The sequence below is a fragment of the Chenopodium album genome, chromosome 25 (assembly GCF_948465745.1).
Source record: "Chenopodium album chromosome 25, dcCheAlbu1.1, whole genome shotgun sequence".
NCBI classification, from domain to species: domain Eukaryota; kingdom Viridiplantae; phylum Streptophyta; class Magnoliopsida; order Caryophyllales; family Amaranthaceae; genus Chenopodium; species Chenopodium album.
In genome coordinates, this window is record NC_137858.1 from 29,319,916 (window position 1) to 29,392,004 (window position 72,089).

At 37.1% G+C, this 72,089-nt stretch overlaps 2 protein-coding genes across 2 annotated transcripts; both read right to left on the reverse strand.

Moving 5' to 3' along the window:
* Positions 1-3,198: 3,198 nt before the first annotated feature.
* Positions 3,199-5,841, reverse strand: LOC145614194 (fructokinase-like 1, chloroplastic). Its single transcript, XM_081669209.1, has 2 exons — positions 4,999-5,841; positions 3,199-4,225 (listed from the first exon to the last, which is right to left on the reverse strand). The coding sequence occupies exons 1-2, from the start codon at positions 5,740-5,742 to the stop codon at positions 3,533-3,535; spliced, it is 1,437 nt and encodes a 478-aa protein (XP_081525335.1). The 5' UTR covers positions 5,743-5,841; the 3' UTR covers positions 3,199-3,532.
* A 4,352-nt stretch (positions 5,842-10,193) lies between these two features.
* LOC145615407 (uncharacterized) lies at positions 10,194-37,031 on the reverse strand. The gene is made up of 3 exons (XM_081670481.1): positions 36,903-37,031; positions 10,564-10,986; positions 10,194-10,481 (listed from the first exon to the last, which is right to left on the reverse strand). Exons 1-3 carry the CDS (start codon positions 36,948-36,950, stop codon positions 10,305-10,307), a joined length of 648 nt encoding a protein of 215 aa, XP_081526607.1. The 5' UTR covers positions 36,951-37,031; the 3' UTR covers positions 10,194-10,304.
* Positions 37,032-72,089: the final 35,058 nt, after the last annotated feature.

Genomic DNA, 72,089 nt, shown 5'->3' on the forward strand with positions numbered 1-72,089 from the left:
ACATTAAAAAAAAATAAATCAAAAATAACAATGAAGATTGCTTCATGAGTTCACGAATTATCACGAATTATCACAGAAAGAAGATTGCTTCAATTAACTGTTGCAACACGAGCAGGGCCGAAAAATTAAAAAAAAAATGAAATAAAAATTGCTTCAATTCAATGAATTCATCAATTGAAATTATCAAACCCAGAATTAATTAAAAACAAAAATCAAAAATCAAAAATTTACCACAAGACACGAAGCATTCACAGCAGGGCCAAAAAATAAAAAAAAATGAAATAAAAATTGCTTCAATTGAAATTATCAAACCCAGAAATAATTAAAAACAAAAATAAAAAATTTACCTAAAATCGATGGCTTCAATTGCTTCAATTCGTTCCCCTCAAAAGCAAAAAAAAAAAAATTGCTTCAACCCTTCAATTCGTTTTTGATTTTGTATAATGTATAATTGTATCAATTGGGAATAGATAGATGAAGATGATTGAATGGAAGATAACCCATATATAGGGGAAAATAATTACCGTTTGATTACAAGAAATTCGGAATATTGAAATTGATTTCTTGACTGAGTTTATTTTTTTTTTTTTTCCGTTGAAATTCCTTGAATGGGAAAATATGCAATACAATTTTCCATAGTGTTGATTGATGTAATTATGGAGGAAATTGGAAACATGGAGAAATTAATATGGAAGGTTGAATTGATTGAATGGGAATTGGGAAAGTTGAATGCGTGAATGTTGCAGTGTTGCTTCTCCTTCCTCTTTGCTGTCTTTTGGCGTTAAAAACAAGATTTTAGTTTTTTTTTTTTAAAAAAAATATTAATTGGAAAAAAAATTGGGCCCTTTTAAATTGGGGGCCCTGTGCTAAGGGGCACCTTGCACATGGCCTTCTACGGGGCCTGAGTTTGTATCACACACACACATAAACCTAGGGGTGTCAATTCGGATGATCGGATTGGGTTTGATATGGTCGGGTCAGGTCGGGTAAATTTTTAAAGTTAAGTCATACTAAATTATTATGTCCACGCGAGTGCAAATCTGAATCGGTATTTTTCGGATCGGTTTCGGATCGGGTCGGGTGTGCTTTTGACACCTCTACATAAACCTAGGCCCTGTCTTTTGAGTTTCTGGGCAGAGCAGAGCAGAGCAGAGCAGATTGAAGCAGAGCAGAGTTAATTTTATTATTATTATTATTATTATTATTAGTACTACTACTACTACTACTACTAATATTATTATCGCATTATTATTAATCATTAAATTTTATTATTAAATATTAATTATTATTATTATTATATTAATTATAATTATCATTATTATTAAATATTATTTTATTATTATTATTATTATTAAAAATTAATAATTAGTATTATCTTTAAATATTAGTTATTATCTTAATATTAAATTTTATTATAAAAATCAATTATTATTATAATTAATATTATTAGTTATAAGTATTATTATTACTATTATTATCATTATTATAATTACTATTATTATTAATATTATAATTATGAAATATTAATTATTATTATTAATAATATAATTATTAAATATCAATTATTAATTATTATTATTATTAAATATTAATTATTATTATTATTAAATATTAATTATAATTATTATTATTATTAAATATTAATTATTATTAAATATCAATTATTATTATTAAATATTTATTATTTATTATTATTATTAAATATTAATTATTATTGTTATTAACTATTAATTATTTGTTATTATTATTAAATATTAATTATTATTATGAAATATTAATTATTTATTATTATTATTAAATATTAATTATTATTATTATAATAATTCAATATTAAGTATTAATTTTAAGCAGAGCAGAGTAGATTGAAGCAGAGCAGAGCAGATTTCAGCAGAGCATAGCAGAGCAAAGCATAGCAGATTTCAGCAGAGTAGAGCATAGCAGAGCAGCTCTAAAGAACGGGGCCCTACTCATTATTCGTTACTTCCCCTATAGAATAGATGAGTACTTCTTTAAACAAAAATTGGGATTCGCCAGCTTCTTACATTAAGGGTTGCCTTGATTCAGGATGATAATTAAGGGGTAGATTTTTTGAGAAAAATAATTACAAGGGACTAATTTAGGGGGACTCTTTTTCAAGGCTAATATTTTTACTGGTTTGGTATGAAGGTAATGGCTACAGGGCAATTCACCTTGTTCAACAATTTATTTTAGGTTTTACATTCGCAGAATAATTTTGAATATTCAACATTATTTTTTTATATTTTATATTTTTTATTTTTTATTTTGAAACAAGAACATTCAGAAATTTTGATGACTATTAAATTAATTAAAAAAAATTCAACATTATCTTTTTCATTTTTTTAATTTATTTTTTAAAAAACCAAATATTCCACATGCACAAATGCACAATATGCGTATCAATCCAATTTCATTACAAATTGTACAATTAACTTGCTTTCAAAAGAAAAATCTCACATATCTAAATCAATTTTCAGGTTTAAATTTTAGTTTTGTTTTATTATTTTTTTTTCTCGAAATCAAACAATAAAATCGAAAACTAAAAAAAAAAAAAAAAAGTCAAATTGCTATAAAATACAAGGTCAAAATAAAATTGAAAAAATAATTTGATTACATGTATGCCTGAAACTCTAGAAGACAGATCCAGCCATGGAAAAAAAAAGAGAAGAATGGTGGTTGAGTTATAGAAGAGGATGATGATGAGTTGTATTGGGTGAATTATTGTCAGGTGAATAGTTAGCCTAGGGGGCTAGGATAATGCATTTCTCTCATTTTCGGGGAAAAATTTACAGGCCTAACCAATTTACCCCAATGTCCCCACTCCCCAATCCAGGCATAAGCAAAAGCCCATAATTATTACCTCATTAACTATTACCCCCCTATTTCACCCAATCCAGACGAGCCTAAATCACAACAATAAATTGAACTACACTCTCCGTGTTTTTTTTAAGTGTTACAATTTGACCGACACATAATTTTAGACAATTTATTTGACTTAAATAGAATAAGAGGTAAGCAGGGTAGTTAGAGTATTGATAATGAATGTGAGAGGAAAAATATAATAAAAAAAAATAATAGCGGGTTTGGATGGGGACCATGAGAGAAGAGAGATATAATATTTTAATGTAGCTTTTTGTCAAAAAAGAAAGTTTAACACTTATTAAAACACGGCCGGATTTGGTAAGTATAATACTTATTAAAACACGGAGGGAGTAGATATAATGATAGTTAACAAGAAGAATAGTGAGATTGGGAAGAACTGTCAACAATCATAGATTTCCCAATCGTGGTAATTGACTCTAGCACTAATCTATATCTACATTTCTGTGTCTAAACATGCTTTTACATTATAAGCTACAATCAATTCCCCCAGTTCACGGGTTTAGATAAAAGTCTTGTGCGTGAAGGATCCTCTGTTCTGTTTCTCCTTTGGAAGACACATTTGCCTTCAGAGTCAACCAGTGAGGGTAGCAACCAACTTCATGGAACCAGCTTTTGAAAGACAGTTTTATCTCTACCACATCGAAGGAACATAAACTTGCTCTTTAAGGTTTTGAGTGGCACTTTCAGTTGGAAAACCCCTCACTGCCCCAATTGTCCATTGTGATATAATGCCAGCAGCAATAGCAAAGCGAAGCTGCCTCTCCAAAACATCCTGATCTTCATACATCTCAGTGTGACTAGTCAGTTTCCTCATAATCCCAGCCACAATTGCATCACCAGATCCAGTTCTATCGCATGTAAATGGGGTTATTAACACATCTTCTGTCCCGACCACAACACCATCAAAAGACGGGGCATAGTAATGTATTCGAAGTGTACCATCCGTGACAAAAAGAAACTTTAGTCCATCATGCCACAATGGAGATATTTCTTCACGTGTGTAATGGTAGTAATCCCTCCTGTCTTTACTCTGTTCGTAATTTTCAGCATAGTACTGAGGTCGGTAATTTTTCCTCCTCTCATAATGGTCTTCATCTAAAAGAAACTCCAGCTCTTGCCTGCTAACCTCAATGATATTTGCTTCCTCCCAAGCTTGCTTGATGACTTCTCTTGTCTCATCACGTGACTTCCACAAGGGCAATGGAAGATTCAGATCAAAAAACACAAGGCCTCCAAACTTTTTGGATATGTTAATAGCACTGAAGAGGGTGGAGTGCATAGAAGGTGATGTCAAGACTTCTGAATTGAAGTGGAAGATTCTAGCCTGTTCATAGATCATATAGCAAGAATCAACATAATCCAAATTCATACAGTGACATTGACTATCAACATCAAATACTCCTCCGTTTAGTCATACCTTCATTCATGTTAAGTCCACGAAAGAGACAAGACTAACAAAATATTTATCAGCAGAAAATATAGTATTTCCTTCACATCAAACAGAACATAAACCATGGCAATTGATTACATAAGTTATGTGTTTAGTTTTTCCAGCAATCCTCCGTCTAAATTATAACCTCTTCACTTTGTTTTTCCTGTCAAAAGTTTACATGATATATCATACCTTTAATCAAAATATGAATACATCTTGCATCATAAAAATGATAAGGATGATTATTATGTCGGTACAAAGCAATCAACGGAAAATTTATAAATAATACGTAGTATTATACGAACATATTCTCACATCAGTAACTACTCCAACCAAGAATGGCAGTATATAAACAATAATGCGCATTTGATAAAGGTTACATTAGTGTTCAGGATTCAGGAATTGACAATGCCCTCACAACAGCTAGGACTAATGCTATTGATCCATAATCAACAGTTTAAATAAGCTCATTTCAGTTTGTACTATTTCATTTCCATCTATTCAAACAATCATAAACTATCAATAATTCAATATGATTATAAATTATACACTGAGCAAAGTAAACATTGCATAAAAGTATGAAGCAAACTTAGCTCTAATTCAGAACAGCAAACTTAGCTCTAAAAGTAAACATTGCATAAAAGTATGAAGTATAATAGAATTACCTCTTTCAGAACAGCTAAATTCAATTCCGAGGCGGCCAAAGAATCCTCAGCAGCCTCTTTCACTGTCTCCACCATCATTTTCCCATCATCAAACTTAATTTTCATAAAAGAACAAGCAGTTTTCACATTTGAATCTATTTTTACAGCTCTTGTTTGCACATTTTCTTTATTCATCATATAAACCAACTCCACCCCAAAATCATCATCCCCAACCTTACCAATAACCGCTGCCCTGCCGCCCAATCGAACGTGCGAAATCGCCACATTCGACACCGGTCCACCGGGCGCCCGCCCGAATTCAGGCGGATTCCACTGCATCATTTTCCAACCTGAGTAGATATCAGGGTCCATTTGATGCTCTGAAACTCTCACACTTGGTAGAAATTCCTTTTGAACTGCTCCAAAGCAACATATCAATGGCGGGTCTAAGTAAGGGAAATCCATCCCATCATCAAAATTGTCAACCTCATCCGAAATTAAGGTTGACCCATTTCCAATTTGGGTTTTTGGAGAGGACCCATTTGAATTTTTGTGTGTTTTCTGAGGAGAGGGAGTGGTGGACTTTTTGCTTCCCTTTGGTCGACCGCGGCGTTTTGGGGGTTCTTGGACGCCATTGTTTGAGTTGGAAGAAGCTCTAATTTGGGTTGAGGTTGAAATTGGTGGGAAAATTGGAGGAAAACGTGAGATTAGTTTGGGAGAGAAAAAGAGGAAAGAGGGAATTGGTGAAAGAATAAGAATTGCCATGGATGGGTTTAGATAGGGTTTATGGCTTTATGCCATTCTTGAAGTGGACTATTGGGGATTAGGCAAGCTAGGACTTGCTAAATTTGTGAAGCATCAAAGAAAAACTGAAAAAATAAAACTAGGGGCACAAAATGTTAAAATATGGAGTAAGTCCTAAAAGGTAAGGGCTTAAATCAACTCAAATATGTTATTATAATTTTTTGAGTAGTCAGTCAACGTGTCGCTCGGTTTGTTTCTCTATAGATATGTTTCACATTCACTATCCAATCTTGTTTTTCAATTTGGCTTCGATAACGCATAATATTATGAATGCACTTTGCACTATACCCTTCCAAGTTGTCGAGAATTTGGACTACAACTTGATTATCTAACTAGATTTGCAGCTTCCTGCCCATTCTTCTCGCAAGCTCATACTCTATTGCAAGAACCTCAACTTTAAAGGCAAAAGAATTCCCTAACTTGAGTGAATTTGCGTAGCATTAGGATGTCGTCCTTGTGACAAACAAGAATTATTACAAATTACTTCAACTCCATATAATAAAAAAAAACCTTACATTGGTGATTTACTTTGTGGTTTGACTCTCGATAAATGTGATAGATACTCTAAATATGAATTTGGGCAAGGTGGGATTGCAAGTCTTCATTAATATGTTCAATAAGGGACTGCCCTAATGCCTCTATTACGTTGATGACTAAGCTAGTAAATTATCACCTTTAGTTTGAATGTTTTGAATGCTTGGTTGAAATTTTTGTTACTCTTTTATGAAGAGAGGTAGCTTTTGCAACGAATGTCTTAGTGTTGATATTCAATGTACATTTTTGTTGTGCTTTATTAGGTGTAGTATGTTTCACTTTAATTCAAAATGAGTGAACATGCAGTCTAGTCTTTTTTTAATCGGATTTTTTTTACCATATATCACTGAGTTTAAGCTTCATTCACCATACACCATCGAAAACTTTCTAATACGTACACCATATACCATTCAGTTTAACAAAAATGTCACAACATGCCAATAATGACTAACGGACGTTAACACCATAGTCATTAAGGCTAATAATGCCATGTGGCAACATATAATTGGTTCCACTTTTAAAATATTTAATTTTAGAATAATTATTTAATTAATTATTAAAAAATAAAAACCAACACACAGCCACCCACGTCCTCCCAGCCTGCAACCGCCCGTCGGCGGAATCCAACCAAACTCTCACGCCAGCCTGAACTCCGACTAAAACCCCCCGCGCCGGCCCAAAATCCGACCGGAACCCTCGACGGTGCTGCTCCCCTTCCCTTGAACCACCATGTCTCATTGCTTCCCTCAACCAAATCCCCTATCTCTCTCGAAAACACTCCCCTAACCACCAGCCGGCACCCAAACCCTTCTGCCTAGCGTCGGCTAACTTAATTTGCCATTCTCGATGCCATATTCACCTTACTAATTGATATGTCTATTTTATATAGCGATTTACCCCCATCACTTGGTCATAATTAGTAGTGTTTTTGGCTCTTTCGAGCCACTTTTATTACTAATTGGTGTATTCTAGTGTTTTCGTAGTTTTGGTTGAGTTTTGCAGGAAATTGCACTTTTGGAGCATTTTCCCTGATTTTCGAGGAGCGACTACGAGCATTGGAGGAGCGCGACCACTTATTGAAGCCCAAGGCCAGTTAGAGTAATCAAATCGGTGATTAAGGGCTCGGTATTGGAAATTCCGAGGCATTTGGACCGAGTTCAAAGACCCAAAGAGGAAATCCGATTGGGCCAAAGATCCGAGGCCCAATCGAAGTTCAATATAATGCCCAAGTGAAGTGGCCCGGAGCCAGGCAGCCCCGCCCGAAGGCGCGCCCGGCCGGGCGGGGCGAGCAAAGAAGAACGAGCAGCGCCCGGTGGCCGCGCCCGACCGGGCGCGAGAAAGGGCTCGAGGAAGAAAAGGCGGGCCCAGCCGGGCGGTACGGCGCCTGACCGGGCGCGAGTATCTGAAGCTTAATTAGGCCCTTGTTTAGTTCGTTTTAGCGTAGGATTTCTTGCTTAGTATAAATGTAATTTTATTAAGCAAGTTTAGGACCTTCCTTTACACACTCTTACTATTTTTCTCTCTCTACTTAGATTCTCTCTCTAAACTTTTACTCTTTCTCTTAACTCCGTTTGTAATTCTGTCAATTCGGTACGATTTCTACTTTATTAATTTCAGTATTTTTATTCTTTTAATTCCTTATGACTTGTTTAATTAATTTGTTTAGTTTTAATCATGTCTGAGTAGTTTAATTCTAGGGTTTATGGGGATTCATAATTAATATGAAGGGATAATTTGTTATTATTGATTATTGATATTGCATGATAATTTCTTATTGAATTGTTTTAATTCTTTGCAATTAGATTATGAATCGAGCAGATGAGTTTGATTGTGAATGTTTAGCAATATTGAATTGATGAATCGAGCAGATGTTAATTTGATATTAAAGGCTATTTTCAATAGGAACTTAGATCTAGTAAATTGCGAGAGCCTGTTAGATCTATGTTGATTAATAAATTGCGAGAGCCTGTTAATCATGTTATTTGTGCAATGTTGATTATTGATTTTTATGTTTTATCCCGAAATATTAATTATTGGTGAACCTGTGACTCTATGCCTTCTTATTATTGATTTTCTCCCTAAACTTGATCTCCGTAGTTTAATTCCTTTTACAAACAACAAATTGGTTACCTTAATAATTTAGACTATTTTAATTAATTAGGAATAGAAAGACCAGTTTCCCTGTGGATTCGACCCTACTTCCCTATCTACTTTAGTTAGAGGACTTAGGTAATTACTTTTGATTAGGTGATACGACTTTAGCCGGCAGGGTGGGGGGATGCTGGTCGGCCGGGAAGTGGACCAGGCGTCCAGCTGGGGGTGGGGGTCAGAGCTGGGCTGGGGGCGGCAGTGGCTGAGTTGCTGGTGTTTTTTTTTTTTTAAAAAAAAAATAATTTTTCCCAAATTAATTAATTAACTAAATAATATTAATGCACAATTAATGTTAAGGACTAACTAAGTTAACGAAAAGGGAATGTTGTGACAATTTTTTTTAAAACTAAATGGTATATGGTGTATTAGAAAGTTTTCGATGGTATATGATAAATTAAGCTTAAATTCAGTGGTGTATGGTGAAAAATCTATTTTTTTAATTAATGTGACATTATAGAAATTCTTTGGTTCTAATTCAATTGAGGAAAGAGTGATTGTTTCTTTTTTATGATTGCAAAGGGGGTAAACCAAGTAGGGTTGTGCATCGGTCCAAAACTAGACTGAACTGGACCGGACTGTAACGAAACCTGGAACTGACTTTTTTTGTGGATCAGGACCGAATCGTAATCAACCGATTCGAATCTGGTCCAGACTTGGTTATTTCGGTTCCGTCCGGTTTTGGATCGAAATGGACCGGTTGTTTTTTTTTTTTTTTTTGCATTTTAGTATCTTAGGGCCTATTCTCATTGACTGAACTCAGCTGAACTGAACTGAACATAACTAAACTGAACTGAACTGAAATAAATGTTTTATAAGAGAAGGAAATTAGGAGTTGAGTTGAACTGAGCTGAGCTGAAGTGAGATGAACTGAGCTGAACTGAATTTCAGCGTAAGAGAACGGGGCCTTAATATATACACACTTCCTACGTTTTTTAATAGTTACAACACACACTTTTTCACCGGAATTTAAGAAAGGTGGGGTTTACATGATATAATACACTTTAAAATAGGATGAGAGGTTATTAGGAGTGTTATTTAGTGAGCCATGTGCTTTAAATAAGGAAAATAATATTTCCCTAACTTTTCATTTATAGCATGTTGCAAGTATTAAAAAAACAAAGTAAGTACATGTTTTAACGTCTTGTTTCTGTTTGCGTGCTTTCCTATTTTGCACCTAGAATTTATAAATTACAAGTTTTGTACCTAAATTTTTTAGAAATTTAAACATAAATTTTAAAATTTTCACCCAAAAAATTACAAAAATACACTTTTCAGTCCGTTCCGACCCGGACCGAAATATTCCGGTTTTTAACCGAACCGGAAACCCGGAATCGCCAATTTGTGAGGACCGAAAGCCGACCCAGAATCCCCTGGTCCAGTCTCGGTCGATTTTCCGTTCCAAGTCCATTTCTGCACACACTTGAAACCAAGGAGTAAAAGGTTTTTCTTATTTGAAGCACGACACCCTTACCTATAAAGTTTTTCTTAATCCGGAAATCCTACATTTTTTTTATTTTTTAATGGTAAAGAGAACAAAGAATGCAAAAATACATATTCTGTTGCCGGGACCCATCTGCCCATCAATACTAATATGCCCGATGGAAAACTATGTACAATAGAGAGATTGATTAGGACTTTAGGAGTCATGGAGGGATAGACTGATAAACATGAAAAAGAAATATTAGTATATAAACCTATTATACTGGAAGAAAGGAAAGCTTAGACACTTGCAGTAAAAAAGGAAAATGTGCCATTAAGAACCAATAGAAATACACAATATCAAGCTTATGTTCAAATAGCTCTCTCCATTACAAGGTATTTTCGATCTTCAGGTATTATTATTGAGCTTTTACATCTTCCCGATATGTTTTCCATAGCCACAAAATCTGCATCAAGCCACCATTTGCAACATGCAAAAGAAATATCCAGGGCCGACTAACAAAATTTGTGGAGATTAACTTAAGGACAACAAATGCACAAGCAATCCCCAGAAAATTCAAATTTATTCCTTTCACCTGCACAAAAGAATATGCATGATATTGCCATTAAACAAATCAAGAAAATGAGTGATGTAATATAGATGCATGTGTATAGTACCTCTCGCTGTTGAAACATTTCTTCAAGGGTTTCTTTCGTGAAATCAGACAGCAAGCAACCAGCAAAAAGACCCAAGGGCATCACTAATTCCTGATTCCTAGATATAGTAACTACAACATCTGACACAAAGCTTAAGAAAAACCAAGCTAGAAAGGACCATTTAAATGCTTCCAGGCCGAAAAATAGCAACCGATTCAGTACTTGGTGTTCTGCTTTCTTCCATGGAAATTCCTTTACTGAATCAGGCAGAGATTTCCATAATTGCTCCTTGACAACTTTCATTTGCATCTTTGACTTGTCAGGTAACTCAAATTGTGCACTAACTTTTCTTGTTGAAGGATTGTAAGAGATATTCTTCCAATGGGCGTTACGAGCCAATTTACATGCTTGAGGTTGAAATGGAGAAGCGCTAAATAATTTTACCTGTTAGAGTACGCAACATACAATGAAAATTCACTCAATGTTGAGAGAAAAACCATATAAATAGGAGAAAAAAGATAGAAACGTAGTGGAAAAGTACATCTTTCAAGAACTTATTATTTGACTTAGATATGTGAGAATGGAAATTGTATTCATGTAATATTGTAAATAGAATTACTTGTTTCATTTTATGTTTTTACTACTAAAAAGATGAACTTGAAGAAAACCATGTTCACAAGAAAAATACCAAGTATAATGAAAGAAATTTAAGCCACTAGTGGAAGCTGTGGAAAATAGGGGGAAATAAAGGTGCCACAATTTAAGCCAAAGGTAGTAATCAAGGCAAAAGAACAATGGTTTTAAGATAGACACATATGAACCATACAATCTCATCCTGAATAAGTTGCTTTGAAAGTGAGGCATCAAGATTTTGATGTTAGCAGAAAAAAGGATTTTGCTATTCCAAGCTACTTGTGTAGTTGTGTAGGATTCCCAATTATTGTATCTTCCTCCCCTCCTCTCACCGAGTCATACATAACCTCAAACAGTCATATCATTCATTGCTATGACCTATGATCCAATTAATAATATTTAAGCCATGAAGCTTAGGTTACACAATAAATTGAATTGTGGAATCTTTTCAAAGTGAAATCAGAAGAGAGACCTAAAGCCCCCTCTGAAAGTCAAATCTTAAGGGCTAGTTCATTATCGTTTTTTTGGCTCTTGTAAACAAAATTATGGAAACTAGAAGTAGTTTCCATTTTTCAGGTGCCAATTTTCAAACAACATGATTAGTACAAGTACAACTAATTATAAGCTCATTATACAACCTATATTAAATGACTTAATAATCTAAAACCAAAAACTGGAAACTGACAATACTACCAAACAGATCCTAAGCAAGTTACCTGTGGTTTGGTAAGAAAAGTTTCTACACTAAATATCTGCATGAAATGTGCACAATAGGATTCCTATAAGTATCTACATTACCATTTCATCTTTGTTAAGCAGGCATAGCTACTTGAGATCCCTGCATTTTAAGTGCTAATTATAGGTCTGATAAATGTTGGTGAAATTATGACCATAAGTTGCTTTTGATCCTCATCCTGGCTTGCAAATTAACCTTGCATGGACAAAGCTAAGTCACTACATAAAGCAAATATTTGAGTTGGCCACAACATGGCCTTGTTGCCTGGTTTCCACCAGAGTCCTAGCTAGAGGACCAGGATCAAGTGGGCATCTGCTAATCTTATGTGTACCTGTCAGATACTTAAAATCTCAAGCCATCACTGCCTATTCATCATCCAGTATATATCTCAGTTTCAAGTTGCTGTTACACTGGAGCAAAAATTGCAAGTAATCTACATTTTTGGTGAGCAGTTGAAGGTTTGAAGTTGCTTCTGTTTTCTTATCAACAATAGCTGTTGTTATTGGTTGATGGGCAGCAAGTGCTATCATCTGCTGATATTCTACATACTGATCAGCTGGGATTCAAATTTTTGTGGAGTTCTTGTAATCTATAGTGTTGTATATCATAATGTATATTTCTTGAATAGCATTTGAAGGCTGACTATTTTTTCTTTGCAACATTTCCAAAAAGCTTTTTTATTGTCACTAACATTTTCTGTTATAAGAGTCGGGGCTTTAAATTTGTGACCATGTTTACAACTTTACATGATACATGCTGCTCCCTATGCATGACTAAGTCAAAGGATATGATTTTCGTTTCTAGTAGCATTGTTAGACAAACTTTTGACCAATGGTTCTCTCTATGCCTATACTCACAGATGAAGCCCACTTTTGTATCTCTCTTTTTCTTAAAAGTCGTGGATTTTCCAACATTGCAATTAAATTTAAACGGAGGAAGTATACGTTTGTAATCTCAAAACTAGAGTGTGAAGACCAGTAGTCCAAAAGAAACAGTCAATGAAGACTAGAACCTCCAATTTCTAAGCTCCTTAAACTTGTTTTAATGCAATAATTGAACAACTCGCAGTAATAGCTGGTGAAGTTGTATGTGCTTCTCTTAGTGTGGATGATCTTGTTCCACGTCAAGACAAATGTAATTTCAAGAGGGGGAATATGATGCGGGAGCATCCATAATTTCTTTCTTGATTCATTCTTAGAGCTTTCTTGAAGTCTCTTGAAAGTTCTTGAATATTTCTTTAAATTTAAGAGTCTAGATTTACCTTTCACTAGAAAGAGTTTTTCTTGCTTTATTTTTCAGATTTTTTAATATATATATTTTTTAATGGAAAAATTGATTCTAATAATCCCACCTTTCATAGGTTCGCCGATAATAATCCCACCTTTAGATTATTATCTAGGAAAAATTGCCGGGAATAATCCGACCTTTGGCTCATCCGCCCAAAATAATCCCACCTTTCGATTATTTTTAAATAATCCGACCTTTATACCCCATCCGCTCCCAATGGTCCTAAGTGACCGGTTACTTGTAAAAAAGGTAATTATTTTTTTTATTTTTTGGTTTTAGTACACGTGTTACCATACAATTTGTCTACAATTTTAAATTAAAAAAATTGAAAAAAAAAATAAAAAAAAATGGCAGCAAGCCAGCCACCTCCTCCACAAGTCCCAGCCACCGCATCATCGTCGTCCACCAACCCCATCCACCTACTCCACCATCCCCAACTATCAGATCGAAGCTCCGGTCGTCGTTTGGCTATTGTAGGTGGTCCGGGCGGCTGAAATCAAGGTAGGGGAAAGTGAGGGAGGCCGAAATCGTAGCGGGGGAATATGAGGAAGGCCGAACTCGAGCCGGAGAAAAGGGTGGGAGGCCGGAATCGAGATGGGGGAAGGGGAAATCTGCCAAAATCGGGAAGGGGGAAGGGGAGGGGCGCCGGGATCGGGGCGGAGATGAGGTTTTCGAGGGTTTAGGGATGGTATTAATGGATATTCGTGGGTTGAGGGGGTGGTTTTAATGGAGAAGGGGCCAAAATTTTGACGGTGGGAGGGGGGTTGATTGTTCGGTGGAGGATGATGGGGGGGGGGGGGGGGGGCGGGCGTCGGCGTTGGGGGAGGGGGAGGGGGTCTGGGTGGTCAGAGCTGCGGGGCATGGGTGGCCGATAGTTGGGCTGGCAGGTATGGGCGGCGGAGAGGTGGTTTACGCTGGTGGGGGGCTTTTTCACATAATCAATTAATTTATTTTTTTTTTTAACTTTTTTCCTTAAAAAAAAAATTATGCTTTTAAAAATTTTTATTTTATTTTTTTACCATTCATAGGCTGACACGTGTCAGGTGACTTGTTATAACAAGTCAGTTGACCGGTTAGGACCATTGGGAGCGGATTAGGTATAAAGGTCGGATTATTTAAAAATAATCGAAAGGTGGGATTATTTTGGGCGGATGAGCCAAAGGTCGGATTATTCCCGGCAATTTTTCCTATTATTTAATAATCCCACATTTATATGGGATCTTCTTTTATTGGTCTATAACTTGTTGGTAACCGGCTTTGATAGGTTAAGATGACACGTGTCATTTTATAATTGGCTAAAAAATAAAAATCAAAATAAAATAAAATAAAAATAACCACCACATACCAGCCACACCCCACCCACCGTGAAACCATCCTCCTTACCCTAGCCCCACCAAAATCGGCCGGCAGACACCCTAAAGCCCCAAAAATGGCTAGCCGACCTAAAATCACCCTTGAAATCACCACCTGAACCAAATCTCACCCCCGAATCCACCGCAGCCACCACCTTGAAACCGCCGAGAACCCCCCCCCCCCCCAAACCGTCGAAAACTACCCCCCCCCCCAAAAACCCCCCGAAAACAGTTGATTATAATAATTAATTAGGAATAGAAAGACCAGTTTCCCTGTGGATTCGACCCTACTTCCCTATCTACTTTAGTTAGAGGACTTAGGTAATTACTTTTGATTAGGTGATACGACTTTAGCCTGTCAAAATTTGGCGCCGTTGCCGGGGAAACGGTTTTATTTTTATTTCTAATTGTTTTTGTAGTCTAGATTATTTTTCTTTTGCCTCAAAGGACATTAGTTCTTTGAGGTAGTTCTAATATCTGTCTTTTTAGTTCTTTGTTTATGCCAGGTGTTCCAGATCAGGTTATATTCCATTCGATCCTGAGATCGAACGCTCGTTTCATAGACAGAAGAATTTTTACAGGCAGATCCTAGCAGGTTCTGGGAGTAATAATATTCCTAGAAATCCATTACCTACTTCTAGTGATTCGGAACATTCCACTGATTCAGAACTAGAGATGGGTACACCACCACCACCTCCACCTCGCAAGCTTAGCGATTATTCGCAACCATCGCTGACGGATTTTCCACATCTTTCTCCTACGCCCGATCTCGAGGGAGTCCAGTTCGAGATCAAGCCCCAGTTCATAACGATGATAGAAAGAAAGCAATTCAGTGGAGCAAAGGGTGAAGATCCTAATCTTCACATTGCAGATTTCTGTCAATACTGTAATACTATTAGGCAGAATGGGGTAACGCAGGATCAAATCAGGGAGATTCTTTTTCCCTTTTCTTTATGTGGAAAAGCTAAATTATGGTTTAATGGTTTGAATAGAGCTGCACTTAGTATTACTAATTGGGAGACTCTTGCGTTGAATTTTTATAATAAATATTACCCTGCAGAGAAAACAGCTTTATTGAGAAGCGCTATCCAGAATTTTGCCCAAGAGGCAGATGAAGCATTATATGAAGCTTGGGAAAGATTCAAGGATCTGCAGAGGGAGTGTCCCCACCACAATTTGACGAAGTGGCAGTTGATTCAAGCTTTTTACAATGGTTTAGGAAATGCATCTAGGACAATTTTAGATTCCGCAGCTAGCGGTAGATTTATGAATTTAAATGTTGATGATGCAGATCTGGTTATTGAAGATATGGCAATCCATAATTCCCAATATGGGAATGCTAGAGGTTTTGCTAACAAGGGCAAGCATCATGTTGATTCATTCACTTTATTGCAAGCCCAGCTTATTTCTATTTGTCAGAAACTAGATAATCTTACTACTAACAATCCTAATTCTGTTGCTAATGTTTCTGCTGTTTCTAATAATGCTAATGATGCTTTCTGTGAAAATTGTGGAAGTGTAGGTCATTATGAACAAGATTGCAGGAGTTCAATAGAGCAAGTTAATGCTTTTCAAACCTACAAGCAAAATAACCCATACTCCAATTCCTACAATCCTGGCTACCGGAACCATCCCTACCTATCTTACCGTAGCACCAATGTTCAAAATCCTCCACCTCCACAACAACCACAACAAGCACCCCCTCCGCAGCAGAAATATTACCACCCTCATGCTAACCAGAAACCCCCATCACAGCCCCCTACCACATCTTCTGACCCTGCTTTATCAGAAATTAGGGCAATGCTGACCAGTATGCAAAAACATATGGAGAGCAGAGACCAACAGATTGACTCTATTATAGCCCATAATAAAGTCATGGACACCCAAATTGCCCAATTGTCCTCTACCCTTCAATCTCGTCAGCAGGGAGCTTTACCAGCGCAGGGAATTCAACCTACGGATCATGCTAATGCAATCACCCTAAGGAGTGGTTCACACTACGATGGGCCCCTGATGCAAAGAGGATGAACCTGAATTAACTAATATTGCTAATCCTGATTCCGTTGTACCAATTTCCCCTGCAGGGCTGCAGGGTAAAATTCCTGATGCTAATATTTTTGATGATTCATTGCAGGGTACAACCCCAGGGAAGGATGCACCCCAGGGGAAGAGTAGGGAAGCACCACCAGTTATCAAATTACCATTCCCTAATCGCCAACTAAAGACTAAGTTGGACAAGCAGTTTGGTAAGTTTCTGGAGGTTGTTAAAAATTTGCAGGTAACGGTTCCTTTTACTGAACTTATTACACAGGTTCCTGCATATGCTAAATTTATGAAAGATATTTTGACTAGGAAGAGGGCCTTTAATGAGGTAGAAACTGTAGCTTTTACTGAGGAGTGTAGTGCATTGTTACAAAATAAATCTCCTCCTAAGTTAAAGGATCCTGGTAGTTTTTCTATCCCTTGTCATATTGGTAATGTCTTCATAGATAAAGCACTATGTGATTTGGGTGCTTCTGTTAGTGTAATGCCATCGTCCGTTTGTGCTAAATTAAATATGGGTGATTTAAAAATTACTAATATCACTTTGCAAATGGCAGACCGTTCTGTTAAATATCCCCTAGGTATTTTAGAGGACGTCCCTGTTAGAGTTGGTAAATTTTTCATCCCTGTTGATTTTGTTGTATTAGACATGGCTGAGGACACACAAATACCCATTATATTAGGTAGGCCTTTTCTCCATACTGCAGGAGCCATTATAGATGTTAAAAATGGTAAACTAACCCTATCTGTTGGTGATGATAATATTACTTTTAATTTAGGGAAGGTTTTAAAAGGTCCTATGCTTGAGGAAAATTGTTGTTTGATCGATGTTATCGATATAATGGATGATATTTGTGATGATAGCTTGACACAGATTCTTGCAAGGGATCCCTTGGAAGAAATACTTTGTGGTAATTTGTCTGCAGATGATGCGAATATCTGGAGCAAGGAGGTGGATATTATTGAGAAAGCACTTGCCATAGAAGAACTCGATGACAAAGAAAATAAGAAGGTAGTAAAATTAGTTCAGGAATCGAAACCTGCAGAGGTAAAGAAACCTGAACTAAAACCTCTCCCTTCTCATTTAAAATATGTTTTTCTTGATAAGCAGGAAATGCACCCTGTGATCATTAGTACTGCACTTGATGACCCACAAACTTCCCAACTTCTAGAGGTTCTCCGAACCCACAAAAGGGCAATAGGGTACAGTATTGATGATCTCAAGGGTATAAGCCCAGATTTTTGTATGCACAGGATACACCTAGAGGACAACTACAAGCCCTACATTCAACCCCAGAGGAGGTTGAATCCTAATATGCAAGAGGTGGTCAAGAAAGAGGTTATGAAATTACTTGATGCAGGTATTATCTATCCTATTTCTGACTCCAAATGGGTAAGTCCTGTACAAGTGGTTCCTAAGAAGGGTGGGATGACCGTTATTAAAAATGATAAAAATGAATTAATTCCCACTAGAACTGTTACAGGGTGGCGTATGTGCATTGATTATCGTAGATTAAATGTCGCCACTAAAAAGGACCATTTCCCTCTCCCCTTTATTGATCAAATGCTTGAGAGGTTAGCTAACCATAAGATCTTTTGCTATCTGGATGGGTATTCAGGATTTTTCCAAATTCCGATCCACCCTGAAGATCAGGAAAAGACAACATTTACATGCCCTTATGGCACTTTTGCATATCGTAGAATGCCTTTTGGTTTGTGTAATGTCCCTGCTACTTTTCAACGTTGCATGATGAGCATTTTTTCTGATTTCATAGAGTCTATCATGGAAGTCTTTATGGATGATTTTAGTGTCTATGGTTCTTCATTTGATTCATGTCTAATAAATTTAGCTAAAATTCTTAAAAGATGTGAAGAATGCAACTTGGTTTTAAATTGGGAGAAGTGTCACTTTATGGTGACGGAGGGAGTAGTCCTAGGTCATATTGTATCTGATAAGGGCATACAGGTAGACAAAGCTAAAATTTCAGTGATTGAGCAATTACCTCCCCCAGTTAATGTTAAGGGAGTTAGGAGTTTCTTGGGTCATGCGGGGTTTTATCGCCGTTTTATCAAAGATTTTTCTAAAATTGCCAAACTACTGACTCAGCTTTTACTTAAGGATGCCCCTTTTATTTTTACTGATGAGTGTCTTGAGTCTTTCAACAGGATTAAGCAGGCTTTGATATCGGCACCCATCATATGTGCTCCCGATTGGAATCTTCCTTTCGAGATCATGTGTGATGCAAGCGATTTTGCTCTAGGAGCCGTGCTTGGACAGAGGAAGGACAAAGTTTTACATGCTATCTACTATGCTAGTAAAATTTTGGATGAGGCTCAAGTCAACTATGCCACTACGGAGAAGGAGTTTTTAGCTGTCATTTATGCTTTAGAAAAATTTAGATCATATCTAGTTGGTTCTAAAGTTATTGTTTTTACTGACGATGCAGCTTTAAAGTACCTGATAGCCAAAGCTGAATCAAAGCCTAGGCTACTCCGGTGGGTTCTCTTGCTCCAGGACTTCAACATTGAAATAAGGGATAAAAAGGGTGCAGAGAACGTTGTGGCAGATCACTTGTCACGAATCAGGTATGATGAGGGTAAGGATTTTCTCCCTATAGATGATTCATTCCCTGATGACAACCTGTATGCAGTTGTAGAGCAACACCCCTGATACGCCGATTTTGCAAATTATTTAGTGGGTGGTACTCTACCTCTTGATTTGTCCTACCAACAAAAAAAGAAATTCCTGTATGATGTTAAACATTATTTTTGGGATGATCCTTTTTTGTTTCGTGAGTGTGCAGATGGATTATTTCGCAGGTGTGTCCCCGAATGGGAGGTACATGGTATTCTCACTAGCTGCCACACTTCACCTTATGGAGGACATCATGGTCCCTCTAAAACAGTGGCCAAGATAAACGAGTCAGGATTCTATTGGCCCACCATGTTCAAGGATGCTAACATTTTTGTGCAGGCTTGTGACTCTTGCCAGAGGACCGGCAACATTTCGCGGCGGCACGAGATGCCTCAAACTGGGATTTTGGAAGTAGAAATTTTTGATGTTTGGGGTGTTGATTACATGGGACCGTTCCCTTCCTCTAGAGGGAACCGTTATATACTAGTCGCCGTAGATTATGTATCCAAGTGGTTAGAAGCCATTGCCACTCTTACCAATGATGCCAAGGTGGTCCATAGGCTTTTCAAGAAAACTATTTTTCCTAGATTTGGAGTGCCTAGAGCCATAATCAGTGACGGAGGATCCCACTTTCATGAGCGGAAGTTAGATACCCTCCTAAAGAAGTATGGTGTTTACCATAGGACAGGGCTAGCCTACCATCCCCAAACTAGTGGCCAAGTCGAAGTGTCTAATCGCGAGATTAAGGTCATCTTAGAGAAGGTGGTAGCAAAATCTAGGAAAGATTGGAGCGATAAGTTGGATGACACCCTTTGGGCATATAGAACCGCATTTAAGACCCCTATAGGTACCACTCCCTATAGACTTGTGTATGGTAAAGCATGTCATCTTCCGGTGGAGTTAGAGTACAAGGCATATTGGGCTATTAAAGAGCTCAATTTGGACGCTAAGCTAGCGGGAGAAAAGAGGCTTCTACAACTTAACCAGCTTGATGAGTTTAGGTTGATGGCCTATGATAGTGCGCAAGTCTACAAGGAGAAGACTAGGAGATGGCACGACAAGATGATCCTTCCGAGAGAATTCAAAGAGGGTGACAAGGTGTTGTTGTTCAACTCTAGGCTTAAACTTTTCCCAGGAAAGTTGAAGTCAAGGTGGTCGGGTCCTTTCACAGTGAAAAGGGCCAACAAGTTCGGTTCTGTAGAGTTGTTTGACGAGCATGGTAATGAGTTCAAGGTAAATGGTCAGAGGCTTAAGATTTATCATGACGGGGCTACGATTGGTGCAGTTGAACTACTACACCTGACTAGTTCCAGCTCACCTTGAGAAAACTATGGTAAGTAGGTCGTGCGGGACCTAGATAAACCAGCGCTTTGCGGGAGGCAACCCGTATTTTACTTGTTTTTATTTTTGTTTTTCTTCTTTTTCTTATGAGAGGAGAGAGGAGGGAATTTAATGAGTTTTATGAGTTTTTTGGTACAGTTTACAGGAAAAGAGTTAGCCAAATTTGAAGAAAGTAGAATCGTCAACCCTTACTCTCGGGCCCGGCCGGGCGGAGCTTCGCCCGACCGGGCGCGAGAGTTGACGTATACGGACTTTAAATTGGCCCGGCCGGGCGGAGCTTCGCCCGACCGGGCGCGAGAACAGGGCTTTGATTTGAAGAAAAATCGCCCGACCGGGCAAGGACACGCCCGACCGGGCGCGAGACGCGGGTGGGATGAACCATGAAGATCGCTCGATCGGGCGAAATGGCGCCCGACCGGGCGCGAGAACAAACAATTCCCCAGACAAGATCGCCCGACCGAGCCTCGTGCCGCCCGGCCGGGCGCGCCTAATTCTTTCTCCACCCGTCTTTTCTTTTTCTTTCTCCTTCTTCTTTCTTCGTTCTTTCTTTCTCTTTTCCTTCACTTTCTCTCTCTAAAACTCTTATTGTTCTCTGACTTCTCTCTAAGATTTCTCCTTCATCTCTTACCCAAATCCAAAACTTTCCACATATTTTTACTCCTCTCTTCATCCTCTACACTCATACATCAAAAATTTTCAAACTCCACAAAATTTAATTTTCGACCACTCATAATGGCGGCTAAAAGGGCGAGGAATTTTCTCGGGGGAAGCTCAAGCGGGTGATCCCAACAATATGACCCGGCTCTTCAACTCGTTCAGTGGCCGACGATCAAGATCGCGACGGCGGAGCATCGGGAGAAATTGGAGGTGCTCTACGGACGAGAGGTAATTCCCTCACGGTGGTTACACCGTCCCACTTTAGAGGCTTTAGGTATTTATGGCTTTGTTAAGAGATTTTTGAATGATATTGGTATGCGCAAATTTGTAGATATGCATTATTCGACATACCGTGAATTAACCTGTGAATTCTTGTCATCTCTTGTTATTCAAAACCATAAAAGTGGTCCAAAATTAATTTTTAGGCTTAACAATAAAAACATCACTCTTTCTTTTGCGGAATTTTGTAAATTGTTTGAACTGGAACCGGAATTAAACAGACAATGGCATGCTGAGTTTAAAATGGAGGATGTGTATTTAGCTTTGACTGGTATTCCTCATGTTTCTGCACAACATCCTAGTGCTAGGCCTATCCACCACCCCGTCCCTAAAATGTGGCAAAGATTTGCCGGTGTATGTTTCCTAGGTAGGAATGAACCCCATAACTGTCAGACCAATGAACTAGCTGTAATTGGCCATTACATGTTTGGGTATGAGAAATTGAACATAGCCCAATATATCATCCACCACCTAGGTAGGCATGCTACGGCCAGCAACCACCACACTACCCCCATCCGTCTTGGTGGCCTTATCACTAGGATAGCCATCAAGAAGGCCGGTTTTGTAGAGAGTGGACCCCACCGGATGACTAACATGGGACCCGACACCTACATGACCTCTAGGTACCTTGAGGAGCTTGGGTGGTTGCGGGTAGACGAGAACCAGGTCACCCATTGGTGCATTAGGACAGGGACTGAACAACCTTTGCCCATTTTTCCTTTGCCCAACCCAGACCTGACCGCCTTTCCCCCAAGGCAAGAATCCTACACTTATGCCCTGTTAGTTGCCCATGCTAGGGGTGAGGATCCACAGCAGGCCCAGGCCCAACCACAGCTTGTAGTTCAACCCATTCCACAGCCACCATCACCACCCCGACAGTCCCATTCCGATCCTCACGGTGACTCTGACCCAGTTTGGGACTTGCAGAGTATTGGCCAGGCCATAGGTCGCATAGAGCAGACCCAGACCGAGTTCAGATGATTGGTTCTGTCGACCAGAGGCTAGGCTACCTAGAGAGGAACCAGGGTAGGGGACTCTACCCCATTTATGATGATTATGCTCGTCGGGGCAACATTCCCGACGATGCTGTTTACCCAGACTGGTTCCAGCCCCCACCTCAGGGATACGATAGGGATCCCACTGCCCATGGTATTTACACAGATTATTCCTCGTTCCATGGGTACGGCCAGGACATTCCTTTTGGGGGACCGCCGGGGGGGACTTTTCAAGCTAACTATTTTGGTGGTAGCTCTTTTAGTGCAGATGGTGCAGGTTCCAGTGGTGGAGCAGGTGGGTCCTCTCGGATGGACCAGGATGAGGAAGAGTAGCCAGCTGGGCTACTTTCGAGCCAATGAGGACATTGTCTGATCTTGGCTTGGGGGAGATTTTTGGATTTGGTATATATTTTTCTTCTTCCTTTTTCTTTATTTTTGTTTATTTTTGGTGTGTTTTGTTAGTTTAGATTTATTGCTTTTTAGATTAGTTTATTGCTTTCCTTTTATGAAGAGTACAAAAAAAAAAAAAAATTGAAAAAACAAAAATATAAAAAAAATACGAACCAATGAACTGTAAATCATGCTGAACTGTGCCCCATACTTGAGAAAAATTGTTTTGATTCTTGGTATTTGATTTTGAGCATTGTGGATTAGTTGATCATGATTTGAAGTTTAGTTACTTGGATTCCTAAACATGCGTCAATTTTGTCCAACTACTTGTGAATATAGTGCTTGACTAGTTGATTTGGTTAGGAATGTGTGATTAGTTCCTGGTATGTCAATGAATTTGAGTATTGGTTTGCAACTATGAGTAGTGTTTCATGACTCACTATTATGCACATGTGGAGGACGAAGGCATTTGTTCTTTAGGTAGCCTTCAGATGATTTTAGATACATTTGTCCCCTTCTTGCTACCCATGTTGTTGCCTTGACTTTTTGTTGTTTCCAGCCACATTACAAGCCATGTTTGCCCCATTGGTTACTAGTCCCAAGCTTGGCTTGGGGGAGCTATTAGTGAGTGAGGTGAGGGAGTTTGTAGTGTGCACATTATTTGCACAATTTGGGTGGGTTTTGAGAAGTAATTTGTTCTTGATCATATTTTTGTTTTGATGAGTTTAAAAGTGTATGTATTTGAGAAAAAATAAAAGTGTGATGAAAAAGAAAAAAAAAGTGAGAAAATAAAAAAAAAAAAGAAAGTGAACTTCTAGAAAAAAAATGAAGAAAAGAGCAAAAGGAAAAAAAGTGTTTCATGTTCAAATTATCTAAGTGAAGGTTTATCAAAAGAAAAGAAAGAAAAAATTGAGTTTCATTGTAAATAATTGAGCTTGAGTTTAGAGTTTGTTTATTCACTCTAGTTTATATTATTATATTTTTTATGAGTGAAATTTTGTAAGTATTGGGTTGGTTTATATTGTTTGGAGTATATTTGGTGGTTTGTGTTGGAGTTAGTTTTGTTGGAGATGATTATGATCATTGTTGGTCATGGGTTTATTAGGATATGGCTCCCTTTTTGCAAAGCTTTTCTCTCACATATTTCCCTAAGTTTATCCTACCCTTTACCCTAGCCTTACATTACAAGCTTAAAAGACCTTTTGACCTTGTGCATAGAGTTGTGTAAATGTGAAAGTGTTGTTTATCAATGCAAGTTATGACTTGACATATTCCGAGTCGACTATAGGTTGAGTGTATGTCTTTTTAAACACACGAGTGTTGTGAGTTGGGAGGGCATTGTTCACATTAAAGGGGTTGGGATGGAGAGCGATCGAGTACATCTTTTACTCGCCACATAAATGAGAGTTGAGTGTGTGAGCACTAGTCTTGAATTCTATATGCTCTTGTGGTTCGCTCTACTTGACAATTGTTGGGGAGGAAGGGTGATTAGATGGATAGGATTGGTTGGTTTTGAAGCATGCTCACTTGATTTGCCTTGAATCGTTTGTGCTTGATTTTTTATATTGGGGTGAGGCATGTTTTATTGTTCATTGAGGAGCCCTTTGCTTAGGGACAAGCAAAGGTTTGGCTTGGGGGAGTTTGATGTGTTCATTTTATATATATATTTATCCCCGTCCCTTGGTCGTAATTAGTAGTGTTTTTGGCTCCTACGAGCCAATTTTGTTACTAATTTGTGTTTTCCAGTGCTTTGGTAGTTTTGCTTGAGTTTTGTAGGAATTTGCGTACTTGGAGCATTTTCCCGGGTTTTTCAAGGAGCATCTACAAGTATTGAAAGACCGCGACCACGTTCGATAGCCCAAGACCGATTGGAGGTAGCAAATCGGTGACTAAGGGCTCAGTTTTGGAGATATGAGGCGTTTGGGCCAAGTTGGAGAGCCCAAGGAAGAGCCTCGAGGCCCAAGAAGCCTCGCCCGGACCACCATAGCACCGCCCGAAGGCGCGCCCGGCCGGGCGGGGCGGAGCAACACCTTGAAGGGTCCCGCGCCCGGAGCACGCGCGAGAAGACATCTGAGGCAAAGGAGGCGGGCCCGGTCGGGCGAGCCACTGCCCGGCCGGGCGCGAGAAAGCATTTGAAGAGAAAAAGGCGGGCCCGGTCGGGCGGCCCCTTGCCCGACCGGGCGCGTGTAGAATTAGGGAGCTTTGATTTCCGATTTGTTTTGTTTAGCGGAGATTGTCTTGCTTAGTATTAATGTGTTATTATTAGGCAAGATTGGGACCTCTTCTTCATTATTATTACTCTAGTTTTTTTATTCTCTTCCTTCTCTCTACTCAACTTTCTCTCTCTAGACTTTTATTTTCTTTCTTGTTCCTCAACTCTATTGTAATTCCGCCGTCTTGGTACGATTTCTCTCTTAATTAATCTCAGTATTTTATTCATTCTATTTTTCTTTCATGTCTTGTTTAATTATTATGTTTTGCTTAGTTTTAATTATGTCTGAGTAGTCTTCCTTCTAGGGTTTATGGGGATCTAATAAATAATATGAAAGGGTTATTTTTATGATTGTTGATCATTAATGCTTAATTGATTTCCTATTGATTGTTTATTTGCTATGCAATTAGATTTGGCCAGGTTTAATTGTATGAGTTTAGCAATATTGATTCGAGATTCGAGAGATGAGAATTGATATTTAGGCTTAGTTTCAATAGGCAGATTAATTTATAAATGGTTAGGTCGAGATTCGAGAGATGAGATTTAATACCGGTAAATTAATTCTGTGATTGTAATACGTAGCGAAAGCCCTTTATGATCTGATTAATTAATGCATTGATGATTGATTATTGTGTTTTACCCTGGAATATTGTTTATTAGTGAACCTATGCCCTAGGCTTTATTATTATTGATTTCTTCCTTAATTATTCTCTTTACTCATAATCTTCGTAGTATAGTTTATAATCACAACAAATATTGGTTACTTTAATAATTTGGATTATAATAATTAATTAGGAATAGAAAGACCAGTTTCCCTGTGGATTCGACCCTACTTCCCTATCTACTTTAGTTAGAGGACTTAGGTAATTACTTTTGATTAGGTGATACGACTTTAGCCTGTCATGTTCGCCACCAACGGAATGCATCATAGTCAGGAAAAAGTTCGGTGGATGGGGCAAGGAGGTCCGCATCGGGGTTGAAGTCCCAAAGCTCATTGAGACGCCTTAGAGACATCTCATGTCGGGTATTGAAAAGCTGGAAAGTGATTTGGAACTCATTGTTCCCAAGGGGTTCCTTCTCAAACGAGGTGAGGAACTCAAAGGTGGGCTCTCTGTAGGTTGGATAGTGGTGATTGATGAACTCACTCATCCCAAGATTATCTAGAAGGAACCGAAGGTCCTCATCTATTCCCAAATCGCGCATGGAGCGTTGATAATAATGCCTGGTCGGGTTTAGCTTGCACTTACTAAGGGTTTGGTGGATGGGTGAGTGGTGTCTGTTTAAGAATTTCAAGGTGGGAAGGTCTGTTTGATTTTGGTTTTGATTTTGAGAGTAGGTTTGGGGTTCCTCATTTGTCATCCGGGTTTCCTTCCGGCTCCTTCTCCTATTCATCTTAACCAATTCAATTCAAATTTCCCAAATAACACCAACTATCGAAACCAAAGAAATGATCCAACACTCAAGAACACCTAAACTTTACACACAACAATAACAACAAATTGAGCTTCGACTTAATGATCTGAAAAGAGGTTAGTAACAACAACCAACCACAAGAAAAATAGCTCACAAAGAACAACAAGTATCAACAACAATTCTCAATATCAAGCAATTTGTCTAGATGATTACTCAAGCATGTCAAATTACTAGCAATTCACATTACAATAAATCGCATTAACTCAATGTCAAATTACTCAAGAATCTTCTATAAAAATTGCATTATCACAACAATTCCAACAACAATTCTCAATAATCACCAAGAAAATCACACCAAATCCCACAACTACTAGAAATCTTATCCAAATTCATAAAAATTCATCTAAGCTAAACCATGTTTAACAACCCTAAAACTTTGCATAAACTAGTGAAATTAAGCAACAAAGTAACAAAGTTTAGAATTAAACCACCAAAGAAGAGCTTGAACACCACCAAGAGCACCCACAGACCACCCCTTTGACCACCACCAAGTAGCCACGAAATTGGTGAAATTTGGGAGTTTTGGAGAGAGAAAGTGCTAAATTTTGTGAGGAAAGTGAAGAAATATGAGGGATTTGATGGAAAATCAGGGCGGGAAGTGAGTTATGAGTGAATTTGAGGAGTTAGGGTTTGAGTTTGTGAGGAGAGGGAAGGAGAATTGAGAGATGAAAGTTAGAAATGGGGAAAGAATCGGGAAAAAGGATGTTAAATCCCCCGACATACCCAGACATGCATGCACGCGCAGGTGTACTGCGCGCCCGCGCAAATGCTATGCGCGCCCGCACAGATGTTATGCACATGTCGCGCGAAATCTGATTTTGGGCTTTAATTCTGCGCGGGTTCTCACAGGGTTGCGCGCCCGCACATGTCGCGCATAACTTTCTGCCTTGACCTTCCCTTTTGAGCTTCTCCTGTGCGCGGGTTCTCCCAGGCCTGCGCGCCCGCGCACAGGGTCTTCAAGATTTTTTAACTTCAACCCATCCTCTCTCATTTTCAAGTCTCCTAACCCAAACTACGCTCAACAAACACCACCAAATGGCTTCCAATTCCCAACCAAACACGCGCCATAAAGGCAAATGCCTACAAAAATAGAGAAAAACAAAAGCCATAAGACAAAAAAACGAAACAACCAAACTACCAAAAATAAGAAAAACAGAGAAGAAAAGAGTGTAGAATCCGGGTTGCCTCCCGGGAGCGCTTCTTTATGAGGTCATTAGCTTGACCATGAGGAAAATTCATTCAAGGGGGTGGCTTAAGACCCAAAGGGTCAAGCCTTAGACATTCGATAAGACCAACTTCTTCTTTGCAAAAGTAATGCTTCAAACGAGAACCATTGACCATGAACTTGAACCCATCCACATCTAACTCAAAAGAGCCATAAGGAGTAGTTTTCGATATCACAAAAGGCCCGAGCACTTAGACTTGACTTTACCCGGAAACAAGCGAAGCCTTGAGTTGAAAAGCAAGACCTTATCTCCAACCTTAAAGCTCTTGTTTCGAATATGTTGGTCATGCCATTTTTTAGTCTTCTCCTTATACATTCTTGAGGTCTCATAAGCATCATCCCTAAGCTCTTCAAGTTCATTGAGCTTTAACAATCTCTTCTCACCGGCCAAAGTCAAATCCATATTAAGCTCCTTGATAGCCCACCAAGCCTTGTACTCCAACTCAACCGGCAAGGCGCAAGTGACAAGCCTTGCCATACACCAACCTATAAGGGGTTGTGCCGATTGGAGTCTTGTACGCCGTCCTAAGAGCCCAAAGTGTGTCATCAGCTTGAGAGACCAATTCTTCCTCGATTTGTTCACCATCTTCTAAGTATATTCTTGATTTCACGATTCGAGACCTCCACCTTTAGTTTGAGGATGGTAAGGTAGACCAACCTTGTAATGAACGACGTACTTCTTGAGAAGAGCTTCCAATTGCTTCTTGGCAAAATGAGAACCTCCATCACTAATTAGGACTCTTGGCACCCCAAATCTAGGAAAAATGATCTTTTTAAGAAGCTTGAGCACCACCTTGTGATCATTGGTAGGAAAGGGTATAGCTTCGATCCATTTCGTCACATAATCAACCGCCACCAAGATGTATAGGTTCCCACATGAAGAGACGAAAGGTCCCATGAAATCCACCCCCCAAACATCAAAGGGTTCCAATTCTAGAATACTTTGTTGGGGCATTTCGTCCCTTTTGGTAATGTCGCCGCTCCTTTAACATCGATCACATTGCATAACGAATTTGTGAGCGTCTCTATTATGCATTGAAGGCCACCAAAGTAAAGATTGAGAGATTTTTGCCACTGTTTTGTCAACACCACCATGTCCCCCACATGGTAGTGAGTGACAATGCTCAAGGACACCCTCAATCTCACCCTCAATCTCGTGATCAGGGACACACTTCCTAAAGAGACCATCTCCACATTACTTGAATAGGTACGGATCATTCCAAAAGTACCTTCTCACTTCTTTGAAGAACCGTTTCTTTTGTTGAGAGGAGAATTCCGGGGGAACTACCCCGTAAGCAAGATAGTTGGCTATATCCGTATACCAAGGGGTAAAAGTTGACACCATAGCCATGAGAGCATCGAATCCTATCTCATCATTAATTGGTACATCCTCCTTGTTCTCAAAAGGAAGCCTAGACAAGTGATCCGCCACATAGTTCTCCGCTCCCTTTTTGTCCTTCATTTCCATGTGAAAGTCTTGGAGAGAGAGAATCCAACGAATCAAGCGAGGCTTTGCTTCTTTCTTGGTTATGAGGTATCGCACCGCGATGTGATCCGTGTACACAATAACTTTTGAGCATATAAGATAGGACCGGAACTTATCAAATGCAAACACCACCGCTAGCATCTCTTTCTCCGTCGTTGTATAATTCTTTTGAGCTTCATCGAGAGTCCTACTTGCATAGTAGATGACATATGATTTCCCTTCTTTCTTTTGACCAAGAACGACACCTACTGAAAATTGATAGTGGGAAGCTCAAAAGGGAAGGTCAAGGCAGAAAGTTATGCGCGCCTTGTGCGCGACATGTGCGGGCGCGCAGCCCTGTGAGAACCCGCGCAGAATTAAAGCCCAAAATCAGATTCAGGCAGAAACTTTCACGCGACATGTGCGCAACATCTGTGCGGGCGCGCAGTACACCTACGCGGGCGCGCATGTCTGGGTATGTCGGGGGATTTAACATCCTTTTTCCCGATTCTTTCCCCATTTCTAACTTTCATCTCTCAATTCTCCTTCCCTCTACTCACAAACTCAAACCCTAACTCCTCAAATTCACTCATAACTCACTTCCCGCCTTGATTTTCCATCAAATCCGTCATATTTCTTCACTTTCCTCACAAAATTCATCACTTTCTCTCTCCAAAACACCTAAATTTCACCAATTTCGTGGCTACTTGGTGGTGGTCAAAGGGGTGGTCTGTGGGTGCTCTTGGTGGTGTTCAAGCTCTTCTTTGGTGGTATAATTCTAAACTTTGTTACTTTGTTGCTTAATTTCACTAGTTTATGCAAAGTTTTAGGGTTGTTAAACATGGTTTAGCTTAGATGAATTTTTATGAATTTGGATAAGATTTCTAGTGGTTGTGGGATTTGGTGTGATTTTCTTTGTGATTATTGAGAATTGTTGTTGGAATTGTTGTGCTAATGCAATTTTTATAGAAGATTCTTGAGTAATTTGACATTGAGTTAATGCGATTTATTGTAATGTGAATTGCTAGTAATTTGACATGCTTGAGTAATCATCTAGACAAATTGCTTGATATTGAGAATTGTTGTTGATACTTGTTGTTCTTTTTGAGCTATTTTTCTTGTGGTTGGTTGTTGTTACTAACCTCTTTTCAGATCACTAAGTCGAAGCTCAATTTGTTGTTGTTGCGTGTAAAGTTTAGGTGTTCTTGAGTGTTGGATCACTTCTTTGGTTTCGATAGTTGGTGTTATTTGGGAAAATTGAATTGAATTGGTTAAGATGAATAGGAGAAGGAGCCGGAAGGAAACCCGAATGACAAATGAGGAACCCCAAACCTACTCTCAAAATCAAAACCAAAATCAAACAGACCTTCCTACCTTGAAATTCTTAAACAGCCACCACTCACCTATCCACCAAACCCTTAGTAAGTGCAAGCTAAACCCGACCAGGCATTATTATCAACGCTCCATGCGCGATTTGGGAATAGATGAGGACCTTCGGTTCCTTCTAGATAATCTTGGGATGAGTGAGTTCATCAATCACCACTATCCAACCTACAGAGAGCCCACCTTTGAGTTCCTCGCCTCGTTTGAGAAGGAACCCCTTGGGAACAATGAGTTCTTAATCTCTTTCCAACTTTTCAATACCCGACATGAGATGTCTCTAAGGCGTCTCAATGAGCTTTGGGACTTCAACCCCGATGCGGACCTCCTTGCCCCATCCACCGAACTTTTTCCTGAATATGATGCATTCCGTTGGTGGCGAACAATTACCGGGATTGTTGAGTTCAGTACTAGGTATTCGGCAGCAAGCCAAATCATCCACCCAGTACTCCGCATTCTTCACCGCCTCTTGGAGTTTGCGGTATTTAGTAAGCAAGATTTGAGCAAGCTCTCACACGAAGAGCTCTTTACTCTTTGGGTCGCCACTAAGGAGGAGTTGAGAGGGCGGCTCAACATGGGCTATTGGTTCGTCTTGTGTTGTGAAGCTATGAAGTCGGGTAACAAGACGGGTGAAATCGCTCTTGGTGGATTGATAACAATGATAGCTTCTAAGCTTGGGGATGAGCGTTTCTTCCCCTTTTGTACTCGAGTTGGGAGGGACAAGGATCTCTTTGTGGACATCTTGTATATGAGGAAGTCCGCCTTCAATCAACCAACTTATGATGTCAACAACTTTCATGATTGGTGCGTCGAGCGTGAGCACCATTACATTTTGCCTTACCCTAGCCGTACATCTTTGGGGCGGAATGCTAGGAATGTGTGGAAGGTTCCACAAGATAATGGTGTCTTGCCCAACGCTCTAGGAGGCGAGCGCAACATGATTTTTGAAGAACAACAACAATAACAACAGCAACAACAACAACAGCACCAACAACAAGGTTTTTTTCATCAACCTTTTGAGCATCAACCCTTCCATTATGGGGAAGATTCTCAACCGATGCATGTCCCCTCCTTTAGTGAGGGAGGTATGGCTTCTTCTTCTTCCTCTTTTAACATTGAAGCTGCTTTTAAAAATCTGAGTATGCAAGTAAACCGGTTGGCGGAAGTCGCCGATGGTCACTCGGTTTACAATGCCAACATCTATGATTGGCATGTAAACCAAGGGCATTTCGACCCTCCGGTGAACTATCCCTATTTTCCGCCCCAACAAGGGCTGGTTCCTTGTAATGAGGAACCGCATGCTGACCGGACTCTCCGTAAACCGGTTTGGCCCTATTGGCCCGGGCCCTCTTCTCAAGGTGCCCCCCGTGTGAACTACCCTACTTCTGAGGGGTATGACTACAAGGCACCGGGGGGATGTGATTACCGTGGGGATCCTAACTACCCCATGTACACATCGGAGCCCCTTGAGATGCCCCCTCCCTTTGACCCTCTTCCGGACTATCAACAAGAATTGTACCGAAACCGCGGTTTTCGACCGGGCTACCTGGGATCATTGATGTTCTTATCAACGGTCATTTGTATGTCAATTGGGATTTACTTGAATTATTTGCCTCATTTGTGAACTTTTTTTATTTCTTCATCTTTCTTTTGAGCGGCAAGCATGACTGTGACAAGTTGAAATTATTTTTAAGTAGAATTTGCTCATTCATTTGGTTGTGTTTGTCTATCATGATTTTGTGTCCTTGAATGGTTACCTTCCTAATTGATGAGGGGCCACACGGTTTGAGAATGCTTAGGGTTAAACTAGACACATTGTAAGCTAAGGTAGCTCGGTTTAGAACTTTTGAGGACATTTGAACCCCTAGTTCACGGGAAAGTGGTAAGATGGTGTTGCTCTCCGTAGTGAATAGGATTCCCTTAGTTGGTATTTGCTTTTTTTTTATCCCGTGTGAGCGTCGTTTGTTCAAGCCTTCATCATTTTTGTGAGCGACATTTTGGATCCTTAACTATGCGTATCTTAATCCTTGTGTTGGTATTTAGCTCCCAAGATCGTGACCATATAACTCTAGAGGAGGAAGAGGGCATTTTCTTCTCATTTTTCTTTGTTTTCTTTGTGTTTTGTTACAAATTTGGTTTTCATTTTACATTCACCCTCTTACTAACCATTTTGAGCCTTATTTCCCCTTTCTTGTTTTAGCCATATTACAAACCTAGCGGCCTATGTTCTACCAACCCTTGTAGTTAGTGAAGCATTGGCTTGTGAGGTCCGAGTTTGATAATGTTGAAATTGAGCAAGTAAGTTTTGTAATTTGGTTCGAGGAAGGGTTTTGAAAGACTACTTATGAAAAGAGGATGAAAAAGGTTTGGCAAGAAGGATGAAATTCATGTAAACCAAGATTCTTCAAAAAAAAAAAGTGAAGAAAATAAAAAGGATTGAAGTAATGTTGTATGATTTGTTTTGAAAGGTTGTAAGTTTGAGACTTGGTCCGATTCCTAGGATGTTATTGAGAGATGGCCATTCTTATGCTTCACTTAGGAACTGCCACCAAAAATTTCGAATTTATTCCCGACCTTAACCCCTAGCCATGACATTACAACCCCAATTAAGACCCTTGGACTTTAGAGGGGCGTGGTCAAAGAGCGGTGGAGGGAGATAGATTTCAACCTTATGGAGAGAGTATGCATAGTTAAGACGTCGGGATGACCTTATGATTCCACATTAAAATTCTTTTTCGGGTTCCTTCGAGGAATCATGAGGAGCTAACTAAGGGATGATTTGAAGCTAGTGGAGAGAACGTGGACCGTCTTGGATGAGGTTAGGGCGGAGAGTGAAATCACTAGTTCTCTATGCTTAGCTTAGGTTTATCTTTTTCAACCATTAGCATCTCATAACGAGTTTTCCCTCATGGAATTGAGAAAGGTAAGCATTCTTTGGTACATGTCTCGTCGTTTGAGTCCAAATGGAGCATCTTCTAGCTTACTTGGTTTTCTAAGGCATTGTCTTGTTATGCTTGTTGTAGTTGTTTTTATGTTTGCCTTTTCTTTTTCTTTTTGTTTTGCCTTGGTTTTAATTAGAGTTGTGGGTTAAACTCTTAGGACACCCTCACGAGAGCACACTCGTCCTCTGGGGCGATCTAGGGGTTTAAAGGGCTTGTCAATAGTTGCTAAAATTGTCCGTGATTCCTACGAAAGTGAGTTAGTGTATATTCTTTTCTTGTTTTTCTCCTTGCTTGAGGACAAGCAAGGGGCAAGTATGGGGAATTTGATGAGTGGCATTTATGCCACGATTTAGAGCTCATTATGTCCCCTTTTTTCTTACCTTTTTGTTCTTCTTTCTTTTGTTTGACTTCCTCCCTGTTTTTCTTGTTTTCGTTTTGTAGGAATCCCGGCGTGAAAGGAGGACATTTCGCTTCCTTACCTTGTGAGAGCCCGCGCAGCAAAGTCCAAGGACCAGAACCAATACAAAGAGACTTGCGCGCCTTCTGCGCGACATGTGTGCGAGCGCGCAGCCCTATGAGAACCCGCACGGAAAAGCTCAAGAGGCACAGGCAAACCAGAGAGTTGTGTGCGCCCTATGTGCGACATGTGTGCGGGCGCACACTCATCATGCGCGAGCACGCAGAAGCCGAGAGAAGGCGGGCATCCATGGGTTTCATTTCTCTGACCCACGAATCTGCGGGTGCGCAGAAGCTCTGAGAAGGCGCGCGAGATGTCTGTGCGGGCGAGCATGAATATTGTGCGGGTGCGCACCGCTGGTTTCAGTTTTTTATTCAAGTCTTTGTTTCTTTTTTTTAGAAGGCCTATAGATATAGGCCGTAGGGAGGGATTAGCTTATCATCTATCTTATCTTAAACAATTAACCCTAATCTTAGAGAGAGGTAGTGTAGTATTGCTCAAAGTTATCTCATTGTATGCAACTTTGGTTCAAGTTTTCTCTTCAATCAATCAATCAAGGAACTTTCCAAGTTTTCATCTTTCATTTATTTCCTCTTTAGTAATTTCTAATCTTTTCTCTTAGTTTTGTTTATTTACCTCCTAGTTGCTTATTTTTATTTATTTTGTGGATTAATCTATCTTCGTTATTTTCATTGTTTTTTATCATGTTTAATTTCATGTTTCTTGTGTTTACTCTTAGTTTTGCTATCATGTTTATTCCCCCTTTTCTAGGCTAATCCCTTAGCTAGGGGAAGGGGGTGTAAAATATGTATTGAATGATGGATGAATAATGATAGTTGGATTGATTACATGCCTTAAATTGATGAAAGACATGATTTTTAAAGGCTTGAGATTATTGTTGCGCTTTATTTGATTGCCTTCTAGTTTAAATGCATGAAAATGATTTGAACTAGATTAAGATCACCTCTATTTTAATGATTGCATGAGAATGAGTTGTTAAAATGGAGTTTCATGTATTGTGCTTCTTTATTCTCTTGATTTGCTTGTGTCTAATAGGATGCATGAGAATGATCCTAATTAGCATAGACTTTTTTCATTGATTTGCCTAGACTATTGCATGAGAATGAATTGTTTAGGTAGAATCTTGTGTTATTTGGCATGTTCATCATGATAATTATCATTGTTCCCCTCTTTCTAATCATGTTTGACACCCCCGAATCCCTAGCGTCGTTCTCTCTTGATTTTAATCATCTTTATCTTGTTTGTTTATAGTTCTAGTGTTTACAATCCAAAAACCAACAAAAATATACCCTTTCTTACTCTTGCATAGTAATTGTGATATTGAATGAGTGTGCTTCCTTAGTGGATCGACCCTTTACTTGCCACTAACTAGTTTAGTGTAAGTTTAGGCTTTATATATAGTTAATTTGATTAGGGGAGTAGTTTAACGACCTATCTCACCCCGATCAGAATTCTACTAAGTTAGTTAAATGTTTGTTTATATTTTTAATTTCTGGTTTATAGGAATTCTAAAATCTAAAGTATTTAGGACTTTTGAAGCATGTTTTGTAGCCTATTTAACGGCGAAGAAATTTATTAATAAAGTTTAAGTTTTGTTGGTTAATAAAAATTAGCTTTTAAACTTGTTCAGAGTAATGTATTTTTCGAGATTTTTCATTGTTTTAGGCGAGTGAAACCTAAATCAAGTCCCTTAGTTTATACGAGTGAAACATAATCTAAGTTTGGTTAATTAGTTTAGTGAGTGAAGCTAAATCAAACAACCTACAGCCCTATAAAATTGTGAATTAAGGTGAGTGAAGCCATAATTTGGAAATAAGACTCTTAGGTGTTAATAAACGAGTGAAGCTTGTAGCTTGTTAACATCTAAGATCAAACAAATCAAGAAACATATCAGTAACAAACAAATCCTTAGTTTCTTAATGATTCTTTTTTTAGTTTTTTACACATGTTTAAGACAAAGGGAATGTTTTGCATGTTTGGAAGTCGAAGTCAACAACCACAATACAAGTTCAGTTCACTTCAATATCTTAAACTTCAAGAGCATCAAATCTAAATTCCCTGTCTCCCTGATAATTGACTCCCAAAATACTACTCGTAGATAAATTCATTGATCGTCCATTTATTACCCTTCAATTAGATTGTTCGTAGACTATTGTTGTTGGGTTAAATTCTGAAATGATTTGTAGAATTAATTTGACCAACATCCAAAGACATTTTCTTTGAAATCCTTTTAATAATCAGGTCCAGCAACACCATAAATCTAAATCTAGACTAAAGTAGCCTTTAGTTACATAATATTCCACTCCATACATAGCTATTGTCACTTCACCTAAAGTAAGGTTACCTGGTCTAAAAGACTAAAACTTATTAAGATATAGTACAGGCTATTTTCCTCCATATTCTTAGTTTTTCCCGAGTACACCAAGAGACGTAAGAACACATGAGAAATTTTTTGTCATTTTAGTAGTTTTGCTCATTAAAACAAGATAGAGGTGCTACTAATTTCCTAAGACAACTAAACTTTGACCGCATTTCAACACTAAATGAGGATGTCAATCTGAAGAGACTCAACCAACCCTTGATTACCAATAACTGAAATACGGTAAACTCCCAATTGCACAAAACTTTCCAACAAATTTAGAATTATAATCAAGCAAACAATTCAACTATATTATGATAAATTCTTAATTTTAACCAATACCCACTATTTCTACGTTTATCCTATTCTTACTACAATTCTAAAATAGAAGCAGCAATTAGCATTAAAGTGCAAATCAACCAAACACAGTAGTAAAAATTAAACAAAAGTAAAGTTGGAGGTGATTTGAGAAGCTAACCTGGAAAGTGGGAGGAGAAACTGCGGAACGCAGCAGCGCCACCGTCATTTTCTCGTCGTCGCTCTGTCACTGCGCCTGTCTCCTCATCACACTCATTTTATATATTCTGTAAAAGTGGTTGGATAACTGATATGTATAATATGGGCTGGACTTGATTTCTATAGCTGGCCAATCAAAGGTACAGACTGAGCCCGGGGTTTACAAACTTTCAAATAAATGAGTGATTTTTTTTTTTTTTTACGGGAAAACAAATGATGAAATGTGTGATTTTCATATTGATAAAAATTTCTTTATTTTTTTCATTCTATTAACCTTTTACACTTTACAATAACAAGTTAAGAGCGTGTACAATATAAGAAATTAGATGAAAAAATAATCGATTCAAGAGTGGTTTATTTTTTATGGGGAGTGAGAACAATTGAATATGTAAATTTATGTGGAAGAAAGGGAGCGGTTATTATAGGGTAGTTATGCTTGTCAAAAAAAAATATATTATAGGGTAGTTATGATAGTATATTTTTTTAAAAAGAAAATTATATATAAATTTTAACTGTAATATGAAAAAAGGTAATTTTGCAACTTGACAGGGGTAATTTGGGGATAGTGAAATTTATCACCCAAAAGGCCCTTTCACTTTATATATAGGATACGGAGTATATAATTACAAAATATTAATGGTCAAAATTATGCATTGGCATATGGGATGGTCAAAGTGTTGCGATTATTATAAAACAGAGGGACTAATTAAATACATGATTATGCCACTTCATATCAATATTTCAGACATATCGTGATATCGTCCACATTAGCACAATTTTTTGTTTAACGGATCACATTAAAACCGCTAATTGAATCAGTTGTTTTAGTCTTAATTAAACCGCTTATCAAGAATGCTAAAGGGAATTTTAGTATATGTGTATTTATTAAACTGAGCAGGTTCGTTTGGCATTGTTGTGGTATTCTGTTTTTTGATTTTTTGTTTTTCAAAATCATATAATATATGTCATGAAATAAATCAAAAATTACTCAAACTTATTACAATTATGATTATGATAATTTTGAAAACTGACAACAGAAAAGTGAAAACACCTTTTTCTTATTTCCTATTTTTGGTTTTTTGTTATCAAAAATACTGAAAATTGAAAATAAAAACAATGCCAAACAAGCACGGTTTGTGGTTTATAAATTACTAATCAATTAATGGTTTATACACTTTTATATTAAACAAAATGCTAAGTTTTTAGTTTATGTGGCGAATTTTTGTTAAATGCAATGTACTTGTAAAATTTAATTATTTTCTAGCATTTTCTTCAGAAAACACTCCAAATAAATAAGGCGTGTGTATACTAAATGTTCTACATAGTTATTTTAAAATACGTAGTTTGAAATTTGCCTTGATATATTGTTAAATATTGCTAAATACAATAGTAATTTTTGCTAGAGAGGGAAAGTAGAGCGAAGTTGGAGCAAGTTAGTGACCGGAAACGGAAAAGCTAGAGAGAGAAAGTAGAGAGAAGTTGGAGCTATTTAGTGCTCTAATGAATGTTATGTCACAATCCACCCCTCCCATCATAAATGATTGGTGTATTTATAGGGGTGGGAAATTGTGCCCCTTTAGGATTTATACCCTAGATTTCTGTGCCCTGATTGGCTGCTGAGCAATCAGGTGACGGCACATGTCAGATGGGAGTGTCGTTTTAATTGCGGCATTCTACAATATTTTCGGGATTTGGGCCTCTGATGTAAGAAAAGCCCCTTTTTCTCTCATTTCACGTGCTCTTGTTTAGCTTTGACACGTGTCATCTTCCCATGGGGACACGTGTCACCCTTTGATTGGACCACGTGTCACTACGGGATTGGACTACGTGTTAGGGATATTTTTACCCTAAACATATAGTAATTTAGCATTTTCTCCTTTTTTTGTAGTAAATTATTTTGATAAATTTACGTCTTTGTTGTGTTCTAAATCTTGCTTATTAGATTATACTTTTTCCGTTTCTTTATAGTTGCAACACATATTTTATTACGATATTTAAGAAATGTGAACCTCACAAAATATAATACACATAAAATGGGGTTATTAAGAGGCTGTTAAGAGTATAACCAAGAGGGTTTCACTTTTTAATACAAAAGTTAGTGTTTCACTTTCTTAAAAAAAAAAAAAAAAAAAAAAAAAGAAAACCAAGTTACAGGACATGTTAGTCAGTTTTCTTTGTAAAGTCGGGGTAAAATTGTCAAGACCAGGTAAAAGTGAAGAAAATAGAAGAGGATTCAATGGAGAAAAACCAACATTCAAAGTCTTCAATGGAGAAACAAAGAGACTTAAATGAAAAAATTGAACTTAACAATTGGTTTCAATGGAGGAGGACAACACTGATATCTTTTGGGGTTAACCATGCCGTTATTTTCTTTATTTTTCTTAGGATTTTCGTTTAATTCGTCGGTAGTCGACGGTGAAAATGGTGGTACATGAGTAAAGGAAAGCTTAAGCTGCTTCAATGGTGTACTGAGAATTAAATTGAAAATGGTGTGGAGAGGAAGAAGAAAGAGGACAAAAATGGAGGTGGAGATGGGTCGTAGTTTCTGACTTTCAGGTGAAGGAGAGGGAGGTGGAGCTTCGTCCGCGAATATTAAGACAAATATTTTAGAAATGCTATTTGAGTAACAAAAGTTGTTATTTAAATTGAGTAACCTGGGTTTACTTCTAAAAAAGAGAGAATATTATGAATACTTTCTTCATGTCTAAAAGTTTAACCAACTATTCATCATTTTTGGGTGCTTCATTAAATTTGAGCCACATCTACATCGTCCTATTTTTAGGAAAACTGTTTTATTACCAGTATTATTCCACTGTACACACACAATATATACTGTTTTAATTAATGCCTCATAATTTATTCACCAATTATTAAATCCACCCACTTTTTGTTATTTTTATCACTCTTATGTTATTCACATTTTTCCTTATAGTCACTCACCTTTTTCTAATTTTTTGAGAACCAATCTCTATCTTTATAAAAGTTTGAGAGAGCTTTATGAATAGTGTGTGGACGTTTATACATCTATAAATATGTTTATATATTTGCTCCCATTTAAAAATCGGAGAAGTTCTTTTATTTTTTCTTATTACATTATTAAATTGTAACATCAATTAAGGCTATATTGATTTCTTATTTTTTTCTTAAAAAACAAAAGATTAATTATTCTTAAATAAAAATAAAGTTGTGTTCATTTCCATTAAATTCAAAGTTACTCTGTGTATCTCTTACTATCTCCATTTTTGTGTGATGCATGCCTTGTTTAGTTGATTCGTCTTAATAAGTAATTAATATAAACATTTACATTCTAGAACTTGATATTTTTTGTTGCTTTATTCTCACTGAATCTAAATAGCACTACTAAGGGTTTATTCTTATTTACTGAACTGAGCTGAACTGAATTGAACTGTTTAAAGCTGAACTGAATTGAACTGAACTGAATAGAGCTGAAATGAATTGTTTATGAGTGAGAGAAATTAAGAACTAAACTAAACTGATTGGAGCTAAACTGATCTGAACTAAAATTAAGCTGAAGAGAACAGGCCCTAAGTTTCAAACACAAGGTCGTCTCTAGGGCGGAGCAAGTACAAATTTTTGCCTAGACCCAAGTGTAGGCAAAAATGCATGCACCCCCTTCCAAACGACCATATGATTTGCATTTCAACTCCGCATCGCCGCACTTCACATACACCCACACCCTAATACTCTACCCGCCCTGCTATCTAGTAGGTACACACCCTCCTTCTACAGAAATCACAACTACAACAATTTAGAGAAATGTCGAGTATATACGCATCTTAATCGAGTTCTCCCATATTGATGATCCTAACTTATATTCAACCAATTCAACAAGCAAACTACAAGCTTAATTGAAGCAAAAACAAGCAAATAGCACATGAATAGTATAGAGAATTTAAGCCATAATAACTCCCTAATTTTGGTTTTGATGAAGATTTACACAAAGGTTGTAACGATGATGATTTTTAATTGATATTGATGTATTGTGGTGGTGGCGACAACGACAACGATGATGACAATTACAATTACTGTGGCCAAAGTTGAAATATGTTAGACAAAATAGCTACTTGTATATATCAGAGGATTGATGAGGAGGAGATGATGAGTAAATTTATTTCCAACCATCATATATTTATGTTCAGCTTGTGGAATTGATAATGAACATATTATTTAATTGTTTCTTATCCCAATTTTGTGCGTCTTATATGAGCATCTATAATTGTTATTTTGCTAATCAGTTATTTTTACCAATTTCGTGTATCGTATAAAAATAATCTTAGCTTAAAAAAATGCTCACTTTTGTAACAATAAATGTTCATTTATGTTTAACTTATGTTTTCAGAAGTGAACTATATGTTTATTATAGTATTTGAATATATATGTCGTACATGTGAATTTCAATGGTTTTCATTCTTGTATATACATATATACTTACTTGTGAACATAATTTAATATTTGTGTGCACTTGACTTTTAATGATTATCATTTTTTTGTAGTTTTATATATAATGTGCAATTATGTAATTGTAGATGATCATTTATATTTTTACATATGGTAATTTAAATGTAATTGATCAAATGCATTATTGTAATTGAACATTATTGTTACATGTTTGATTATTGCAGTGGGAAAAGAGGATGCTCTTATTTTTTAAAAAGCAATACAATCTGAATATTGGGGAAACAATTTCTTTCTAAAGATGATGCTTATAAAATCTATAATGAATATGCTTCTATGAAAGGCTTTGGAATTAGAGTTGAGAAGGGTATGTAAGAAGCGAATGGATACTCATTTTCTATGAAAATATTTGTTTGTTCTAATGAGGCTTATAAAGATGATAAGTGTAGAAATATTAAGTCCTATGAGGGACTTTTTTATTTTTTATTTTTTATTTTTTTTGAATGGAGGTCCTATGAGGGACTTGGTACAAGAATGAATTGAATGTTTAGCTTTTGTATAGTTTAATATTATACTGATCGTTCAGGTGTGTTTATGAACATGTAGTGTCAAATATTCTAATATAGTTATTGAATTAAGGGTCAAAGTTGACAATTGTAAATGCTCAACCACAAATTCAAGTTGTTGAATATTTAGGTTTTTTTTTTTTTTTATTTATGAACATGTTGTTTTCCTAATATGAACATTATATAAGTCTTCAAAAAATATGAACATTATATATATACTATCTAATAAAAATTTGCTTTTGAAAGATTTGATTTATAATATTACTTAAGGATCGAAAAAAATAAAAAAAGTTTATTTCATTCTTATTAATTAAAATCAACAAAAATCGTATATCACCAAATATTGGAAATTAAATATACAACAGAATTCACACATATTATTATACACAATAAACTTCTCGATCCAAAATCGAAAAATTCAAGCTCGTGTTATTGATTCATGTTGCGCAAATCCATGCCTTTTTTATCTCCTTAATTGTTTTCGCTTTTTTTCGTTGCTATTGTGTGGTCTAACCCACTATATCCACGATTCTTTGTTACTTAATAGAAAAGAAAGCAAATGAATTATTAGTTGGATTTGAGCAACAATAAGTGTTGAAATGAACCAAGTTTCATATGAATATATGAATAATACAACAATTTAAATGATCGATATGGAAATGAACATTTATCAGTATATATAAATGAACATATATTAGTGTGGAAATGACCATCCATTAATATGGAAAAACAACTACCAATACATTAATGAACATATTTTCGGAATTGAGTAAGGAAATGAACATCTATTACTATATAAATGAACATGCATTAGTTTAAAAATGCTTAAGAAAGATATCAATCAATGAATATGAAATATATACGTGAATAATTCTTAAAGCTATCAATATGTGATTTACCATATATCCATATGAGAAAAGACATACTACTAAGCATAAAATATATTAAAATTCAAAATTGAATTGAGCATGAAATATTCAGATGAAAGCAAATATCAATATTTATCAAAATTCTGATAATTGTATATTAATATGTGAAAACCATATAAATTCATGTACTATATTTTGATTTTTTAAAGGGTTGAATTATTACAAGATGAATTGCAAATTTTATAATATCTATAGAATTAATATATAACAAGATGAACCAAATTGTTCATCTATTGTACGAAGGGTACCAATCTAGCGGAGAATCAATATTTTTTTTTTTTTTTTTTTTTTTGGCTCTGCTTTGCTCTACTCTACTTAAAAATAATAATAATATTGAATTATAATAATAATAATTAATATTTAATAATAATAATTAATATTTGATAATTAAAATATTTAATATTTAATGCTAATAATAATAATAATGATAATAATAATTATAATAATAATAGTAATAATAATAATAATAAATTAATAATAATAATAAAAATAATAAATTAATAATAATAATAATAATAATAATAATAATAATTTCTGGGATTTCTGCTCGAAAGGAGGTTAACGTTGGGTTGACTGGAGGGAACGACGGAGCTCTTCCACCAGTAGATTTGTTGCTTTATTCTTGGGATAGAAGCCTTGATGTATGTGTTGACTTGACGTGGTCTTCACCTTTAACGCAATCGGGGTTGTCTGACTTCGTTCCTGGTCGTGTTGTGTCGGCAGCGGCTCAGCGGAAGCGGGACAAGTATGGGGAGCGTTGCAGGGCTATTGGCTATGGTTTTCTTCCTTTCTCCTTTTCTTCGTTGGGGGAATTAGAGAAGGATGTTATTGCGTTGCTGAAGCGTTCAGGCATTCGCTAAGGCTCAAGATATTGGTGCTCGTGCAGTTACTCACATCTTCAGCAGGATCAGGTTCGCTATAGCTAGAGGGGTAGGGGCCAGATTGTATCTCGGCTCCCCACCAATTTCTTGTAAATTGATTGACTTTGTAGGTTTTAAATTTTTTTTATTATAATAATAATAATAATAATAATAATAATAATAATAATAATAATAATAATAATAATAATAATGAAATCTGCTCTGCTCGGCTCGACTCGGCTCTGCTGCAATCTGCTCTGCTCTGCTCAAAAGCTCAAAAGAATAGGGCCTTATTATTGATTATAGGAAACCAAATTTCTTTCCTAGAATAAATTTAGACATTAATTATTTTTTTTAATTTATTTTTTTTTTATTTTTTGAAGAAAATAGCAGTTAGTGCATTAATTCAATAGAAGAGTATCCATAAGTACAAACGGAGATATCTCATTAGGAACGAGATTATCCCGAACTTGTTCACTACCTTTAGGCACTAACTTAGCTAAATGGTGGACAACATAGTTCCCATTCCGTTTAACATGAGACCAAAATAGAAGAAAAACAAGAGCTAATCGAAACAATATCCTCAAGAATACACTAGGCGAAAAAAGCATTTTCCCACCGGTTCAAAACCCTCTCATGCCACCGATTTTGAACCGGTGGGCTTTTGGGGGTGGCAATAATTTGATAAAAAGCCACCGGTTCAAACCGGTGGCAAAAACAAGTATTGCCACCGGTGGCAATAAATATTTTTGCCACCGGTTAACCGGTGGCAATAACATGTACATAATAATAATTATTATTATTTTTTTTCCTACTGCAATTATTATACAAATACTAGTAATATAAAAAGAATCAATGTAAGGCAAACAACATCACATGAGCGCAAAAGAATTGTTATTGTACAATACTAAAAAAAATTAAAAAATTACAATGAATTATAATCAGACAATGAAATTTAATGTTAAATTGTTATTGTACAATAAAAAAAGTAATAAATAAAAAAGTTACAACATCTAAAACTATATTCCAAAATCAAAGTTTGAATCTTGTTGCATCATTTAAGACTTGCATCAATTAAAACCAGAATTAGTAAAACTCACAAAAAAAATGCGAAAAAAAACCATTACCTAGAAAATTCACGAACTCCAAATAATAATAATAATAATAGTGTTCTTTGCTATCGATTGGGTGTTCCTTTGTTCTCCGTTTCAGCACCGTGTTCTACTTGCTCAAGGGTTTTTGATGGAGATATTTATGGGGATCATGCAGTATCTTGTGCTGGGATAGTAGTTATTAAACATCGGCACAACGTTGTTCGTGACACCCTTATTGATATTTGTTTTCGGTCTGGGATTTCTGCTCGAAAGGAGGTTAACGTTGGGTTGACTGGTGGGAACGAGGGGGCGCTACGACCAGCAGATGTGTTGCTTTATTCCTGGGATAGAGGTCGTGATGTATGTGTCGACTTGACGGTGTCTTCTCCTTTGACACATTCGGGGTTGTCTGACTTCGTTCCTGGTCGTGTTGTGTCGGCGGCGGCTCAGCGAAAGCGGGACAAGTATGGGGCACGTTGTAGGGCTATTGGCTATGGTTTTCTTCCTTTCTCCTTTTCTTCATTAGGGGAATTAGACAAGGATGCTATTGCGTTGCTGAAGCGGGTTCAGGCATTCGCTAAGTCTCAGGATATTGGTGCTCGTGCAGCTGCTCACATCTTCAGTAGGATCGGGTTCGCTATAGCTAGAGGGGTGGGGGCCCAGATTGTATCTCGGCTCCCTACCAATTTCTTGTAAATTGATTGACTCTGTAGGTTTTGTTATAATAATAATAATAATAATAATAATAATAAAATTCGCAAACCCAGAATATTTTACGAACCCAGAATATTTCACTAACTCATGCATGTACCCAGACAAAAAACAAACCCAAATATTTCGAAAATCAATTAAACTCAAAAACTCAGAAAAATCAATTTCGAACTCCACCAAAAATAACAAAAACCATTCACCTTAAACCACCATAACCACAACCACCACCAAAACCACCACAACCCACGAATTCCACCAAAAACAACGAAAAACAAAATAAAAGTAAGAAAAAAGTGAAATTACCTCGAATTTCACCAAAACCCCCGAAATTATCTTGAATTTGGGTTATAAAAGGTCAAATTCGACCATGAAAACTCTAGATCGGTCGAATTTGACAAGAAAACCTCAGGTGGCGATAGTTAATGGCGGCGGCGGTGATTTTCGAAAGAGGTGAAGAGGAGGAAGAGCAGGGAGGGGGCGAGCGAGATAAGATAGGAAGAGGAGAGAGGATGAGGGCACAAGAGAAAAGAGAAGGAAGGTGGAGCGAAGGAGGAGGAGCGAAGGACGAGCTGAGAAGATGGTTTGGTAAAAGGGATCGGAGGAGAGAGAAGACCCGAAAGAATGAGGGAGGAGAGAGAAGATGAGGGGGCTAGGGTTTGGTGAAAGGGGGTTATTTATATCGGAAGGAACAAAAAGGGTGGGTTTAAGGCTGGTCTTTTTTTTTTTTGTAACAAAGCCCCCGGTTTTGAGCAGGTGGGATTAACATTTATCCCATCGGTTCGGTTTGAACCGGTGGCAATACTAATCCCTCAAAATCCCGCCCATTTTTCCCCTATTTTTCCCACCGATTTCTGAAACCTGGTGGCCATTGAGCGGTGCCTTGCCTTTTTCTACTAGTGATACCATCTGCAGCAGAGAAAGAGAATGAATTTTTCTTGAGCTTTGAAACCAAGGACAATGAATCTGACTCAAGAATTATATCATTAAGACCATATGCTCTAGCCTTCTTTATACCAAACAAAGTAGCCTTGCTTTCAGCCACCAACGGATCCCACCTTGCTCTAACCCTTTGGACAGCAGCAAACAGAACTTGCCCCTTCCAATCTTGAGCAACCATGCCCAATCCAACCCATCCTTCTTTTGCGGTCGATGCATCAACATTAACCTTCACAGCAGCTTGGGGGGGGGGGGTGACTAGATGTTATTCCCAGCGGGGATCGGAGAGGGTGCTGTACCCCATATATTTTCTCTGTATACTCACCATAGTCAACCACCAGCCTACTATGGGATCTTTTACCAAAACGGCTAGTTTTGACAAAAGTATTTACCAAAACGGCTAATTATAAAATTTAATTCCCAAACTAGCTAATTTATTAACTTTGAAGGAATTTATCTATTTCTTGTTTCCTTTGAACCAATTTAGTTCACTTTTTTTTTTAATTTTTAATATTTTTTTTTGGGTTTATTTTTATTTCTTTAAAGAATTTTTTTAAGTTGGAAACTTTAAGCAGTATACAAAATTACAAATAACGTAAACAGTTCCAGACTCGCAGATCCCTAATTTCGATAAAAAAAAAAATTAAAGCCTTAATTTTTCATCTTGATCATTTCAGTCACAAAAATTTGGAATTTCAAGTATTATTGTTCTATCAAGATTACCGCAAATTTATACGACGATAAGGGATTTTAAGGTATTGTTCTTCTTTTTCATGTCTATTAAATTAATTGTATACTCTTTGTTTATGTCGGCTAGTATGAATATTTTTTTTGTTTAATGTGTATGATAAATCAAACTTACATATATTTATTTCTATCTTTATGTGTTAAAAAAAAGAGTTGTATCTTTTTTTTCTTTTGTGGATTGGAAGTTTGGATCATTTTTTTGAGTTGTTGTTTATGTTGTGTAACTTTTTTAAAAATTGAGAATTGCTGCATATATATTATGTCGATTGTTGTTATTAAAATTAATGGGATATTTTAAACTATGGCATTAGAATTTAAATAAAACCAAATTTTTTTTTAAAAAAAACTAATTCTTTTTAAATAAAACCAAAAAAAAAAAAACATAAAGTGAACCAATCGAGTTCAAAAAGAAATATAAAACATAATTAATATCCTTTCAAATCAATAAACTTAGCTAGTTTGAGAATTAAATTTTATAATTAGCCGTTTTGGTAAATACTTTTGTCAAAATAGCCATTTTGATAAAATACCCTGTAGACACCTAAAAAAGTCTCCCCAAAACCAAACCCGATGATGAACAACCTTTCACCGCCACTATTGGTCGGGTTCAGTATTAAATCCCGAGAGTGCTTAAAAAAATCATATTTAATTAAATTCAATTTTTGAATAGTCCATGGATCAGTCTTGATGTTTGGTCAAAGCATAATTTTAATTTTAGCCCAAACTTTTTTATCGTTTTATTATTTATTTTTGGCCCAAACCTTTTATTTATTTCTTAATTCAGAAAATGGCCCGAAATTATCGATCGGCACTTAAAATGCTGAACGAAATTAGGGTTAAAAATGAATTTAGACACAAAAACAGACAAAAAAGTCCCGCGTCACGGGAAACACTCCCGTGTGACGGTGAGAATTCCCGTGACACGGGGAATCTGCTGTGACACGGGGACTTTACGTGTCCTTTCCGCGTAAACCCTAACGCGTTTTCTTCCCCGTTTACCATATTTATTTCCCGCGTCACACAAAAGCACACCGCGACACGGGAATATTTCCCGTCTGACGGTGGTGTTTCCCGTGTCACGGTACACTTTGCCATGTCACGGGATACTTTTTTAGGGTTTTTATCTTTTTAGGGTTCCGTGTGTTCCCTCAGCACTTTTTTCTATAAATACCCCCTAATTTCTGATGTACGGGGCATCAATCAGCTCTCTCATTTTCTCTTCTATGCTTTAGCCTAAACACTAGCCTATCCTTCTATCTCAAAATACCTTTCTTAAGCACTCCAAGGAGTCCGTATTTTACCCGAGATTCTATCCTTAAACCACGGCGTGAAAGGTAGAACTGTTTGAGGGTTTGGCCCCAAATCAATTCTATTTTAATTTAAATCAATTCTATTTTAATTTAATTTAATTCCATTTTAATTATTGTTTTATTAATTTTCCTTGAAATTACTAACGCGTTTATTGTTTTTATAGTAGCAAGCAAACAAAATCAAAGTAAGGAATCATGTTCCTTTTATTTCTATTATTTTTCTAATGATTTTATATTATTGGATTTATTGCTATATTACTTCCAATATTAATGTTTATTTATTCTATTATTTATGAACACCGTATTGCATGTTTAAAATCACGCCTAATAAGATAATTTGGACAACCGGTTTAGGTTCCTTTTTAATCTTGTTTAATCCAGTGATCACCAATATTTTAGAATTATATGTTGCATTAATATTCAACCAATTTAGCTTAATAATAGTTTGGAGCGAATTGAATATTTTGTTTGTATGCCTTTGAGATCACAGGAATGCTTTTCACAATAAGAATCGAGTAGAGGCCAATACGGGCGAATATGACTCCATGACTCACTTCGTACCATCATCCCCGATCCTCCTTTCGTGGTTCCGAACCATATGGAGTTAGTAATCTCATGGATTATGAATGGGGTGTAACCTTCACGGGTCAATCGTTGTTGCCTATCGTTGTCCCTTTTCGTGGTTGCCTTAAATGATCCGTGAACGGTTTACGTACAAGTTCCTTAAAAACTTGTTGGCGGCTCCCTACTTTGCTTTGTCCCTAATCGTATATGTCAATTCTCACTTCCTATGACTGCCAAGCATATTCACCACATGCTTTTACGTAGGCGCACTTCAAACGACGCCTACAATTTGGCGACTCCACTGGGGAGGATTCGTGGTTATTTATCGATTTGAGTGATCGGTATTTAATTAAGATGAGTGGATGAGACTTGAAAGATTCTTGAAAAATATTCCTGTGATTAATTTGGCATTTTTGCATAAGCTTAGACGTTTTAACGTCGCATTTAAATCTGTCCCGTAGGAAAAATTGAACAACTTGATTGCGTACGAAGAAAAACAGGGCACCAGTCAGATTTTCTGACTGTTGTGTCACGGCAGAATCTGCTGTGTCACGGTGCAGTTCACTGTCTGACGGTGGGCAGCACCGTGACACGGTGCTCTTTGCCGTGTCACAGCAGTCCTTAAATCCGTCCAGTGGCTTATTTTATCTTCTCACAGTCAACTTCCTTCGATTTTTCTGAAAAACCGTATGTGTTCTACATACATCTTAGCCCCGGGGGATTTAAGCTCTATCAACCCAAAAACGCTCATGGCAATAAGGGTTCATCCGAGTTAATAAATCCACCCAAACCATGGAGTCGAGTTCGATTTCATCACGAACTCGCGGAGCCGCCCGTTGGCATACACCCTCAAGGGAGGCTGCCTTGCTAACGCGTCCAAACTCTTAACCATGGCACCCTTTTGACACCAAAAGCTTGACCATAGTCGAACATAGAACTTGACCTTAGGTTGAGAACTTTTTGCATCATCGTGACTAAATGCTACGTGGTTTATTTGGTGCTAACCCACATGTGTTTGTTCATTTTGTTTTTGGACTAATCTATGACCGAGGGTTTTTATTTCCACTTAGTAATGAGTAAGAAACATAAAATCGATTAAAATCTAGAAAAAATGTCACAAAAGGCCTGGAACGGAGCACCGTGTCACAACAAGTCTGCCGTGACACGGTGAACAGTGCCGTGACACGGGGCTATCTATCGTCTGACGATGGACTGCACCGTGTCATGACAGTCTGCACCGTGACACGGTGCCCACGAGAATGTCCCGTCAGTCCATTTTTGGTTCTTTGAGCGTACGTATGTGGTTTATGTGTCCAGTTTGGTGTCATGTATAGCTGTACAGTCATAACACGTGTCCATAACCTCACTTAATCACTCACAAGTCATGTCGGGTTCACACACTTTTCTTTGAGTCATGCACTATTTTGTTCGTGACCGTACATTAGGAAAGTCTTGCGTTTTTTTCCCTTCTTTTTAGGAGTAAGTCAGATGGTATCCTCTCGTACATGCTTCTTTGTTTTCAAACTATTTTTTTCTTCTTCCCCTTCTTATTTTCTGGATGGGTCAAGGATGAGTCTAGTCATTAAAGGTGTGTTTGTTTCAATGTCGCAGCACTTGGTCAAGAAGTAGGGGTAGACTGTTACGATTTGAGTCGCTACCTCAAAACCTCTTATACCTAAGAGGCGTACAAGAAAACCACCACAAGCATCCCCACAGAATCCATCTCCCATTTACTTTCAACCAATGGCCACTAAGGAAGATATGGAAAACATTAATCATGCCATCGACAGGTTGTCTACTATGATGGAAGCGCTCACTACCAGGGTTCACACAGTAGAGCAAAACAATCAAAGTAATGCCACTATAGCTGCAATAGATAAAATCAGAGAACAAATGAGAGAGATCTTTGAAGAGTTTACCTATGTAGAACAACCTGCCACTTCTTTGAACATAAGGGACAGGCTTCCTGAGAAGTTTTCCACTGCTGACATTCCCAAGTTCAAGCCTACTGATAACCCTATGTTTCATTTGAAAGCCTTTTCTGCAACCATGGCTCTTAAGGGATTAGATGTGACACTCTTCCCTACTGTGTTCCCTCTTTCCCTGGAGCATGCTTGTCAACAATGGTTCTACTCTCTGGAATCCAAACACGTTGCAACTTGGGAAGACGTTACTGAAAGTTTTATGAACCGCTACAAGTGTAACATCCAAACCAAGACTTTTGAATGTGAACTCTCCATTCTCAAAAAGAAATAGAATGAAGGCTTCACTACTGGTGGAGGGAAACAGCTGCACTCTTGGTGGATCCTCCCAAGGAGAAAGAGATGGTTCGCTTATTCATTGCAAATCTGACTGATAAGTATAAGCAACATTTGAAGTTTTTGCCCTTGAATACCTTCGAAGCTGAGTACGATATTGGGATCAATATCGAAGATGAACTGATGAAGACTGCTGGTAGCAACAACAGCAATAACAACAACACTTGGAAAAACAAGAAGAACGACAGTCCTTCCTCTTCGTCTTCCAAGCCCAATAATGCTACCAATAATGTCAATATCAATGATGTGCTAGCTCTTAATGCTCCTCCTCAGAGATTCCAAAGGCCAAGGAGGGTTTATACGCCTTTGAGAATGACCTATGATGCTGCTTTTGATCGCTTGCATAGCCAAGGACTGATTATGCCAATTGGACCTTTTCCAGAACCTCGACCAGAGAACAGAACTGCTAGCTATGACCCCAATGCTCATTGCAAATTTCATCAAGGCAAGGGTCATACTACTGAGAAGTGTTGGAAGTTGAAGGATGCGATCCAAGACCTGATTGATGCTAATCAACTTCCTGTCCCTCCAGCGGGCAAGAAGCCTAATATTCAAACAGGTCCTCTTTCTGATGCTTTGGCTATCATGGGAGATGAAGTCTCCTTTGATCCGTCAATACTCATTCAACCTGTGGATGAATCTTTACCAAAAGTTGTTTTTATTTCGAGCTGTGAAGAAGTTAACGGAATTTGGGATAACGACAATGAAGACGTCTATCTCAAAGATATAGTTTGTTCATCTCTTGGCGCTGTCAATCTGAAAGATAGCAAAGATGTTTGGGGGGACCCTGAAGTCAAGGTTCTCACTAGGAGTGGAAGGTTACAGCCTCCACCTACACCTCAACCGCAAGCACAACCAATAGTTGATCCCATCGACCCTGTGAGCAACGATGTGATCAAGCAATTGCAAAAGACCAAGGTGGAAATGAATGTGTGGAAGCTGTTGGCTATGTCTCTTGAGCATCGGAAGGCTGTGATGAATGCTCTTGTGAAGATAGGAGTTGATAGTGATATGACTCCTCAAGGACTAGTCAGCTTTCTCACCACTGAATTGCCAAGTCCTAGTAACTTGATTTCCTTTTCCGATAAAGATTTACCCCCGAAAGGAGATCAACATAACAAAGCCCTACACCTTACTGTGGTGTGTAGGCAGATGAATGTTCCCATGAGCCTAGTTGATAATGGCTTAGCAATCAATGTATGCGCGTTGCGCACTGCAAAGAAGTTGGGCATAAAAGATGAAGAATTATCCCTCTATTCAGGGGATCCGAGCTTATGATAATACTCGCCGTCAAGCCGTGGGTACTATCATGTTAAATATCACTACTGGAGCCATTGAACGTCGCACCAAGTTTCAGGTGGTGGACATCAAGGCTTCTTTCAATCTATTGTTAGGTCGCCCTTGGCTTCATGAGTTGAAGGCGATCCCATCATCACTGCACCAGAAAGTTAAAGCTATAGTTGGAGGAGTTTCGATCACCATTGATGCCTCTCCCATGCGTATTCAAGTCATTGATACCCCCATTGTTCATGTCGAGCATGATGAGGAAGATGAGGATCTCTGGGGGTTTTCTCTAGAAGATGTTCTTATGATCGAGGAAGATGAGAAGTTTCACCTCGAGTTTGATCCTTATTCAAAAGACAACATTAATGCGATCATGAAGAAGCAAGGGCATTTCCTTAGGATGACCCTTGGCATCAAAAAGAAGATAGCTGAACTTTGGGGCCATCCTGGTTCGTTAAAGAAGGACACATTTGGCCTAGGATTCATACCAATAAAAGAAGATATGAAACAAGCTGTGATCAAGATGGTTGCTCGGAACGCAGCTCGAAAAGAGAACAAGGAGATGGCTATAAATCCTTATCCCCTCAAGCTTAATGGTCAATTCGTCAAGGAAGGAGAGGACTTCCCGTGCTACAAATTTCCTGAACCTCTCATCTAAACGTGAACAGGTTTTGAGGTGTTCATGGATTGTGACTTCATTGACGAAGGTGATGTCTCCTCAACAGCTGAAGAACCAACTAGCCCAGGGTCCAATGATATGAGTATTAATCTTCTTTTCGGGTTGGAAAAGAATGGACCTAGGCACACCAACAATGACGACTCTACGCTCATTCAAGTGGTCGTGTCAAGCAAAGATTTTGATCCCTCGGAGTTAATTGCCCCAGCTAGTGGCGGATCCAGGATTTTTAAAGTGCTGGGTCACTGTCACCTATATTGATCATCACTCATCGACCGCATACCGGAGGTGGATGAATTTTAAGATAGACGATGATTTTGTGGAGGAGGAAGATGCTTGGGACTAAAGAAACTTGTTATATCATATGTTTTTTTATGAAAATTAAGTCACAATTTCAATTTAATTACAAAATCCAATATTGTCAAAAATAGATTAATTCAATCTTTTTGCAACTTGTCTATTCTATACCCAAGTGGTTGTTAGAATATTATAGCCAATTAAGTCACAATACCCAATTTAATTATACAAACATAATATATACACCACAAATTAGAAAAACCACTTAATGTAATGTCTTAACAACACAAAACATAACAACATTGAAGGATAATAAAATTAATCACATGATAATCAAATAGTCATAAGTTCATAATCATTTCAAAAGGAAAACCAAAAAAAAAATATTCTATTTCTAGCTAATGCTACTACAATAAATTAAATGAAAAAAGAAGGAAAAAATTGAAATAATCACATGAAAATCAATAAATCACATAACCATAACATAGGAAGGAAAAAAAAAAACAAAAAGATAAAAGGAATACAAATATTGCAAGTAATAAGGCTCGAATCTAGCTAATGCTAGTATGTTACTACAGTGAATTAAATGAAAAAAGAAGGAAAAAATTGAAATAATCACATGAAAATCAATAAATCACATAACCATAACATAGGAAGGAAAAAAAAAGATTAAAGGAATACAAAAATTGCAAGTAATAAGGCTCGAACTCAAGCCTGTGTGGCTGGGCCCGTGCTAATTGGGCTTTGTCTCAATCCCTCCAACCACTATGCTACAAGATTGTATTGTTAACTTATAACCAAAAATAATGTTTATATCTTATTTTCAAATAGGTGCCATTTAAATATATATATATATATATATATATATATATATATATATATATATATATATATATATATATATATATATATATATATATTTCTGTTTTTGCTAGGTCACGTGACCCAGCAAGACTAAGGCTGGGTCCGCCACTGGCCCCAGCTGATGGTGTTTCGAAAGGATGGCGCAAGATGGTAAAGGTTACCATGCCGAATAGAGAAAAGCTGGAAGTAACCACTGGCGAAGGCCCCATGTTTGATGAACCTAAATCGTCTGGGTCCGAGTTCGAGTTTGAGCCCGTTAATGAACCCCTAGGATCTAAGGCCGACCCCCTTTCTGCCATCGAGTCTTTTTCTGTAGTTCCCCCTAGTGTTGAGCCTCTTGTTGAGTCTCCCTCCTCTATTCCAAATAATTCTGGCGAGGTCGCAGCTGACCTTGCCCTCCTTGATGTAATGACCAACGATTTTAATGAAATGAGTACCTTTGCTTACGATGTGTGTCATTCCCCCAACCCTGATCAATATTGCTTTGCTAATGATAAAAATGACAAAGAAATAATAAAAGCAATGGAAGAACAAGGTGTAACGTATAAGAGGTTCATTTTTTTAAAATGAAAATTTTTATATAATGGTCAATATGAATAATAAAGATCATTATGTTAAAATTAAGTCACTATTCAACTTAATGTCGTAAAGTTCATAATAACATTAAAGGTCACACAAGTTTTAAAAAAGGTTATTATGTTAAAAATAAGGTTACTATATTAAAATTAGGGGTCACTATATTAAATATAATGTCAGTTATATGTAGATAAACCTTAGGTCCACAATAATATTATTGTGGACCAGGTCCACGCAAGATTTTATGTACTGAATTTCCTTTGTTTTTGTTTCATCATCTTTTTTTTCATAATTAAGATTTATTTCTCTTCCGATATGAAGTTTAATGGTTCTATAATAATTTTTTTTTGTATACCCTCAATTTTTTTTTTAAAAAAATATTACGAGTTAATTAGGGCCCAATTTATAGTTTCGCCCTAGGCCACCAAAATCTCAACAATGGGCTAGTTAATTATTATCTACAATTTTGTAATATTTTATATCTCAATTACACAAGGTCCAACACATTGTACAATTACATAACATCCAACACCATCTCTTGTTAATTGTTATCTACAATTTTGTAATATTTTATATCTTACAAATAAGACCCAAAGTTGCAGTTTTGCAGATAACAATTAACGGAGGTAGTAATAAAATACCATGCAAATAGGCATAGGAACATTAATTAGGGTCAATTGCAAAATCCTAAATAACTAGCCACATTGCACGTGTAGGGACCTTTGGTAATATATAAATATAGGAGTACTACTTTTTATTTATCATCAATCAACCCAACAAAGAAAATAGCTAGAATTTTCTATATAAATTCTAATTTATGATTATTTATATTTCAACAAGGGTTTAATACTACCTCCGGTTCAAATTACTTGCAACTTTGGAATATTTTATATCTCACAAATAATACCCCATAGTAGCGAGTAATTTGGACCGGAGGTAGTATATAAATTTCTACAAGGGTTTAATTTGAGGAAGTGCTAATGGAGTTTTGTTATGCATTTGCAAATGCATAACATATATAAACATATTAAAAAGTACATGGAAGAGAGAAAAAGGAGGAGAGAGATAGATAAGTGGGACCACTTTTAAATGTGCCACTAAAAGCTTATATAATATCATTGTCTATTCAGTGATACTATTTCTACTATTGCTATCAAATTTCAAACCGAAACCGTTTAACTGCCCGAAACCGACCGACCCAAATGAGAACCGAACCGATTAAAAACCGATTTTTTTGAAACCGAAAACCGACCCGAACCGTATTTTAGTAAACCCGAAACCGAATCGACCCGAATAATGTTAAACCGTATAAGAACCGAACCCGTTAACAAACCGAACCAAATATAAACCGAACTGAAAGAAAACCGAACCGAAAAAGAACCGAACCGTATCTAACCAGAAACCGGTTCCAACCCGAAACCGTTTAAACTGGCAAAAAAACCGCTTACACCGAACTGTTAGCAAACTGCTACCCGTTTGCACCGAACCATTTAAAAACCGAACTGATTGTAAACCGAACTGGTTATAAACCGAACCGTTTATGAATTAAACCGCTTCTAAATCGAACCGTTTACAAACTTTTTTACATAATTAAATGGATTTTTTTTTTTGACGGGAATATAATTAAATCGAATCGTTTACAAACTTTTTTTTTTTGATGGGAATATAACTAGTAAGATCAGTATGACTAAACTTGAAACAGAACATAATATGTATTTATAAAATCAATGAGAATTTGTTTATAATATGATGCCTAAATATGAAATGATTCGCGACTTTATATAAAACTTGAGAACGCAAAAGGTTAGCAAGTACTATCAAATTTCAAACCAAAACCATTTAACTGCCCGAATCCAAACAACTTGTTTAACAATTTATTTTTTAAAACCGAAAACCGACCCGAACCGTAATTTAGTAAACTTGAAATGGAACCGATATGAATAACGTTAAAGTGGTTAAACCATCGAAGAACTGAACCAGTTATAAACTGAACTGAAAAAGAACCGAACCAGTTAAAAACTGAACCGAAAAAAACTGAACCATTTATATACTGAACCAAAAAAGAACCGAACTGTTTCTAACCCGAAACCGTTTCCAACCCGAAACTGTTTGAACCGGGATAAAAACCGTTTACACCGCACCGTTAACAAACCGCAGCCCGTCTGCACCGAACCGTTTACTACCCGGACTGTTTACAACCCGAACCGAATTAAAACCGCTTAAAAATAAAACGAAACCGAATCGAACCTATAACCATTTAAACCGAACCAAAACCGACCCGTGAGACAATTAAACCGATTCCAAACCAACCCGATTAAATACCGAACCGATTTCGAACCGAACCGAAACCGAACTGTCAAACCGTTTTGACAGTGCTAATTTCTACATATAGGTTAGTACCACTGAATGCAAATATAGTAGTATAGTACCACTACATGCATACATTGTACCACTGAATATTCAATGGTACTCTTTGATCATCCAATGGTAGTAAAAATCACCCAGTAGTACTACTCTGAATTCAGAATATGCATTTACGTGTAATTACATTCTTGCCCTTTATCTGCATTTCTCTATACATAACAAAACTCCATTAGGACAAGCTCGGTTTAATTTATGATTATTACCATCATTAAAGGTGACAAAAAATAATGTGGACGGATAGAGTTCAATTAGTTTGAACCATGTTTTGTTATTATCTTCTAAGCTTCTTCTGTTTCATTTTATCTTGGCAAGGGATATTCCTTTCTAAGTATACCAAACTTTAATGCTTCAAAGTTGGAATATGTTATTTTCTTTCTTCTGGAAGATCTTTCTAACGTAACCCAAAATTTTGTTATGCGTAGTACCTATGAATAAAATAATATAAGTTCTTAAGTTATAAAGTTAAGATAATAATAAAGTTCTAAACTTAAGATAATAATAAAAATAAAAGGGTGTTGCCGTCCTTGAGTTCAGGCTGTAATATGCTATTTTAGCTCGTAGAAAACTTTACAACAATTAATACCTTCAGAACCATATGTATTAATTAATTTACGGATCATGATCGCTTCCTTGAGTGTTCGATTGTCATGGTCGTCCAAGTGCTTTCTGTTATAAATATGAGATATCAGAAAATGTATGGGTGATATATCATATCTCTAATACTTTCACACTAGATCATGCGGTGTACTCTTGTCTTTTGAATTTTTGAGGGGCAAGGGTGCAAACCTTGTTTGTAAACTGAGGCTTGTGAGCACATAGCAATACCTAAAAACATCTTAATCGAAGTTTATGATGGCTGAGCTAGTCTTCGAAGTGGGCACATACAAGCGGGACTGGATCACAAGTTCATTTCTTATGGCATGTAGAGAGTGTTGGGGTGATATAAAATGCATAAAAATAGTAACATTGTTATGAGTACTCAAAATATACACAAAATCAACATTCCTAAACTAGGTGAAGACATTCCTGACACTATATGCTCATATAATAACTCCACCTAAAATTATTCAACACTGCTTACCATTATGGTAAACAAGGCGTACCAAAATAAATAAGAAGTATGGTTAGCAAAATATTCTAAGTACGATAAGTGCAAGATGATGTAAATTCAATTTATTTGCAAACATGCTTTCAAAACCAATTCCAATTATCCAATAATTCCAAACTCATCATTCCAAAATTGGTAAGGTGAGAATGTCATTCTCATTGAAATTGGCTGGGCCGAGTGATGGGTTGATTGGCCCTGAAGTGGGTAGGTTCAGATTGTTAAAATTTGAGTAGTTTAGGGTTGTTGGTGTCGCGAAGGTGATAATGACCACCTCAGAGAGTAACTTATTGAGCGTCGACGAGGAGGTCGAATTGGGGTTGACTTGGCTTTGTTATTCTCCATTGATGTTGATTTTTTCAGTGTTTAGTGTTTAGGTTTGTATGTGCGTTTGATGACTGTGAATTGGAGTTTAAAATAGGGGAATGGGAAGGTTTTGCATGCTTCGCAATTGTTGAAACCGAGTTGCTATCTGCCAGATGGCACAAAAGTTCTTTTGAGAGGGAAATTGGAGACGAAGAGGAAGCATGTTGCTCAATTGCTCTATAAAGAGGTTTTTTTTTATATATAAAATACATAAGTTGATCTTAGGCTTTAACTATTTTAGTTGAATTGGTCCTTTAACATGGTATCAAGATGCCTTGGCAGGTTTCTGTATTCTTAGAATTTTCTAGATTTCGCAGTTTTATTTCGATTCTAGTTGTGAAAGATATTTCTCAAATTTCCTACGTGTAAAATCCTATGTTTTTGACTCATTTAGGATGGTCTATCCAATGAGGACCTTTTTATGCATATGACAATAATGTTAATCAAAATTACGCACATGAAAACTTAGAACTTTTTTAGTCTCATCCACTCATTTTAAATCATTGCCAAAATAAATTTCAGGAATAAAATAGAAATCCTCCCCAGTGGAGTTGCCAAAAACTGTAGGGAATATTTCAAGCATTATAACCCCAAGCTTGAACCCCACTGTGATCATACACTAAAGTATGGTGGCGTCCAAAGGGAAATAAAAGAGAGCAAAAGAGTCGCCAACAAGTTTTAGGAAATTGTAAACCGTTCACAGGGTGAAGGTTACACCCCTTAACGATCCATGAGATCGTAAAATCCATAAGGTTTTGAACCAAATAGGGTTCGGGGATGAGGGTACGAATCCAATCTACAAAAGAAAGGATCCGCCCTATAAAATAGGCCTCTACTTTATTCTACTCGTATTCATGTGCACTTTCTGACTAACATGCAAACATTAGATTAGCCCTAAACCTGTTTATCTATGTTGGTTGAATATTAATGCACAAATAAAACTATTATTGGCGATCACTTGAATTAAAATCATATTTGCCTAAACCAAATTATTAATTATCTTATTAAGCGTGATTTCAAGTACAAATTCCCTTTAACATGCATAAAAGGCGTGATCAAGCAATAACAACAAACATAATAATAATCATCATAACCATAATAATGATAAGGCATAATAAAGCTTAAATATAATAGCAAGATCCTAGGCATGATACTAACAAGATTAATAACAAATCCTAGCATGTCACTAAGAAATAAAGATCAAAGCTTTAAACCTAACATGATATTAGAAAGCATGAAAGACACCCTAAGCATGATTCTAAAAAGCAATAAATAATATCCTAACATGATACTAGAAATTGATCAAATCTAAGCATGCTTTCTATAAGAGTAAAGCAATAAGATTACTTGATGCCTCGTACCTCTTTCTGATAACAAAATACACGCGTTAGTAAACTTCAATGAAAATAATAAAATCAAACAATTAAATTAAATAATTAAGTTAAATAAAGTTTAGACTGGATTTGGGACCAAACCCTCAGAAATTATCAACCTTGGACGTCTAGGGCGAAGGCAAATTCGAACTTGGCTAGGTATTTCTAGATCTTGTGTATGCGGTATTGTGCTTGCAAAGGGGTTGGTTTAGAAAGAGAGAGAGAATATCAAGTAAGCCTTGATGAGAGTTCATGATTAAAAAACGGAGGTCGAGGACCCTATTTATAAGAAAAATAGTCCAGAAAAGCATAGAATTTGATAAGGAATAAATCTACACGCCGTTGCCGTAAAACCACTCTGTCCGTGGCGACAGAGTCTGTCGCAAGGTGACAGACTGGCTTTTACGCGCTTTCCACGCGGAATCCGATCTTTAACCAAATTTGATCTACGGAATCCGTACAGAAGCTAAAATCGTATAATTAAAATAATAATAAAATAATAATATTCCAAATAAAAATCCATCATAATATAATAATTAATCCTAACTCTATTAGAATTTTTTTTTTTTGACAAGAAGATGGGGGTTTTATTAATTGTTCAAAACATCAAAGGTTACAGCATCCGAAACACAGTCTGGCACCTTTTCCATCCAAATTCTCATACCCTCAAACATAACACTACTTTGAGCAAGCCTATGAGCTACCTCATTCCCTTTCCTACCAACATGAGAAGAGACAAAACTGCTACAAGCCTCTGCAAGCTTAAGAATATCTCTTACAATTAAACCAAATCTGGAATTCTGACATTTTTTGTGTTTTAAATGCTGATGGAGCTTCAAGTTATCAGTTTCTAGAATGAAACTTCGAAAGCCAGCTTCAACGGAGGTTGTGAGTAGATGTCTAGCTGCAAGAGCTTCTCCAATATCCACCTCGAACTCCTCCTTCAATCTCCAGCTTGTAGACACCAGCACATCACCCAAATAGTCTCTAGCCACACCACCAAGACCAATTGTCTTGTCACTGAAACAGGCAACATCTGAATTGAGTTTGCAAATGCCAGCAGGGGGCTGCTTCCAGCCTTGTTCAGTCACCATATTCTGAGATAAGGGGGTTGCTTTTGCTTCATTTGCTTTGATGAAATCACCCACTAGACTCACAGCCCTTTGTATAACAGTTTCAATATTGAGTGTCTTTTGCTCAAAGCACCACGAGTTCCTCTTTAGCCAAATACCCCATAGCAGACTCCATAAAATATCCCACCATTCTCTCTTCTTATTTTCTTTCAGTTTTTGATGACAGAAGGAAAAGAAAGAAATAGAGTCATCAACATCAACAGACAAGCGAAGGGGAGAGAAATACCATATGCTCTTTGCAGCAGGACAAGAGAAGAGAGTATGCATAATAGTTTCTGCATTCTCACCACAAACAGGACAAACATCATCATCACATATGCCTCTCTTCTTCAAATTACTTCTCACTGGTATCCCTCCATGGAGCACACGCCACCCAAAGTTCTTAATTTTTGGAGGCACATTTGCATTCCATAACATCTTCCAAATATCATTGCAGGGGGTGGTGGAAGAGGACGTACCAGCAGATTTAATAGAGTGTAAAAATGCAAAATATGCACTTTTAACAGAGAAATCCCCATTTTTTGATAGCTGCCAAGTCCAACTGTCCATTTGAGGAAAAACAGACAGCGGGATTCTCTTGATTTCCCTTGCTTCCCATTCCACAAAGGTGTTCTCAATCAATTGATTATTCCACGCACCATTCATAATCAGCTCATGAACAAAATTTGGAGTGTCTGCATCGAGTTGAGCTCTTGGCAGGACCTTAAAATTGGGTAAATTAGGAACCCAAGGGTCTCTCCATATATCAATTGAAGCACCTGACCCAACCAGTTTGCACGCACCAAGCTTCACAATATTTCTAGCAGAAAGAATTGATTTCCAAGTGTAGCTGGCATTTGGAGTGGCGGTAACTTCCATTAAATCAGTGTGAGGAAAGTATTTTTGTTTCAGAGTACGAACCATCAGAGAATTCGTATTGGTGAGGAGGCGCCATACTTGTTTAGCCAACATTGCTTTGTTGAAGCACAGTAAGTCACGCATTCCCAGCCCCCCTTCCTTCTTAGACACAATCAACTTGTCCCAAGCAACCCATGATAATTATAATTAATCTTAATAATTTTAGGAATAATAATTAACATTGGGCCCTCCTCTAGATCTTTGGGCCGCAAGTAAAGAATAAATCGGGCCCAATTTAGTACTTTGGCCATAACTTCCTCATTATTCATCGGAATTGAGCTTATAATATATCGTTGGAAAGGTCTTTGCGAGCCCCATCCAACTACACTATTATTGGACCCTTGTCACGGACTAAACTAAACTGGATTGGCTATTTTTAATAAAATAAGGTTGTTTTAAAAAACATAGAGAAGAGAATTTTAATAAAAACTAATCGCAACACTTGACTTTTCACACTTTCACTTCATTCGATTATGGTTCGACGCGAAAGGTATTAATCACTGGGTTTGGTTTTGGGGAGACAAAATGAGTGTCTACACTTGTGCTTCTTGATCTTTGTCGCAGTAGGATTTTCTGGCAGAGGTCCTGGCAATGGGGTATCAATGACATCCTCTTTACCTTCATATTTAAGAACAAGTCTTAGCATTCTTTCCCAGTTGGAAAAGTTTTCCCCTGTCAACCTATCCTTCTCGAGGAATGGTTGCAAATCGTAAACGTTGCTGTCATTGTTATTACGGCTACCCATCTATGTCAAAATAAGGCAAAGTTTAATAATTATGTTTAATTAAATTAAAGTACCATAAGTGAATTAATAAGGTAACTTTAAAACACTTTATTCAATAATTAAATGATCCCAATTGAATTTTAAGTGATTCCAAGATCCTTTATTTGTGCAAAAATGGACTGGGTTTTGGCCCTACCATCAACCATTACATTTTCAAGGTGAGTAAACTCTTTACTGATTACAACTCTTGTAATTCCTGGTTGAATAATTAATCATCACATGCTTAATTATTACACTTAGCTTCAATGTTCTAAACTCTTTAGGTAACCTTGTTGAGTATAACCAATTAAAAGTGTAAAACTTGATTCATCCCCACTCCCCAATGATAAATATGACGCCCAGCTTTGGCATGACCCATCATAAATATCAAAGGTTTCATCGGGTTTTTAATTGGAAAAGCTGCCTCAATATTACCGGGACCTAGATTTATTATGTTGTGATTATTTAGTGAACTCTAGCTCATCATCAATCAACATAAATAAAATCTAACATGCATAATCTACTAATGCAATAAAATAATGCATGACATAGTATGGCCCCTTAGTCCTAAGAAAACTAGAAATGAAAAATGCTCCCACTTGAATCATCATGGATCTTCATCCACCTTGCTCCTTTGGGCCTCCACTTCATGGGCTTCTTTCAACTAACACTATTTAAATAACTATTCTATTTACATTAAATAAAAGTTATAAAAATACTTAACGGTACGCAGACCGTATTTAGATTACAAAAATACATCACGACGCGCAGATCGTATTTAAGAATCTATGGGCCACACTAGTCTATATATATAGCAACATAATATCATATATTATAAAAGTGTCATATAATAAATCACTCAACATACTTGTCTAAACTACAACATCGAATGTTCATAATAAAGTCAACGCATTTATGTAGGGAATATTTCAAGCATCATAACCCCAAGCTTGAACCCCACTGTGATCATACACTAAAGTATGGTGGCATTCCAAAGGGAAAGAAAAGAGAGCAAAAGAGTCGCCAACAAGTTTTAGGAACTTGTAAACCCAAAAACGATCCAAGGGATCGTCAACTCCATAAGATCTTGAACCAAATAGGGTTCGGGGATGAGGGTACGAATCCAATCTACATAAGAAAGGACCCGCCCAATAAAATAGGCCTCTACTTTGTCCAGCTCGTATTCATGTGCGCTTTCTGACTAACATGCAAACATTATATTAACCCTAAACCTGTTTATTTATGTTGGTTGAATATTAATGCAAAAACAAAACTATTATTGGCGATCACTTGAATTAAAATCATATTAGCCTAAACCAAATTATTAATTATCTTATTAAGCGTGATTTCAAATACAAATTCCCTTTAACAAGCATAAAAGGTGTGATCAAGCAATAACATAAATATAATCAAGCAACATAATAAATTAGCATCATAATCATAATATAATCATAATCATAATAAGGCATAATAAAGCTTAATAAAATAGCAAGATCCTAGGCATGATACTAACAAGATTAATAACAAATCCTAGCATGTCACTAAGCAATAAAGATCAAAGCTTTAAACCTAACATGGTACTAACATGCTATTAGAAAGAATAAAGGCACCCTAAACATGATACTAGAAAGCAATAAAAACATCCTAACATGATACTAGGAATATTAAAACATTAATAAACAAATCTAAACATGCTTTCTAAATTGAAAGAGAGTAATAAGATTACATACTTTGAAGCCTCGTACCTCTTTCTAATAACAAAATACACGAGTTAGTAAACTTCAATAAAAATAATAAAGAATTAAAGAATTAAGGAATTAAATTAGAATCAAATTAAATAAAGTTTAAACTAGATTTGGACCAAACCCTCAGAAAATATTAAACCTTGCACGTCTAGGGCGAAGGCAACTTCGAACTTGGCTAGATGATTCTAAATCTTGTGAGTGCGGAATTGTGTTTGTAAAAAGCTAGTTTAGAAAGAGAGAGAGAAAGAAAGCATATATTGCTCAAGAGAAAATAGAGAGAATTGGGTGATTGTGAATGAATGAAAACGGAGTTTTGGGACCCTATTTATAGAGAAAATAATTCGGAAAAGTATGGAATTTGATAAGGAATAAAACTACACGCTGTCGCCAGAAATTCACGCTGTCGCGAGGCGACAAGGTCTGTCGCCAAGCGACAGACTTGTCGTTTGGCGACAGTCTGACTTGGACGCGTTTTTCCACGCGGAATCCGATCTTTAATCAACTTGATCTACGGAATCCATACAGAAGATAAAAGATATTTTCAAAAAAATAATAATATAATAATAAAATAATAATATTTTATTCCAAATAAAAATCCATCTTAAAATAATTATTAAATCTAATAATATTAGAATTAAAAGGAACCTTCTAGAAACTTCTAGAAAGTTATAATTAATCCTAATAATTTTAGGAATAATAATTAACATTGGACCCTCCTCCAGATCATTGGGCCGTATGTAAATAATTAACCGGGCCCAGTTTAGTACTTTGGCCATAACTTCCTCAATATTCATCGGAATTGGGCTATTATTGGACCTTAATTATGGACCAAACTAAACTGGTTTGGCTATTTTTAATAAATAGAGTCATTTTAAAAAACAGAGAGAAGAGAATTTTAAATAAAACTAAACCGCAACACTTGACTTTTCCACACTTTCACCTCATCCGATTATGGTTCGATGTGAAAGACATTCATCACTGGGTTTGGTTTTGGGGAGACACAAATGGTGTCTACAATTCCTAAAATATCTTATATTTTAATCATAATTAGATAATATCATATATTATTCATGACAGTTCATAAAATATCGTATATTTAATTTAGTCATGAGATAGAATCAAATCATATTTTAATCTAGAAAGATAAATCATATTTATTTTTCATAACTATCCTAACAAATTTAGGAGATTCTATCCTAATTACTAGCCAATCAAATAATTTTAAAATCAACTATATCCTAATCTAATTATGGGATAATCACATTATTTAAATCAATTATTATCCTTTTGGAATATTCTCATAATATCCTAATCAATCTTATCCAAAATTAACCACTTTAATTTAGGATAATGACCAATTTAACAACTTTAAATATGGATAATATCAAATATAACAACTTTTGAAAGATTTGATTTTATCCTAAAATAAAACGATTTTATCCAAAATTAAAACTGATTTTATCCCAAAATAATTCGTAATTATCTTGAAATAATTTTTCAAAAAATGATTTTTTTTTGAAAAACGTGAGCCACCAACGCCGGGCACCGTGGTTGGCTAGCCGAAGCTAGCCACGGTGGCTGCTGCCATCACAGCAGCCACTGCCGCAAGGGCAGCAGCGTGGCAACAGCTTCTGCTGGGCTGCAGGCCACTGTGGTGGACGGTGGCACTGCTGCGCAAGGCAGCAGCCCCAGCCCTGCTCCAGCCGTGGCAGTAGCTGTGCAACGCTTGCACACTGCCGTCAACGGCCACCGGTCCTCCGCCCTCCCCTTCCCCTCCCTCTAGACTGACCATTGTAGGAGTTTATAGGTACTACGCAGCGAAAATAATATGAATCATATTCAATTAAGCACCTAATCCCAAGAATCACATGAATAACACACAAGACACATAATCATACCTTTGAAGTGTGAATTCCACGTAGCTATTCGACAGGCAAATCAGGGAGAGAATAGAGCCCTAAGTGTTGCTCCTCTACTTAGTCCACGAGATTCGAACAAGGTGTCCACCAATACTAGATTTGTCGAGTGATTGAGGAAAACCGCGATCACCACCTTTTCGGACAACCGACCACCGCACGAACCACCACCACCACGAGACACCACCGGCGCCGAGGAGGAGGAGAGAGCCGTGTGAGAGAGGACTTTGAGAGGGGTTGGGTTTCGTGTTTGCTAATTCGGGTTTGATCAAAAGATCAGTAAAACTGCTTGCATGCAAACCTAGGCACTTAGTCTATTTATAATCTCATTATAACTAGACTAGTGCACGAAGCCCAAATCCCTCCTTATTCCTCCATATGGCCGGCCACCTAGAGTGATGAGGCCCAAGATGGGCCTCGTCCTCTAATGCTCGATCTAGCCCCTTTGTGTGACCTTATAGGATCCATCTAATTGGGCTTTGGTCTATTTTACTAGTCCAAATATCGTAAGTACCTCTAGCTATGGAAAAACGACGACCTAAATGTCCGGACTTAATTATCTCCATAATTTGATCCATTTGTATATCTAGTAATTGCACACGACGAAGACATAACTCCTTCATAACCCTGAAGAGGGTGGGTTCGAATTGTTAAAATTTGAGTTGTTTAGGGTTGTTGGTATCGCGAAGGTGATAACGACCCCCTCCGAGAGATAATTATTGAGCGCCGACGAGGAGGTCAAATTGGGGTTGACTTCGCTTTGTTTTTCTCCATTGATGTTGATTTTTTCAGTGTTTAGGTTTGTCTGTGATGGGCGCGGAAACGGTAGGTCGTTGGGCTACCTCCCCACCCAATCAAACAATATTTATAACTCAACAAACCCCTATGGAAGTATAGTAGTAAGTCGAGGTCGAACCCAAAGGAATGGAAATTGAATGTCTATTGTCTAATGTTAAGCTACTCCGAAGTCAAATGCGGGGTTTATGGTAAGAACTAGAGCTAGAGCTAATCAATGCAATGAACTTGTATAAAATCAATATAAAAGACACTAGGGGAATTGATCCACATGTAATTGCAATAGAGAAGGGTAATTTGGGAGGTCAAACCAACTAAGTCAAGTGATATGAGGGAAGATCAAACATGCATCCAAAAGAGCATACCAAGTTATTCTCCTAGAGGTCTAACTAGCGCCAACTACGCTAAACACTAACTAGGAAACGTCACAAGATACCTCAATCGAGAAATTGCAAGTCACTAATCAATGGTCCGTATCATAGCAAGCTTACAATGCAATCTAGTGCACCAATTAAAGATGGCCAAGCTTCAATCAATCACACACATGCACATGAATCATCAACCAAGTTTAATCACATCATCAACTCCATTAATTATCCCCAAATTACTCTAATCCATCACTCATACATGCTTCACCATTACCCTAGCTAGTAAACTACTCAATAGCCATAGAAATTAAGATCAAAACTACACTAATCATCAATTTCATCATCAACATATTAGAAATCAAAAGATCAAATCAACAATCAATCAAACTTCAATCAAACATCAAACAATCAACAATAATATGAAAAACAAATGAAATCAACTAAGAACAAACTTATATTGAAATCAAAGATGAAAGATCCTTACAAACTTGATCAAAAGATCAATTACAATGGAGAATTCTTGAACAATCAACCAAAAACCATGAGTTTCTATCTCTTCAATTCTTGAGTTTCTCTCTCTAAATTCTAATCAAAAACTAAGATCTAATAGTTGAATAAAAAAACTTAGCCAAAAATAGAAGGAAATAACTATATATACAAAGGAGAGGTCGGTTATGACGCCCAAAAATAGACCCACGCCGGTGCGGTCGCACGTAGGAGAGAGAAAGGCGCGCACGAAAAACATACCCAGCTGGGTGCGCCCGCATGCGCCTGATGTGCGGCCGCACGCGCCACCTGTGCGGCCGCACATCCCTCGTGTGCGCCCGCACCTAGCTGGGTGAACTTCCTCCCTTTTCTTCGTCCTAGCTCATGAGGTGCACACACCATAGGTGATGGTGATGGGGGACAAGGTAGGCAGCAACTTTCCTTGGTATTTTTGATGAACACAAGCCATGAAAAGTGCACAACCAAGGTCTTAAAGCTTGCTCTTCAGGTCCTTCTTGACTTGAAGCTCTTTGCACAAGCATAAGGCATGAAAAGCGATGAAAAACCATGGAAAGGAAGCTCGGGAATTCTTGGACAATCAATCACAACCTACAAATAAAAGAGAAAAAGCAAATAAAAGGGAAAAACAACAAATAAACTAGAAAATGCACAAAATAGAGAAACTAACTATGAAAAGCATAAAATGAAGAAATTAAGAATAAAACTAAGGAAAACTAAAGAAAAGATTAATAAAATGAAATGAAATTCATCCAAAAAGAGTCAAATGAGTGCCATAAATGTCACTCATCAAATTCCCCCAAGCTAAACTTTTGCTTGTCCTCGAGCAAAACAAAGCAAGAAAGATCAAGGATGAAAAATTTATTGAAAATGAAAAAGAACGACTCAAGATAAGAATATACACTAAGACTCACTGTCGTAGGAATCACGATTGCTTTTAGCTACAACAATCCCTTTAAACCCCAAAGTCGCCTATGAGGACGAGTAAGGTCTCGTAAGGGTATCCTAAGAGTTTGACCCATAACTCTCCACCAAACATCAATGAGGCAAACCATAAAAATAAAAGAAAAGAAAATGAAAACAAAACCTTTACGAAATGAACTCACATAAAGACTATAATGCAGATGAATGAAAATCTTTCTCAAGTAGTTAAGGTATGCACTTTTCAAGATATCTAAGGTTGATTGAAACATAGGGTATGCTAGGCATAGGAACTAGACATCTCAATCCACGTTCATCCCAAACGATCTTACCGCGTTCTCCCCACTAATCTCAAATCTCCCCTTAGCGAGTATCCCAATGATTCCTCGAAGGAACCGGGAAAAGAATTTTATTTAGGCTACTCGACAATCTCGACTATGCATCCCCTTTCCTTAGGCAATGACCCATGATGCCCTCCCCCGAATAGTGACTCAACTATCTAGGTCGAAAGGTCTTTCCCCAAGGTTGTAACGTAAGGCATAAAGGGTGAAGGTAGGCTAAAATTTAAAATTTGGTGATTTTCCTAAAAAGTGAAGCAAAAGGGTGATCAATCCTTAACACCACAATCAAGAAATTACCAAACAAAAACAACACCCCCAAGCTTACTTGAAGCTATACTCACAAAGAAATATATACAAAAAGCGTACACGCTTCTCCCCCAAGCTAAAATGAAGCATTGTCCTCAATGTTTAGAAGGAGAAAAGAATACATCAAAATATTTTTGAATTTTTCACTTTTTCAATTTTTTTGTTTTTTAATTTTGAACTCGCAATGTCCTTGCCTTTTGCTAAATTCGGACGGCTTTTTCTATTATGCAACTTATTAGTCCATGCCTTTTATGAAGTAGGACGGCTTTTTCTCAAACATTTGCCATTATTTACAAAGAAAATGATATCACAAACTTGCACTCATAGAAACCAAAACTCCAACTCATCCACCACAAACTCCATCATAAATGATCAAATTGCTTCACAAAAACCAAGAATAGAAAGAAAATAAAACAAAAGGTCAAAGTACTAAAGATGTGGCTTGAAAAGAAGGTATAAGGCTCAAATGGTTGCAAGAAGGCAAATGTAAACACAAAAATAGAGAAAATAACAAACTATATCAAAAATGAAAAATACCACCCCGAAAAATGTGCCTTTGTCCTTCCTAGATAGTTCGGTCTCGGGTTTAAGAATCATACATCAAGCTTTATTAGATTAGGTTTGCATAGTCAAGGATCCACGCCGCTCATACAAAGAATGTTGAAGGCTTGAAAAACAATGAACCTCACATGGATGTAGAAAAAACTCACTAATGGTGTCAAATTGACTATAGGGAGCAACTACCAAGCATGCCACAAACAAGTAGAATCCGGCTTCATGATCCTCCTAGTTCAAACCAACTACCCTAGCATATACCTATCCTAGAGTCAACCGAACATAGTCTCAAACCGTGCATACCTTTACTACCTAGGAAGAAAATCATGCAAAAGACAAAGTCTAATGTATAAAGTCCAATTCAAAAGAAATAAAAATGAAAAATATGCCTCAAAATCATACCACAAATAAGAAAGAAAAATAAAAGAAAATAAAAGAAAAGGAAAATAAAAGAAAATAAAAGAAAAGAAATGGAGACATAGAGAAAGGAAAATAGGAGAAATAATATGAATGGACTAGAAAGCAAGTTAAACACATAAGAACCCAATCGACAAACAAGTGATCGATCGACATCATCGTCATCGATCCCAAACACATTATGTGTTAACAAGCATCCATCCTCGAACCATTCAACTTCCCCTAAACTAATCCTATTCTATGCAACCAAGAAAAATAAAGAGAAAAATAAGAAAGATCTCACCGGCCTCCAAGCTTAGCAAAAATAAACGAAGCAAGTAGAAACCACCTCGTTGCATTCTATATCCAAAAGCTTCTTCAAGAAACCAAGTGAGAAAGAGAAAAATAAAAGAAACTATAAACAAAGAAAATGGTTAGTAACTTCAAAACAAAGGAAAGAAAATAACAAATAAAAGGAAACTAAACTAAGCAAAAAGTATATACAACTAAGGGAAAATAAAAGCTAAACTATCAAAGAATAAAATAAATAAAAGAAAGAAAACTAAGAAAGCAAGAAACTAACTAACTAACTAAAGAACTAAACTAAACTACAAAATTTGGATTTCGGGAATTTGGATCAAAGGGTTTTGGATTAAAGGGATTTGGATATAAGGGAGCAACCACAACAACAACATCATAAGCAAAGCATCATCACAAACAACAAGTAACTAAGCAAAATGGGCAAGCATACTAGATACAAGGAAAGTAGCCTAGAGATCAAGAAAAAGAGGAAACCAAATAAGAGGAACAAAAATAAACATGCAAGCAACTAAGATATGTACACAACAACAAGAATTGGCCACCGAGCAAAGCATTAGTTCCCCCAAGCTAGATAAAAATACATCTCAACATCCCAAGCAATACAAAACAAGCATCAAGAATATAAAGGATGGAGGCAAAAAGCACAAAAAGCATAAGGGAACTAATGACTACTACCATCACCACCACCACTACCACTACCGCTAGGCCCGGCCCCATTGGGTCAATGTTGCCCACGGGGTCATCGAAGGGATGAGGATAAGGCTCCCATCCT

Excerpts from the sequence above, each read along its gene's own strand:
- LOC145615407 (XM_081670481.1), bottom strand. The coding sequence starts at position 36,950 with ATGACGGTGGCGCTGCTGCGTTCCGCAGTTTCTCCTCCCACTTTCCAG. Across the intron at positions 10,987-36,902 it reads TTTCTCCTCCCACTTTCCAG|GTAAAATTATTTAGCGCTTC; the intron begins GTTAGCTTCTCA and ends GTACTCTAACAG. Across the intron at positions 10,482-10,563 it reads AAATGTTTCAACAGCGAGAG|GTGAAAGGAATAAATTTGAA; the intron begins GTACTATACACA and ends TCTTTTGTGCAG.
- LOC145614194 (XM_081669209.1), bottom strand. The coding sequence starts at position 5,742 with ATGGCAATTCTTATTCTTTCACCAATTCCCTCTTTCCTCTTTTTCTCT. Across the intron at positions 4,226-4,998 it reads ATTTAGCTGTTCTGAAAGAG|GCTAGAATCTTCCACTTCAA; the intron begins GTAATTCTATTA and ends ATCTATGAACAG.